This window comes from Lactuca virosa, chromosome 4 (assembly GCF_052849685.1).
Source record: "Lactuca virosa cultivar CGN04683 chromosome 4, Lactuca_virosa_CGN04683_v6, whole genome shotgun sequence".
NCBI lineage: Eukaryota > Viridiplantae > Streptophyta > Magnoliopsida > Asterales > Asteraceae > Lactuca > Lactuca virosa.
The window spans coordinates 156,323,356-156,395,444 of NC_136429.1; the positions used below are offsets into that span (position 1 = coordinate 156,323,356).

General features: G+C 37.5%; 4 protein-coding genes and 1 long non-coding RNA gene across 6 annotated transcripts in view; 3 read left to right on the plus strand and 2 right to left on the minus strand.

Moving 5' to 3' along the window:
• The first annotated feature begins 26,317 nt into the window (after window positions 1–26,317).
• On the plus strand, window positions 26,318–29,735 carry LOC145107587 (aldehyde dehydrogenase family 2 member B4, mitochondrial-like). Its single transcript, XM_079044490.1, has 11 exons — window positions 26,318–26,503; window positions 27,081–27,215; window positions 27,303–27,445; window positions 27,633–27,786; window positions 27,865–28,094; window positions 28,229–28,318; window positions 28,405–28,578; window positions 28,654–28,791; window positions 28,935–29,072; window positions 29,168–29,229; window positions 29,318–29,735. The coding sequence occupies exons 1-11, from the start codon at window positions 26,425–26,427 to the stop codon at window positions 29,589–29,591; spliced, it is 1,617 nt and encodes a 538-aa protein (XP_078900616.1). The 5' UTR covers window positions 26,318–26,424; the 3' UTR covers window positions 29,592–29,735.
• Window positions 29,736–57,646: 27,911 nt separating this feature from the next.
• LOC145168576 (protein DSS1 HOMOLOG ON CHROMOSOME V-like) lies at window positions 57,647–58,643 on the plus strand. The gene is made up of 3 exons (XM_079087358.1): window positions 57,647–57,760; window positions 57,918–58,035; window positions 58,363–58,643. Exons 2-3 carry the CDS (start codon window positions 57,939–57,941, stop codon window positions 58,491–58,493), a joined length of 228 nt encoding a protein of 75 aa, XP_078943484.1. The 5' UTR covers window positions 57,647–57,760; window positions 57,918–57,938; the 3' UTR covers window positions 58,494–58,643.
• Window positions 58,644–64,987: 6,344 nt separating this feature from the next.
• LOC145105264 (RING-H2 finger protein ATL14-like) lies at window positions 64,988–65,416 on the minus strand. Its single transcript, XM_079042392.1, has one exon. It carries the CDS (start codon window positions 65,414–65,416, stop codon window positions 64,988–64,990), a length of 429 nt encoding a protein of 142 aa, XP_078898518.1.
• Window positions 65,417–65,502: 86 nt separating this feature from the next.
• Window positions 65,503–69,610, plus strand: LOC145105265 (protein FAR1-RELATED SEQUENCE 5-like). Its single transcript, XM_079042393.1, has 5 exons — window positions 65,503–65,511; window positions 67,196–67,368; window positions 67,443–67,999; window positions 68,077–69,461; window positions 69,545–69,610. Exons 1-5 carry the CDS (start codon window positions 65,503–65,505, stop codon window positions 69,608–69,610), a joined length of 2,190 nt encoding a protein of 729 aa, XP_078898519.1.
• An 886-nt stretch (window positions 69,611–70,496) lies between these two features.
• LOC145107588 (uncharacterized) overlaps window positions 70,497–72,089 on the minus strand; it is a 2,181-nt gene continuing 588 nt past the window's right edge. For both annotated transcript variants that reach the window (XR_013707899.1, XR_013707898.1), the window contains 4 exons: window positions 72,008–72,089; window positions 71,665–71,938; window positions 71,344–71,528; window positions 70,497–70,926 (listed from right to left, as the gene is read on the minus strand). The exon at window positions 72,008–72,089 is cut by the window's right edge. This is a non-coding gene — a long non-coding RNA (uncharacterized LOC145107588). The remainder of the gene's footprint in view (window positions 70,927–71,343; window positions 71,529–71,664; window positions 71,939–72,007) is intronic.

The following is a 72,089-nucleotide window of genomic DNA, read 5'->3' on the forward strand; positions in this document are numbered from 1 at the left end:
TAGTGAGTACTACGGCTCCCCGTAGCATCACCACAACCTCTCGCTGAATAGTGAGTACTACGGCTCCCCGTAGTATCACCACAACCTTTCACTGAATAGTGAGTACTACGGCTCCCCGTAGCATCACCACAACCTCTCGCTGAATAGTGAGTACTACGGCTCCCCGTAGCATCACTACAACCTCTCGCTGAATAGTGAGTACTACGGCTCCCCGTAGCATCACCACAACTTCTCACTGAATAGTGAGTACTACGGCTCCCCGTAGCATCACCACACCTCTCTGCACTGACTCATTGAAACTGCAGCTCCCCGCAGTCTTACCGCACTTACCCTTACCAGTTCACAATCTCATCCTCAGGTTGACACCATACTGCGATCATTAACTCATGCTTTGCGGCCCAGCATAGATAGGTACACACACACCCATCCGGGCTAAGCATCACTACTTCGGACGACCACCGTCGCGACAAAACCTCTTTTTCTCGCTGCAATTCACATTCTCAAATAAATCCATTTGATGTCAATTGGCTGAAGGGCCCCCACTGGAACCATAGACACTTGATACACCACTCGACATCTCAAACTCAAACTCAAAACAATCCGAGATTTTAGGACATTAAACTCGGATACTCCGGAATACCATCACAACGCCTCGCAGGGTCTCGACTCTACCACTGATCTCATACTCATGGCATCATACTCAGATACCGCATTGCTTCCTCGGAACCTCACAACCGGTCTTTCTCTCGTGCCACTTGTAACCCCGGAATACTCCATCCCCCAATTTAAAACACGGAGAAATTGCCAACGACTCAGAACACGAAGTTGACAATCCGAAACTTCCTTCTCTATTGCTCAAAACTCATGCAAGAATACTCATAACGACCCTGAAGTTGGTTGCCCAATCAACTTCTTCCCTTCCCATACTACATATAATAGCCCATACTCTGAACCAGAAATTCTCAACCGCCAAACTAACCTCACAAGCCAACCACCTCGAATTCACCATTTTAACCTTGAAGGATTCCTAACCCCATAAGGTCTCCGACCAACGGCCACTTGCCGTGGAGACACTCATCCTTTCTCAAGAACGTACCACATGCACTATCTCACTCTGCACCTCTCATTGACCACCAATAACCCTGGTCTCAGGAATCCATACCGCAAGCCTCTTTATCCAATTCTCTAACCGTTCTTGAACCATTCTCTTATCTCCTCAAAAGTACCCGATTCTCCCCCACTCAGGGTTTGAACCATCACCAATTGGTTCGCCAACAATCTAACCCACAGACTGTTTTTACCAATAATACCGCACCTACTCTTGGAAGGGGATGCACAATGCTCGATGAGCTCCCGATGGAGGTCAAGCAATCCCAAATACCCCGAATCTCTGATGAAATCCTCAAAAACTTCTCATCAAGACTACCTCTAGTCATTCAGAATCTCGTACCATCCCACTACCGGACATCTCAACTGCCCAGTCGTAACCCTGACTCTCAGTCTGAAAGTAACGAACTAACATATTCCTCATCCTCGACTCTTCAACCAACGTACCATCACGTGGGTTGTAGTAAGAGTGGAGTCCTCATTACCACACTCGATACTCATCATAGACAATAAGAGCCACCGCCCCAATATCCTCTTCTCGATCGACTGCCGCTGTAGCTAATACATGCCCTACTATGCTCAAATAGGGTGTATCTTTGCCCTTAACCATCTCCGTCCCCGCTGACAACCTGCTCATGCTCTAACACCACCTATCGGTAGACATACTGCCCAAATACTCTGATGAAAGATCGTAACCAAAGCTACCCCACAGGGCTCGCCCCCAACCTTGGAAACCGAAAATCTCAATACCTCTCATGTTTCCCACAGGAACAGAAATAGCACCGCTCAGGTCACAGTAAATGACATCTCCACCATCGGCTGGTTGCTCGGCCCAGACCGATTTCTCCCGTAACGTACCATCTCTACTCATCCCTGAGTCTTGCGACTCCAACTGGCATCTCACAAACAATCCCTCTGAGCTAACTCGATTTCCCTTTAAGGGATGCTCGTTCATCATGGCCCTCTGACCCCATATTCTTTCACATCTGATCTCAGTCTAGATAATCACAACGGAATAACTAGTAGAACCAGTAACACTAACCGCTACGGGTCATGGTACTCGAACCATGTGGCCTCCTCTCGATCTGCTATGAATCATGGTACCCGAACCATGTTATCTCTTCTCAATCTTCTACGAATCATGGTACTCGAACCATGACATCACCTCTCGATCTGCTACAAATCATGGTACTCGAACCATGAAATCACCTCTCGATCTGCTACAAATCATGGTACTCGAACCATGAAATCACCTCTCGATCTGCTACGTAAAACCTCCGGACTGTTCCCTGTATCGAGTATGGGTCCTCTGCTTTCAGTAGTACGGGCCCATACTACTTGCCACATCTACCCATACTTTCCACACGGACCATCCCCGAGTTCCTAAGTAGCTGCTCGACCTACTCAATCACCAACCCTGTCATGCGTGTTCGCTCCTCTGCGAAATATCCTACTCTGTTAGTGTACTCATCTGACTAGGGTCACCCTTTCCTAGGCTCTTCCTAGGTTCTCACACTTCTCTGCCATCAGCTGCTGAAGAACTCTTTATGATGCCAACCATCTACCTCCTGAGTATCGTCATATTCACTTAGTAGCTGACTCTCATCATCAAGAGTTCCACAAAGCACGAAGCAAGCAGCATTCGGGCATCGAATAATCTCTACCAACATGTAAAACCACTCTAGGCTATTATCCTACTTGCTCTCCTCATACACGTAGGATACCACCGAACTCAACCGACTTCACCCCCACGTGGGCATCAGACTACCCTCTCAGTAGACTCCACAAATGCTCATCTAGGTATCTCTCCTAGATTACTCCTCTACTCAAATCCCTCTCTAAAAAGGATTCCTGCTGGATACTCTTACTCAGCACATGGTCGAAAGCACATCACAAATAACAATAACTCCTAGGCTAAGGCATCACACATCAGGCCACTCTAGTCCTAACATATGAAATACCTAGCCTATAGCTAGCATGCATAATATCTCATAGCATATCTCATAAATATCTCATAATACAAACGTAAGGGTATTTTGGGAATTCACCGTTCGGGCTCTGGTTGATTGTACACAGTGCTCCAACTCGTACTCTTTTAGAAACTCTTGCTCGCTTTAGAAAAATCATTTCCTTGAAATTTTTTCTCAAATCCTCAGTTTGAGTCCAGATTTACCCGAAGGCGCATCCGAATCCCTCAAACCAAGGCTCTGATACCAACTTGTAACACCGTAAGTTTTCAAATAGATTTTTCATTTTAAAATCGCATACTTTTCATAACATATTGTATGGAAATCTCGTTTATTCAAATTACAAAACACAGCTCCATTAAAAATCCAGGATCCTCAAAACATAACTCTTTCTCTGGTGTGTACAATCAAGCCGGTGCCTTCCCGTGATCCTCTGAGATACCTGAAACACATAACACGGTAAGCACGAAGCTTAGTGAGTTCCCCACAATACCACATACAACACATACGCCACTCGAGGCTACAGTACGACCCTCCGGTCGATGTGTCTCAGCGGGACCCTCCAGTCCCGTAGCTCGTTGGACCCTCTGGTCCGGTCATAGCTCGTCAGACCCTTCGGTCCAGTCCGTGTCGTTGGACCCTTCGGTCCGGTCTATATCGTTGGGCCCTTCGGTCCGGTCTATATCGTTGGACCCTCCGGTTCGGTCTATACAACACATAGCATACATATAACACAATGCACATAATCTCATATATACACATAGCATACAAGACCCTCTGGTCTACACATAAATACCACTCTAGGTAATGTATAGTGAGAAGACTCACCTTGGATGATGATCAGCCCCTATAAACGCTGCTGCTACGCCCCGGCCCCTAACTCTGTGCCAAACCCAAAATTATCCTAATTAGAAACTCGACCCAAACTCTCACTCGTTGGGTCTAAAGGTAGACCACCAACTAGTCCATCAATGACTTATATCTATTGGGCCCACCAAGGCCCAATAATAAATTGGCCCACACAAGGCCCAATTCCCAAACAAAAGGCAAGCCCAACTCAAGGGCCCAAAGCACATACCTATGATTCCCTGATCCAAGGCTCTATTGCGTGAAGCCCGAACCCCAGGCCCAACACTCAAGGCCCAACACATCACTTAGCCCAAAAGCCCACAGAGGAGTTACGTGGGGCGTACCTCCTTTTGGTACGCTCAGCGTACTCAAGCATGCACAATTCTGATCGGGGACCTCAGCCCAGTACGCGGGGCGTACTAGAAGTACGTTGGGCGTACTCTCAGTTTTGCTTAAACTAATTTCTGGGTCTTACCCCGTTAAGACCTTAACTCATCTCTTGGATCTGGACTTCCTAACATCTCCTACTCCATAAAGTTAACGAATTTAAGCCTTTGCATGGCTGAAGAAGTCACAAACACACAAAACACTTACCTCTTTACCCATTAAGCTCTTATCTCATGCATAACTTGGTTCCAACACCCAAGGTCTCATTTTTATGACATTACACCACTAATAAGCTCAAAAGGGGAGGGTCTTAGTCTCTGGAGTTCAGGATCTCATCAAGTCTCCACCTTTTTGGGACAAAACCCTAAAATACCCCATTAACATACTTAAAACAAAATAGAGGTAAAGTTTGAAGCTTTATACCTCAAAAAGAAGCTCCCAACTCAGATATGCTCGGATCTAGAAGCTTGAACTCCAACTCCTTCTTCTTCAAGGCTTCTACTTCTCCTCAAGGGCACACAAAACTGTCAAAAGATCTTAAATACACATACAAGCTCCAAGAATGAAGGACTAGGTTTTGGAGGGTTTGCTCTCTGAGAAAGGTGGCCAGGAATAAGGCCATCTCATTCTTTATATAGGGTCACCTCAAATATTAGGGTTTACCTTCTGTGCCTAGTACGCCCAGCGTACCGTCTGGTATGCCCAGCGTACTAGGTGGCTCTTGCTTAAGGAATACGCGCATTTGTACGCTAAGCGTACGCATACGTACGCCCAGCGTACTTCGCTGCCACACTTCTCCACTTTAGGGACTCATCTTGCCAAATCTTCAAACTTCCATAGCTTCTTTGATATAACTCCGATTCCAAAGATCCTCATACCTACGGGAAAGTGATGAGATGCCTTACGATTCCAGCAACTCGCCACAACCCGAGACTTCCTCATACCCGATTCGTGGCCCACGAACCCTAATCATGGACAATCCGAATCAGGATGTTACACACTTCATCACAGCTTCAATCTTTGTCGGGTCAACCATTATTCCATCTTGGTTAACCACATGACCTAAAAATTGGACTTCTTGAATCCAAAATTCACATTTGGAGAACTTTGCATACAGCTTCTCCTCTTTCAGAACTTCTAGCACTTCACGTAGATGCTTTTCATGCTCCTGCTTGCTTTTCGAATAGATCAAGATATCGTCTATGAATACTATCACGGATTTATCAAGGTATGATTTACAAACCCTGTTCATCAAATCCATGAAAGCTGCTGGGGCATTGGTTAATCCGAACGACATAACCAAAAATTCATAGTGTCCATATCTTGTTCTGAACGCAGTCTTTTCGATATCCTGCTCCCTCACCTTTAGTTGATGGTATCCGGACCTAAGATCAATCTTCGAGAAATAGCTCGAACCTTGCAACTGGTCGAACAGGTCATCGATCATCGGCAACGGATACTTGTTCTTTATGGTCGCTTTATTCAGATCTCTGTAATCGATGCACATTCTCATGCTCCCGTCTTTCTTCTTTACAAATAACACAGGGGCTCCCCAGGGTGATGAACTAGGTCGAATGAAACCTTTTTTCAATAACTCCTAAAGTTGTGTCATAAGTTCTTTCATTTCGGTTGGTGCTAATCGATAAGGTGCTTTGGCTATCGGCGTCGTTCCTGGTAACAAGTCCATACGAAACTCCACTTGTCGATCAGGGGGCAATCCGGGAAGATCTTCGGGAAAGACTTCCGGATAATCACACACCACCGGAATATCCTGCACCTCCTTCTTTTCCTTCTGAGCATCGATCACGAATGCTAGATATGATGTACACCCCTTGGCCAAACACTTTCTGGCTTTCATTAGGGAAATGATTCCAGAATTTACTCCGCGTTTGTCTCCATACACCATAAACGACTCTTTCCCTGGCGGGTTTACTTTTACTATATTCTTCCTACACATTATTTCGGCATCATTGGCGCTAAGCCAATCCATTCCTAAAACTATGTCGAAAGCATTTAACTCGATAGAAAATAATTCCTCGTGGAACTTATTCCCATCCAACTCAATGATGATGTTTTTCATACGATGGCTAACAGGTACAAACTTGCCACTAGCAATTTCGACTAATAAAGCATTAACTAGTCTATCGACAGGCAAAGCTAGTTTTCTACCAAATTCATGCGAAATAAAGGAGAAATTGGCTCCAGAATCAAACAAAATTTGGGCAGGCAATTCGTTTACGAGAAAGGTACCTGAAGCGACATCGGCTTCTTCTTTTGCAGCTTCGGGTGTCATCTGAAAGGCTCTCGCCTTCGGCTTTGGTGGAAGATTGGGTTTCGCTGCATCTTTCTTCTTCGGGCAATCCCTCAAAATATGCCCTTCTTCATGGCACCCATGACAGACGTTATTAGTGAAGGTGCATTCATTGGCATAATGCCCTGGCTTTCCACACTTGTAACAAGTGATTCCCACGCTGCATTTCCCAGCATATTTCTTCTTACACTCGTCACACCACTTGGCTTCGGCTCCTCCTCCGACTTTTCTCGAACCAAACTTCGAGAATTTGTTCTTTTTATTAGAACCTGACGTTCCTTCAAACTTTCTCTTTTCGCCAACTTCAACCTTGCTGGCGGCTCTCCCCTTAATCATATCTTCAACAGACTTGGCAGCCCAGATAGTTGCCTCCAAAGTAAGTGCCTGACGTACTGGCACCGCATACTCCCATGGAAGTCCCTTTGCGTACCTGTCGATTTTCGCCAGCTCATCTGGGACAATACGCAAAGCAAACTCCATTTTGTCTGTGAAGTTATTCGTATACTCGTCAACGGTCATACTCCCCTTCTGCAATGTTAGAAATTGGTTTTCTAACTCAAGTACGTTTTGGGCCGAGCAGTACTTGCGCTTAAAGTGCACCAAGAACTCTGCCCAAGTCATTTGCAGTGGCTCATTAGGGCTTAGGGTTTTCCCCAATGTGTTCCACCAACGAGCAGCACTACCCCTGAACTGACTCACTGCAAAAGTGGTTTGTAACTTGCCTTGGCAATCACAAGTCATGAAAGCCAATTCCATTTCCGAGATCCAGTCCATTACTCCGACAGGATCTTCTTTTCCAGTGAAGGTCGATGGCTTGCAAGTCATAAATTCCTTATACTTGCACCCATTTCTCTCCACTCTGCCCTCGTGGTTATTCCTCCCAACCACAAGCGGTTCACTATGACCAACCGATCTGCTGTTGTTCCCTTATTCAGATCGATCGTCATTTAGTTCACGTCGTTCAACAGGAACTGAAGGTTCATCCCTATTGTTCAGCAACATTTGCCTCAACTCCTCCCTTTGTTCAGCCAACATGGTCTGAATCATAGTTCGTACTCCAGCCATAGTGATGGGTTCTGGTGCAGCTCCTACTATAGGCACCTGTTCCACCACTTGGGGTTGAGGTTGTTGGTTTCTGTTTGTGTTTCCCGCTCCACTTCGAGTTCTTGCCATTAAATCTATATACCGAATAAGGCGAATTTAGGTCTTTATCCTTGTTAGACATGTCAATTCCCTTATCACTCCGAAACATTTACATGTTAGTTCTAATCTCGTAATCATACGCTTAGAATCCTACACACATAAGGTTTCCAGATCCGGTCGGCAACAGACCATAGATCCGAACAAATAATGGCATATATGGCAACATATAACATTTAGCACATAAAGGCATTTTAGGCACCTTTCCTAAAATAAACTAGTGCTTGTGTCTAAAATTTGGTAGACACTCACCTCACAATCATCACTTAGCATTCTAAGTTTAAGTCTAGAAATCGTAGGATATTTCTTAGTTCGCTTAAATTAATGCTCTGATACCAACTGTGACATCCCCTAATTTCTCGGCCAGAAAAGACCGATTTAATTTATGCTTTTTAAAATAAAATCAGAGAAATCTTTTCAAAAGATGTTGCGGAATTGGTCCCCAAAATAAAACATGATAAAAGTTTATCAAAACCCTTCTTTAAGAAGGTATATATTTTCCATATATATCAAAACCTCAGGATGTCATGTTCCGATACAGATCAAAAGCATAAACAAGACATTATAAGCCTTACTACAGTTATATACAACTACTGGCCTATAATCACAAATCTCTCATCGTCCTCCGACTATGCTCGGGGTCCACTACCTGTAATCATAAAAAGCTGAGTGGGTCAGGCTTGGGAGCCTGGTGAGCATATAGGGTTTTCAACCCACAATAATAATAACTTATTAAGTTCACCAATCAACAATAACCCTGATTACCCATTCCCGTTGTCCTCACTTTACATCCCTAAACACCTCTCACAAGGGACCTAGCCTAAGGAATATCATCGGGTGGACACTACTGATAAGGGGACTCCTCAGCCATACATGTCTTAAAGGCAACCATGAGGGGGATTGGAGTACACCAATGAACATTTAGTTCATCAACACCTACAAGTTGCGAACTTGCTAGTGTACCACTGGACTGTCTAGAAAGGTCCGTGATCGTCATCTATACTCCGCTAGACGACTACAACGACAACACCAACAACAACACCGACACCGAGGCCTCTCATCATTTTAACACCCACCGACTATTTTGTCTACCCATGTTCTACCCAACATATTTGTAGATAAAATACATATACAGTTTAAAACTTGTATAAAACATCTATTCAACAGTCACCTCAAATAAACAATTAACATATTTACACATAGCACGTATTTTAAGCTAAATACTTCATATCTATGTGTAAAGTGAAAGTAACTACACACTCACATGTTTTGATGATAATAGAGCAGCAATTCGTTTCCTAAAACAATCGTTTCTAATAAAATCGGGAGTTTTATTGAGAAACCGGGCTCTGCAAAGGTCGGGCTTCGAAACTGAAAAGATAAATTTTCCGGGCTTCTCGGGCACTTCGTGGCGTATTCCGGGGGTTATAATTGATACCGGGGCTTTGGGGGATGTTAATATGAAAGAAATATGAGTTTAGGGGCTAAAATTGACACTTTTCCAAAATATACCTGGGAGGTCTCGCACCCTCCTATTTATAGGGGCGAGCCTCCTGATCCAACGGCTGAGAAGGCTCCAGGTGTGCTGATCCGAGGGCTCGCAGGGGAGGGCTTGCACGTGGGCTGCGCGTGCGAAGTGGCTGCTGGCAGCTCCTGATTGGACCGAGGCCTAGGTCCGAAGTAGGGGGTACGTGTCGCCTTCTCACTGGACCACTTCAGATCAGCTTCAGCAGCTCGGACGACTCAGCACTTTTTCGGACACGTGGCACATTCTAAGCGAGGGTGAGGTGGCCGAAGTCCACCTTGCGAAATTTCTCGGTTTTAGCAAATTTTCTCGTTTTTCGCGCCAAAACTTCTAAAATCAATAACTTTCGCATACGAGCTCCGTTTTTTACGTTCTTTATATGCACGCGTAGGTAAAATTACTCTCTACAACTTTCGTTTAGACTTTGTCGGCTAATTTTGAGTTTAATTTTTATATTATTATTTTTAACAGACCAGGACAGGAAATCCGTTAAAAATTCATAACTTCTTCATCCGACGTCCGTTTTCGTCAGACTTTTTACCGTTGTGCTACATTACGAGACCTTAGATTCTCGTTTAGGTCATGTCGGCTAAAAATCGCTCGATCTAAAATTCGAGTTTTTAGCTGTCTACTGCTAAGCTGAAACTTCGAAAAATCATAACTTCCTCATACGAAGTCAGATTTGGGTGTTCTTTTTATACCTAATCTCGGTTTAATGAACACTACGAGTTTCGTTTAGATCACTAAGGCTAAAAAGTAGTTTATCAAAAACTCACTTTTTACGACATTCAGCACCGTGCCGGTTTTGTCGTGAAACTTCGACAGGTCATAACTTCTTCGTTATAACTCGGATTTCGGCATTCTTTATATATCTGTAATCCTTGTCACGACATCTACAACTTTCTTAATAGATATCGGCTTTATCTAATATTTATTTTCGACGCTCATTTTTATTCTTAATTAATTAACTCCTAGTAATTAAGCATAAAACACATAAAACACATAATATTCACATAATTCCTTTTTCATTTCTTCAAAATGAGTTACAAAGGTTAACCTAGACTATCATATCAAGATTAATGCCTAGGCTAGAAACACGAGTGTTACATAGGGGGTTTACCTAGGCTTTAGGGGGGGGGGGGTTTGGGGGCTATAGAGAGAGTCTAGAGAGAGAAAGAATGGTTTGGAAAGGTGTGAAGAATGAGGGAACCCGACACCTCTATTTATAGACTGGAAAACAGCTCTACTCATCGAGTAGGTCCTCCTACTCGTCGAGTCCATGCCACATGTCACCTTCTGGTGGCTTGCCTTGGGGAGAAAGCATTGGCCCATAATCAGCCACGTCACCCCTTTTGCAGCAGCAGCCTGCCGACTTCTAAACCTCGTAACTTTCGCATACGAGCTCCGTTTTCGATGTTCTTTTTTCCACGCGTAGGTAAAAACAAGATCTACAACTTTCATTTAGACTTCGTTGGCTAATTCTCGACCGATCTTAAATTTAACAGTAGGAGGAGATTAGACTGTTAAATGACCGCGAAGAATTCATAACTCCTTCATACGAACTCCGTTTTCGTCTGTCTTTTTATCGTTGAGTTCCTATTAATGAGATCTTCAACTCTCATTTAGGTTGTGTAGGCCAAAAACAGCTCGAACTAAAATTCGAGTTTCGGGTCGTGCACTGTTATGCCAAATCTTAGAAAATTCATAACTTCCTCATACGAAGTCAGATTTGGGCGTTTTTTTTTGTATGTTCTCGGTTTAACGTATACTACAACTATTGTTTAGATTACTAAGGCTAAAAACTCCTCTATCATAAATTCACTATTTACGTCTCCCGGTGCCGTGCTGGTTTTGCCGAAAAACTTCGACGGGCCATAACTTCTTCGTTATAACTCGGATTTTGGCGTTCTTTATATGTACGGAACCCTTGAGACATATTCTACAACTTGGTTAAGATTATTTATTCTAAATAATCTTTTGTCGAAAAGTCATTTTCGACCCCTATTATCTCTAAATTGACTAGCCTGGATCTACGGGCGTTACAATTATCTCCCCCTTAGGATGATTACGTCCCGGAATCATCAACGAAACAAGGCTCACATGATGACTCCATACGTTATCTCTTCATCCTAAGTAATAACCGTAACTTTGATGTTTCTTCAAACGAGTATCTAACTCTGAGACTTCTTGACTGCAGGCGGTGCCCGATCTTAGACTCGCTCTCTATCTCATGTTAGACTTCCAATCATGATCTTCATGTCACGATCTCGATCTTTATTGGAGACTCCTTCTTTAACAAACTTGAGATAAGTTTCTTCCTTCGATTATCATAATAGACCGATGGGTCATGTTCTAATGACCTCTCATCGTATGATGCATTGCTTGGACTCAGGTCTTTTAGAGTCAAATTCTAGAACAGACTATACCTTCCTTCATGTTCTAATCATATCTTAAATGGTATCATTTCTAGCTACAAGCAACTATCGCGATGCCTCTACCGATCGCTTTGATTATCTTTTATTTCAATCTTCCGGCTTAAGTCAAATGTTACATCAAACTTGGTTCTCCGAACCACGTAACATACTCCTCGTAGTCGGACTCAATTCGATATGACCACTAGGGTCGGAATAACAACAATCTTCTTAGTCATTACCGAAACAATGGTAATGACATACTTGAATAAAATTGTATCAATTACTAGCTTCTTGGTAACCTTGTGACTTTCCCTGATCCAAGTGTGAGTCCTGTGCTTCCGGTAGTATATGCATATACTACCTTTCACACCTACTCATACTCGTCCCAAGTATTGTCTCGCAGTCCCCAAGTTCTAAAATCACAAAACAATTTAACACATACGAGTGTGTCCAAATAATCATAAAATTTTCCCTAGACTCTACTAGGACTTCTTCCATGCGTATCTTCAATCATCAATTCTGCTTCAACTCGGTTGGTGATGGAAATTCCAGATGATAGGAAAACTTTAGGAATTACACCAATCGTTCTATCATCCCGCCAATCAAATGTGTACATTCAGATCTACCGTACTTCTCTAGACGTACTGCTATTTTATCAGACGTATTCTAAAGGAAATATACCTCTCTTATGATATCTCCCGATAGGTATCATTCACTATCGTAAGCCATCTCATTTCCTCTATTTTCTCATTCTATCATGGTTCGCATCACTTCCTGAACTTCTGCCATTGTGATAGGTTCGGGTGCAGGCGCAACGACCGATGCATGACACATCACATTCTTAGGCTCAGGTTGTCATCTTCCGCGGATATTTCCTAGTATGTCTTCACCATGACGTTTTGTATACCCAAGAAGACGTTCGGTGTACCGATGCGAGAATTTTAAGATAGGAAAGATTTTATTTACGATAGACGTATAAATCCCCTTATCTCTCTGAAAAGTTATATGCCAGTTCTAATATCGTAATTAAACATTTAGAAACCCGAACACATAAAGTTTCCAGATCCGGTTGGCAATAGACCATAGATCCAATCATATAATGCATATCATAAATCATTTAGCACATAAAAGCATGTTAGGTATTTTCCCTAAATAAGCTAGTGCTTGTGTCTATTCAGGTGTATTACCTAAATTTTATTAGACACACTCCTCACAATCATTGCTTAGCATTCTAAGTTTAAGTCTAGAAATAAATCCATATTCCTAATTCGCTTAAACTAATGCTCTGATACCAACTGTGACATCCCCATTTTCACGGCCAGAAAAGACCGATTTTGTTTATGTTTTATAAAAATCAGAGTACTTCTTTTAATAAAAATGTTGCGGAATTTGTTCCCAGAAAAACATGATTAATACGTTATCAAAGCATTTCCGAAGAAATGTATTTTTATTCATTTTAAAACATTGGGATGTCATCGTTAATACAGAAACATAAGCATAAACAGAACTTACATTTATTATCACTAGTGACTTATATCTCCTTAATCTCTTAGTGTAATGTAACTTCATATCGACACCTGTGATTCAAATAAACTGAGTGGGTCAGGTTGGGAAACCTGGTGAGTACATAGGGTTTTCAACCCACAATAATATAATTATTATGTTTAAATAATTAAACAATCAACCCAATTACCCATCCCCATTATCTTCTTTATTCTACCCTAAGAATCAACTATTCCTCGTTCATTTATTCCTAAGGATTATCCTAAGGAATCGGCACGAAATCCATCGTTGCCAGAGTCTACTCAACGGGCACTAAATCCATAGTTACCAGGGTTTGCTCATCAGGCACTAAGTCCATAGCTGCCAGGGTTATCTCGTTTGTCGACAGTATCGTTTCCGAGAATCCACTCGCAATACATGTCAATGGGTTTTTATCTCGTTTATCGACAGTATCGTTTCCGAGAATCCACTCGCAATACATGTCAATGGGTTTTTATCTCGTTTATCGACAGTATCGTTTCCGAGAATCCACTCACAATACATGTCAATGGGTTTTTAGAGTACAGTTGGTGAATACACAATTCAAAACACCTACAGGTTGCGAGCCAGCTAGTGTCCACTGGACTGTCTAGAATAGTCCGTGGTTGTCATCCATACTCTGCTGAATGACGGGGCCAACACATGGGTAAAAGGCTTCTCTTATGGTTTACCTCTCACCCTTATCTCATGGTCTATATCACCTCTCATCAATTTGTTTTGTCACACAGCAACTATTTCATCTACCAATGTTTTACCCAACACATTTTGTAGATATAAAATACATATACAGTTTAAATCATTTAAAACATGTATAAAAATCTTTCGCCCAGCATAAACGGCAACTATACAGACAATATGCACACATAGCATGTAATTTATATTAAATACTTCATATCTATGTGTAAGATGAAAGTAACTATGCACTCACCTAATTAGGTGGTGACTCGGTACTCGGACAGCACTTCGTTACTCTTAACACAATTTTCCTCGGACAAAACCTAGTATCATTACCACTAGAGTTTAGTCTAATATTCACCGAGACAAATTAATAGTCTAGCTATTATTACTATTATATAAGCGTTAAACGATACTTATATAACCCATAATAATAGCCCAAGTACTTATTATAAGGTCCTAATAACATTACTATACTAAAACATAAGCTATACTAAAGATAGGTTAGGCGTAGCTCACTTACAACGAGTTTTTCTCAAAACCGGGCTTCGCCGGAGCAGCGTTCCCGAGCCGAAAGGCTCTTTTCTCGGGGCTTTGGGAGCCTCGGGGTTTCCTTCGGGTGCTAGGGGGTTTACCTAGGCTTTAGGGGGGGTTTGGGGGCTAGAGAGAGAGTCTAGAGAGAGAAAAAATGGTTTGGAAAGGTATGAAGAATGAGGGAACTCGGCACCTCTATTTATAGGCTGGAAAACAGCTCTACTCGTCGAGTAGGTCCTCCTACTCGTTGAGTCCATGCCACATGTCACCTTCTGGTGGCTTGCCTTGGGGAGAAAGCATTGGCCCATAATCAGCCACGTCACCCCTTTTGCAGCAACACCCTGCCGACTTCTAAACCTCGTAACTTTCGCATATGAGCTCTGTTTTTGACGTTCTTTTTTTTCCAAACGTAGGTAAAAACAAGATCTACAACTTTCATTTAGACTCCGTTGGCTAATTCTCAACCGATCTTAAATTTAACAGTAGGAGGAGATTAGACTGTTAAATGGCCGCGAAGAATTCGTAACTCCTTCATACGGACTCCGTTTTCGTCTGTCTTTTTATCGTTGAGTTCCTATTAATGAGATCTTCAACTCTCATTTAGTTTGCGTAGGCCAAAAACCACTCGAACTAAAATTCGAGTTTCGGGTCATGCACTGGTATGCCAAATCTTAGAAAATTCATAACTTACTCATACGAAGTCAGATTTGGGCGTTCTTTTTTTTTATGTTCTCAGTTTAACGTATACTAAAACTTTTGTTTAGATTACTAAGGCTAAAAACTCCTCTATCATAAATTCACTATTTACGTCTCCCGGTGTCGTGCTGGTTTTGCCGAAAAACTTCGACGGGCCATAACTTCTTCGTTATAACTCGGATTTCGGCGTTCTTTATATGTACGGAACCCTTGAGACATATTCTACAACTCGGTTAAGATTATTTATTCTAAATAATCTTTTGTCAAAAAGTCGTTTCCGACCCCTATTATCTCTAAATTGACTAGCTCGGATCTACGGGCGTTACAGTTAGTTTGTTCAGCTCTCGATAATCAATGCACATCCTGTGCGATCCATCCTTCTTTTTCACAAATAGGATCGGAGCTCCCCACGGGGAACTGCTCGGACGGATAAATCCGCGGCTAACAGCTCTTGAAGCTGCACAGATACCTCCTGCAACTCGGGCGGTGCTAGCCGGTACGGTGCCTTCGATATCGGAGCGGCACCCGGCACCAAATAAATGTGAAACTCGACTTGCCTCTCCGGAGGCACTCTTGGTAACTCCTCGGGAAAGACATCCCGAAACTCCTGTACAACCGACACACTGCCCACATTTGTCGTGGTCTCAACCTTTGTATCTGAAATAAAAGCCAGAAATCTGGTACATCCCTGCTGTAAAAATCTCCTAGCCCTTGCAGCCGAACAGAGGGTTGGCCCCTGCGAGGCCCTTTTACCATGTATAACCAGTTCTCCCCCATTTGGGGTTCAAACCCTCACTAACTGGCGCTCGCAGTCGATTATGGCCCTATTGGCCCCCAACCAATCCATCTCGATAATCACCTTCAACCCTCGCAACGGTATCGGGACTAAGTCAACACGAAATCTCTCTCCCATCACATTCAGGACATAGTCCTGATACACTCCCGCAGCACTCACAGTGTGGTCATCCGCAATCTCTACCTCGAGCGGGGAATCCAAAGTCCCCGGCACATCCCGAAACTTCTTGCTGAGCGCAAGAGACACGAACGATCGGGTAGCACCCGAATCAAACAAAACATGAGCTGACATACCATTGACCAAAAAGGTCCCTATACAAGCACAATGTACACATAAGCAATGCAAATAAACATAGAGCGGAGAAGAATAAATACATACCAGCCACAAGGTCTGGCGTTGGCCGAGCCTCCTCGGTAGTCAACTGAAATGTGCGACTCTTCACCGTTGGCGCATCGGCCTTAGCAAGGCGGCCATCAGTAAGCCTCATCCTGGCGGGTGCAGGCGTTGCCACTACTCCTCCCCCACCCTGCAACCTCGGACAATCGGCCTTTTTATGGCCAGTCTGGTTGCAGTGGAAACATATCAAGCCCTTCTTGGGGCAGTCCCTGCTCACGTGGCCCGACTAACCACACATATAACATATCGGGCTCATCCCCCGGCAAGCTCCCCCATGAGATCTCCCACACTTGGCACACCGGCCCCGACCCTGCTGGCCCTTACTGAAAGAATCTAAGGTCTTAGGCTTTTTAGAACTCCCTCGGCATGGAGTGATACCTCGTCCTTCGCATATCCTCATCGGTAGCATACTGTGGAATCAAAAATGTTGGCTCCCAAAACTTGGCGGTGATTTCCGCCACAGTCTTGGTGGTCTGCTGGAGTTCCTGGAACTCCCTCACCATCCTTTGCACCTTAATAGCTAGTGAAAACTCCAAGTCAAATCGCCGACCAAACTCGGACCATGTCATATCAGCCACACCGACTGGTCCCACCTGACTAGTCACCTCGCCCCACCAGTCTCGGGCTCTATCTCTCAGCATACATGAATCAAATCCCATATTTGCCGCGTCCGAGCAAGAACTCGTACATTGGGCGTTCTCGATGTCTGCCACCCAGCGTCGGCTCACAATGGGGTACGTGACCCCGAAAAACTGCGGTGCTCCACACGCCTTGAAATCCCGAAACGAGGAGTTCGGTCCCCGATCTGGCCCACAACAATCTCGGCTCGGAATGACCTGAGCCTCTCCTCCATGATTTCCATCATCCCCTCCCTGACCATCCCAAGGATCACTGGGTTCGCGTCAAGGATGCCCTTCGTCACCTTGGCTGCAATGATCTCGTGCAGCCTCTCATCAATTGTCTCTGCACCGCTGCCCGATCCGGATCCAGATCCTGATCCCCATGTCCCAAATCGTGTCACCACCATGCTGAACTGAAATGTCGTAAACCATAATAATCAGGACATCTATATAGGGGATCTTCCCACACCGGTCCTCCTTAGAGCTGTCAGATCTAACATTGGTTCGGATACAGGTCCTGTGCTTTAAGTTGTACGGGCCCAATACTACCTTCCACACCTACCTGTACCTTTCCCCAAGGCTCTACCTGATAACTCTAATTCGTCGCAGAATAAACCATATCCCACATACTACCGCATATCTCAAATCCCAGACTGCCCTAAGATTTGCTCTACTCACATCAATCAAACCAATCATAACAGGTTGCCTTTATGCATGCAAATTATACACAAAAAAGGATCAAATAGACTTTCAAATAAGAGATTCAACCCTAGGACCACAACCAGACAAGGAACAGGAAATAAGGCCACATCAATCATTCTTAGGCTATAAGCTCCTAACCGTATACAATTTAAAAAGCATACACATAGCAAAATCCATATGATTATCAAAGCTCAAATATCAGTATAACATGGCTAACACATTGGGGAACTACTTACTTGGCTCGGATGATCACACATGTTGCACTCTCTTCTTTTCCAGTCTAGAAAGTTTTTAACTTTCATTTTTGAAAACAATTTTACCATTTCCTTAGTTTGAATCCTGACACACCCGAGAGTGTGTCTGAATCCCTGAAACCAAGGCTCTGATACCAACTTGTAACAACCCAATTTTTCAAAAGAAAATTTTCATTTTTGATTACTTAAATCACATTTCCACAATCCATGAAATCCAAATACAAATTTTTCCAAAATTCATGTCAATTACAATTTTATTTCAAAATGTCAGAGTGTCCCATAAAAACGCCCGAGTGAGAGTGCACGTCGCGCCATCACGCCTTGCCCTTTCCCTTGGGCTCATATGTACCTGAAAAAATCCACAAGCTGTAAGCTAATGCTTAGTGAGTCCCCCAGAGCATACCCCACACACAATCCACATAACACATATCATATTAGCTATAAAAGCTATCTCTACCACATAAGCCATGCATACAACATATAAGGAAGCCATAGAAACCCTCCAGGGTCTTACACCTAGTGCCACGGGAACCCCCACGTGGTCTTACTGTCTGCCATGGGAAACCTCACATGGTCTTCCTTCCTTGGGAACCCCCACAAGGTCTTCCTGCCTTGGGAACCCCCACAAGGTCTTCACTACCAAACAAGACATAATGCAAACCATACATGCAGATATACTAAGATGCCATGGAAACCCTTCAAGGTCTTATACCAAATGCCACGGGAACCCCCTCGTGGTCTTCCATGCAAATGTCATACTAACATAACGCATAATCAATCCTCAATCCACATAACATAAAATGGGCCGGCCTTGGTGCCTTAGACCCATTGGTATGGTGAGAAGACTCACCTATCGAATGCCGAACTGACAAGCTAAATCAGAAATATCCCACGCGCTGCTCCAACCTAACTGCCTATAATCACCATGTGATTAACTTGTCATAATCCCATAATTGCCATTATAGTCAACCCTGGTCAAAGTCAAGGTCACCGGTTAAGGTCAACAGTCCATGTTGACCTCAACTCGTCGAGTGCATCCAGCAACTCGTCGAGTTTTCTGAGTAACTCATCCACTCGCCGAGTTACCTGTGTAACTTGCCGAGTCCCTACGAAAACCCATGAAACCGAAAACTCAATGACAACTGAAAACTCATGGAACCGAAATCACTTGGGATACCTGAAAACAGGTAAACCCTACTTGACTCTTCTAGTCAGCTTAGGGACTCGACGAGTTCCTTAAGTCTTCTTCAAGTTCAGCCATTTTCAGTGGGATCTAAGGTCCCAAACTCCAGATCCAATCTCTCCTAGTGCAGATACCACGTAAATTTGCAAACTTTACGTGCATGCAAGGTCCTTCAAGGCTATAACTTCAAAACTAGGCTTCTTACAAGGTTTTTGAGCATGGGAAGTGAATAAACTGCATAAAGGAAGAAACTTTATGGCATTTGGGACCTAAAGAGGTCCACATCTGGAACCCTATCCTTGTGATAAGTCCAGATCCAAGTTTGACTCCATTTTGCACCAAGAATGGCCATTTACTTCCAAGCAAAGAGATCTAAGCAACTAGAGATCAAGTTCACGACTTTATACCTTAGCATGCTGGCCAATATGATGTAGATGTTGGATCTACTGCTCCTCCCCTTGCTCCTTCCTCTTCAAGCTCTAGATTCCTTCACAAATGCCCCAAAAATCACTCACAAGGCTCTTACTCTCTTTCAAGAAGGTGTAAGGTCGAATTAGGGTTTTCTCTGGCTAGGAGGGTGATAAAGTAGGCCACAAGGGGCGGTTTATGTTCCTTAAATAGGGTGCAAACCCTAAAAATTAGGGTTTCTCTTTATAGCTCCTACTTGCCGAGTCGGGCCCTCCGACTCGTCGAGTAGGTCCCGATCCACGTCCCCCCAAATCTCTCTACTCGACGAGTTGGACTCCCAACTCCCCGAGTCCATGCACCAAAACCTTAAAACTTAAAAAATTAAGTAATACCTGGAACAAGTGTTACATCTCCATCTTTAAATCAATCTCTCTCTCACGAGCCCTCGTTATCATATCCTCCAGCGTCTTGCAGCTGGATCGACTCACAAACTTTCTGATGTCGCTCCTTAACATCTCATGATACCGGGCCGTTTTCATCTCCTCGTCCGCCACATACTGCGAAACGAGAAGGGCCCTCTCCCTGAACTTGTCGGTGATCTCCGCCACCGTCTCAGTCATCTGCTCGAGGTCCTGGAACTCCCTAGAAAGTTGTTGCACTTCGATCACAAGTGAAAACTCGGCCCTGAACCTGGTCGAAAAGTCACTCCAAGTCATAGCATAGAGAGATGCATCATCACCAATGGCATGTCCGACCTCCTCCCACCAGTCACGTGCTCTGTCCTTCAGAAGAAAGGAAGCAAGTCGGACCTTGTCCCTCTCGGGACATCGGCTCGTACGAAAGGCATTGGTGACATCAGCCAACCACCTCCTGCTAGCAATGGGGTCCCGAGCCCCATGATAGTTTGGAGCTTTGCATGCTTGGAACTCCCTGAAAGTCATCATGCGCGCCCCTAGCATGGCCGCCATCTCGGTGCGGAATACACCCACCCTCTCATCAAGTATCTCCAAGATGCCCTCCTTGACCGTACCGAGGATCACAGGAGTCTGGTCTAAAATACTGCGCGTGACCTCAGATGAACTGAACTCTCTCATCTGCTCATCAAGCAGCCCGGCTCCAGAGCCCGAGCCTGATCCCTCACTGGCTCCCAAATTGCCAACTAGTCTAGTGCGTAGCGTCACCATTCTGAAAATACACCATAAAAAACATTAGAATACTCATCATAACTCGAGGAATCACACACACTACAAGTTCCCTGGATTCATCTCAGCCTTTCTTGACTCGAGTACGGATCCTCTGCTTTCAGTAGTACTAGCCCATACTACCTCCCACATCTATCCGTACTCTCCTCAAGAACTGCCTTGACTCCACCAAATCCCTTCTACTACTACTTTTGTTCTCGTGCTAATCTCATCCTAGTCTTGGTCTAGAGTAATCACCGACCCACTCTCCGCCATCAGCTGCATAAGAAGTCCCTACTACCTTTCCATAACTAGCTCGCGAATACTATTACATATCAATAAGACTAGATAATTCTTCGAATGAGAGGTCCTACCCTACAATGGTTAGACTCAAATGAGAGCTCCGAAATAGAGCTAATACTAACCTTCTGAAATTATTTAGTCCTCGCAATATGTAACTAAACATATTCATTTACTAGTTAGTTAAAGATAACTAAGACTCCTAGAAGCACAAAGCAAGCAGCATTCGAGCATTGAGTATCCATAATCAAGCATATCCTACTCAGGCCATCATATTACTGACTAATCAGTACTAGCATACAGTTCAATAAGCTCATACAGCAGGCATATAAGGTATCCTTCCTAGATCCTTAGCCCTAAACTAGCATGCAGTTCTCATACACATATAAAAGGCATACAAGGCATCATTCGTAGATCCTTAGCCCTAATCTAGCATGCAGTTCTCATAATCATATTATAACATAAACTGGTATGGGTAATTTGGGAGTACTTACTTAAGTTCGGCTGATTGCATGCACCACACCCTTTTTCTCTTTTCAAAATCCTTTTTGTAAAAATGGTTTTTCTTTTTAGAAATTTTATACCAAGTCCTCAGTTTGAGTTTAGACACACCCGAGAGTGTGCCCGAATCACTCAAACCAAGGCTCTGATACTAACTTGTAACATCCCAAAAATATAGTCCAAAAATTTCACTTTAAATCATTAAGAAAACCATAGTCATCAAACATCAGATAAAAATCATAAGTCGTGTATCTCAAAGTATCATAGCATCTATAAAATTATATATCAAAGTATAAACATCTCAGGCTAAACAAACGGTGTGTGCACTGCAGTCATCCCGAGATCTTCCCCTTGCTACCGGAAGTACCTGAAACCAAAACTGAAAACTGTAAGCATGAAGCTTAGTGAGTCTCCCCAAACTACCACATACCATACACATAATCATGCTACTAAGAGATACGGGCCCCGCCCACACTCCGCTATCTAGGAGATACGGGCCCCGCCCATACTCCGCTGTCTAGGAGATACGGGCCCCGCCCACCCTCCGCTGTCTAGGAGATATGGGCCCCGCCCACACTCCGCTAACTAGGAGATACGGACCCCACCCACACTCGCCTAACTACGAGATACGGGCCCCGCCCACACTCGACTAACTATGAGATACGGGCCCCGCCCACACTCAGCTACTAAACATACATACAAGTATCACACAGACAACAAGTATAACTAAGCATATAAATCTATACCATATAAACTATCTATGAGATACGGGCCCCGCCCATACTTAACTACTAATCAGATCACATACACGGGTGGGCCTTGGTGTCGTAGACGCGTTCCTACTGAAGGAAAATCACCTCAATTTCGTGTGAATAGCTGAAGTGTCTCTGCTCCGCAACCGACTCTACTCACACCCTATACATAATAACCTTTTAGATACTATACCATACTCAAAATCCCTTTCACGGGTCAACCTTGGTCAAAGTCAAAGTCAAGGTCAAAGTCAACGTCCAGTCAAGTCAAAGTCAACCCTGAGTTGACTCAACTCGTCGAGTCATCCCCCTGACTCGCCGAGTTTCTATGCTACTCTCAGTCATGATAACACGAGTCAACCCGTCGAGTCCTCCTTCAGACTCGCCGAGTTCTGTCCTTTACAAAGTCGGGACAATTCGAACCAACTCGTCGAATTCCTCTATGGACTCGTCGAGTTCTTCAGTCTGTTCCTTCATCTTAATGGATTAAGCCCCTATTCTTCATATCTAAGCTTCATACTCCACATATACACTGAATTGTCCTTTTTAAGGGTAAAGTTTCCAACTTTACCCGTTAATACCCTTACTCAATGGATTTTGCTCAAACCCTAATTCTTTAGAATCTAGATCTTGGTCCACAAGCCATCAATACTCCATACTAAGGCATATACACTGAGATCTGGACCCTAGACACTACATGAACACGTAAAGCTTCCACCTTTCTCTCCATGCATGGCCTTTTGGAGCTTAAAAGGCTAAAATGACGTCCTATAGCTTGCATGGGGCTTCAATGGCCATAAAGTTTGCACCTTTAAGCTATGAAAGCCCTCCATGATTCCAGATCTGTTGGTATACTCACTTGGGACATCCATTTCCCAAGATCATGCTTCTTGGACCAAAAGCTCAATAAAATGATAATAAGGAGATCTAAGAAGTTACTAAGCAAGTTTGAGACTTGCTTACCAGAAAATGATGAGAATGAAATGGAGTCTCTGGATCTACTAGCTTCTTCTTGAATCCCCAATCTTCTCCTTCTTTCATAAGCTTCAATACACACAAAACTTCACTCAAAAGTGTCTCACAAGCTCACAAATGCATAAGGGTTTCTAAATCTAGGGTTTGGTACTTGGAGGCTGTAAATGAGGCCAACATGTGGGGATTAGGATGCTTAAATAGGGTGCAAAACCCCGAAATTAGGGTTTCACTCTGGCAGTCCTACTCGTCGAGTTGAGGCTTCCAACTCGTCGAGTAGATTTCAAAACCCGCGTCCAAATTCATTCCCTACTCGATGAGTTTGGGGCCTCCAACTCGTCGAGTTTCTACATAAAGATGAATAAAATTATAATTAAATACATACCAGGAACCCGGTGTTACACAGACATGTCTTTTACTGTCAATCGTTTGTCTCAATTTATGCAGGCTCCAACTTCTATACATTGGGCAACTTTGAAACGATTAATACGATATTTGCATGACACTCTTCATCATGGCATAGTTATACATCGAAAATCACCACTTACACTTCATGCCTTCACTGATGCTGACTGGGCAGGAGACAAAGATAACTATAGAAGTACTACTGGATATATTGTTTACCTTGGTTCAAGTCCTATATCGTGGAGCTCCAAACGCCAAAGCACTCTTGCTCAAAGCTCTACAGAAGCTGAGTTTAGAGTTGTTGCATCCACAACTACTGAAGTTCAATTGGTCATCTCATTGCTAAGTGAAATAGGCATTTCACCTTCTACCATACCTGCTATATACTGTGACAACCTGAGTGCCACTTCATATTTGGCAAACCCAATCTTCCACTCAAGAATGAAACGTCTTGCATTAGACTTCCACTTTGTAAGAGAAAAAGTACAGCAAGGTTCTATTCGGGTGCAACACATAGCAGGTGATGATCAACTAGCTGATGCCCTCACCAAACCTTTACAAAGACCACGGTTTCATTATCTCATTTCCAAGATTGTTCTTCTCACTGGATCGTCCATCTTGCGGGGGCATATTAAGATATAACTCGGTTATATCTATTCACATATTTAGATCCATATATTTAGCCCACATGTACATTACTTTGTCAAATATTGTTTCCGTAGATATCTCCATTAGTTAGCCGCCTCTTTTAATATATATGCCTTAATTGTAATCCTCTGTAATTCAATCAATATACAATACAGATACAATTTCTATTCTTCTTCTTCTTCTTTCTCTTCTGTAATCTTTATACCTTTATGGTCATCAACAATATACTTTTTTCTTGAAACCGTATAGTCCTCTTATTCCTTGGCTCTCTAAATGGCGAACTGAAAACAGAAGGGAATTAGGGTTTAAGTTTTATGATTTTTGTAACCATCACATAATCTAATCCATAATCAAATATTGAAAGGACTTATTTTTCTCTTTTACACTAAGGCCCCCAACATTCCCCAAATGTCTGGAAGAGATTTTCTCACATTTATGTCCAATAATCCACATTTAATTTTTTAACTTTTTTCAATACTCACAAACCCTTAAGAACCCGATAAAGCATAACTTTTACGTTATTTGACCACCCCAATAATTTAATAGCAACAAAATCTCAAAATGTACCTTAGCTCACAATCTACACTTCGTGCTCCCGCCGTCATATGTACAATTTTCAAGACCCTACACCACATGTTTATTCAATTAAAAACTAGGGAAAATGACTTACGAGCCCAACGAAGTTTCCAAACCGTTCAAAAAGCCCCAATCATGTTTTGTCTATTCAAAAAAAACCCAACGAACTTAAGATTTTATCTAAAAAGCCTAACTAACTTATACTTTCATGAAAGTCAAATAAGAGAAACATATGATGTGGCTTATTACCGTATCGGGAAAATAACTTGTTAGACCAACGAAGTTTCCAAACCGTTCAAAAAGCCCCAATCGTGTTTTGTCTATTCAAAAAAACCCAATGAACTTAACCTTTTATCTAAAAAGCCTAACTAACTTATACTTTCATGAAAGTCAAATAAGAGAAACATATGATGTGGCTTATTACCGTATCGGGAAAATGACTTGTTAGACCAACGAAGTTTCCAAAACGTTTAAAAAACTCCAATCATGTTTTGTCTGTTAAAAAAACCCAACGAACTTAAACAAAACAAAATTGGGATTTTTTGAACTGTTTAGAACTTTGTTGGACTTTTTAGACAAAAAGTTAAGCTCGTTGGGTTTTTTTTGAACAAACAAAACTTGATTGAGGTTTTTTGAATGGTTTGGAAACTTCATTGGGTTTTTAAGTCATTTTCCCTTAAAAACTATAATGGGAAATACAAAGCTGAATGAGTCCACCATATTCACCTAAAAATACAAACTGTGAAAATTAAAGTGTTATAACTTTCCATCCAAAATATATAAGGACGAATGAGATGACATTAATTTACGTAGATGCGAATTCTAATTACATAAAATCATGACATAAAAATCATCAACAGTAACTGTTTTATCAGTTTTAATAAGTTCTTGAAAAAACCTATACAATCATGTATTTTAACTTATAAAAATACTTAAAATTTAGGAAACCAAGTCATTTTCTAAATGTTTTGATCAATGTTTTAAAAACCGGTTTGAACTGGTCGGTCGAACCGGTTGAACCAGGAATCGGTCACAATATCGGTTCAACTTAAAAATCGTTTTTTAAAACATTGAATTTGATAATTACAATTTACATCTATGCAAGTCTCCATAAAATAACATTTACGTCCGGCTATATTCAACATTCTAAAAATATATCTTTACAAAATTTTCAATAAACTAAAAACTTAATCACGCAATTTATCTTCAGGAAACTTATCCATTTATTTCTTGTAAATTTGATAATAATAATAATAATAAAATAGAGTCGAATACCATAGATGCGACTTATTAGTGTGACACACCTAAAGTAAGTGATTGAGATAACGTTTTAAACTATTCTATAAATATAAAAAGCGTGAAATAATCTCAACCAATGCCATGCCATCATGTGTTGATTGTGTTCACAGTGGTTGCCTTGCTTAGTGTTTACACTTTATATATATAAATATGCTACCACACACTATATGACACTACAATACAAATATACAACTCAGAAAACGCCGACCCGGTTATCGACGTAAATGGCCGCTCGAAGACTCTCCGGCGTCCTCTCCCGGTCACTTTCTCTTCGCCCTCTTTCTTCTTCGATTGTTTCTCCAGGTTAGATGACTCAAAACTGTTTTCGCCATTGAAATTATCATCTGGGTGTTGCTTGTTATCATCTTTTTAAGTTGGTAGTCTATGTGTTTGATGGAGTTTCTTAGAGATAAGGTAAAGGTGATATGCATCGCCGTTTCTTGAAAATTCTAGTTTTCTACTGTCTGGTTGCTCAACATATTGATCAACAAGAAGCTGAAAGCAGAATCATGGCCGACTGAATCTTTAAGGCTCAAAAAGTTCAATTGATTGATAAAATACGAAAAGTGTACTCCTTTGTTTATAGAATCTGAATCTGGATCATGGTTTTTGAGTTAATCCATGTGTTAGTGTAATAACTAATACCAATTGCTAAATTTGTTCTGGATTGAATCCTTTTCTTTTGTGATTTGTGGTTCTGTTGTTGTTATGTGGATTATAACTTTTCATAGATTTTAACACGAGCGTATTTGTCGGTTTGTTTCGACTAATTTAAGATTACTTCCGATTAAAGTGCTTGTTAGTTTTTGTAACCTTTTTTTCTGTCTAATCATTGTCGGGTCAATCATTTGCGAAATTTTAACAGTTTTTTTTTTTTCAGGAAAAAGATCCAACTTGGAAGGCGAATTACGAAGATTTGGTACTGCTGCAGCACTTGAAGAGCCGATTACTCCATCTGTTCGTATCAATTACACTCAGCTTCTAATCGATGGAAAATTTGTTGATTCAGCATCTGGTAATTCTTTGCTTTATTAGTATTTGCTACAGTTATTACATCTTATAATGTTAACAAATTTTTTGAAACTTCATATGTTTATTTCAGGAAAGACATTCCCAACATTGGATCCACGAACAGGGGAAGTCATTGCCAATGTAGCAGAAGGCGATGCAGAAGATATCAATAGGGCAGTTTCCGCTGCCCGCAAGGCCTTCGATGAAGGGCCCTGGCCTAAAATGAGTGCTTATGTAAAACAAAATTTCATTCCATTTATTTTTCTATACTGGTCAAGAGTTCGAGTCTCATCAGCTCTGAGCGTTTCAATTCCAATGTGGATTGAGCTCCTTGTGGACAGTGAGTCCACAAGAGCCACTGTACTGACAGTGTTTGCCAGCTCAGGGTTTGCTGAAAGAATAACTCTTTTCAACATTGCAGGAAAGGTCGTGTGTTTTGCTAAGATTTGCCGATTTGGTGGAAAAACACAATGATGACATTGCAGCCCTTGAGACATGGGACAACGGGAAGCCTTATGAACAGGCTGCAAAATCTGAAGTACCAATGTTGACACGTCTATTTCGCTATTATGCTGGTATATTTATTTAATAACAAAACTATGTTAAGAAATTGTACAAGTTGTAGTTCATAAGGTACATATTTATTTTTTCAGGTTGGGCGGATAAGATCCATGGGTTAACGGTTCCAGCAGACGGGCCTTACCAAGTGCATACTTTGCATGAACCAATTGGGGTTGCTGGACAGATCATTCCATGGAACTTTCCTCTTCTTATGTTTGCTTGGAAAGTCGGTCCTGCCCTTGCTTGTGGCAACACCATTGTTTTAAAAACAGCTGAACAAACTCCATTGACTGCTCTTTATGTTGCACAATTGCTCCATGAGGTACCATAAGATTTTATATATGGGAAAAATAGCTACACCTTTTATTTGTTGATTTTTGGAATCACAGATTACAGCAAAAAAAAAAAAAAAACATTATGTTTTTGGAATATAGTTAAATTGGCTTTTATCTGTAGGCGGGTCTTCCTCCTGGTGTTCTTAATATAGTTTCAGGATTCGGTCCAACTGCTGGAGCAGCTCTTGCTAGCCATATGGATGTTGATAAGGTAAATAATTAGTATTAAAATATTTAAATCCTTTTATATTATGCTCATTTGCATCAAATTTGATAATTCGATGCTTTCATTTGCAGATTGCTTTTACAGGATCAACTGAAACCGGTAAAATTGTGCAAGAATTGGCTGCAAAAAGCAATCTTAAGCCATGTACTTTAGAGCTTGGAGGGAAATCACCTTTTATCATTTGTGAGGATGCTGACATTGATAAGGCTGTTGAACTAGCTCACTTTGCCCTCTTTTTCAATCAAGTGTGTACTTTTAAAATTTAAAATTTTCAATCTTTTTGCTCTCAAAATGAATGAGCTAATTATTTTAATATATAGGGCCAATGTTGTTGTGCTGGTTCACGTACCTTTGTTCACGAGCGTGTATACGATGAGTTTATAGAGAAATCAAGAGCACGTGCTCAAAGACGCACTGTTGGTGATCCTTTCCAAAAGGGTATTGAACAAGGCCCTCAGGTATTTGCTTTTGGGGTTGTTTTTTTGGACTTAATGGGTTAGCACTTGATATATGAATGTTTCTTTTTTACTTAATCTGTATAGAATGACTAAATGGATTAAACCAACAAACCTGGCTTAATGTACACATGTACAATTTTCAGATCGACTCGGAGCAATTTGAGAAGATTTTAAAATACATAAAATCCGGGGTTGAAAGCAATGCGACTCTTGAATGTGGAGGTGACAGATTAGGGTCCAAAGGTTTCTACATCCAACCAACCGTTTTCTCTAATGTTCAGGTACAAAAGTTTTCCAATAAAACCCTAATATATCCCTTGACCAAAATGTATCAAATGTTGACCATCATTATACATATGCAATTCTCTTGAAACAGGATGATATGCTGATAGCAAAAGATGAGATCTTCGGCCCTGTTCAATCCATCTTGAAATTCAAGTAAATCGCAAATAATCATATCATAAAATGTTACATACAATGTTTAAAAACTCGAAAACATCTTTAATCTTTTATAATTTGTGAACAGGGAGATCGATGATGTGATAAAGAGGGCTAATGCAACACGATATGGACTTGCAGCTGGTGTGTTCACCAAGAACATTGATACAGCAAACAGATTGACTCGGGCATTGAGGGCTGGGACTATTTGGGTGAATTGTTTTGATGTGTTTGATGCTGCAATTCCTTTCGGAGGGTATAAGATGAGTGGAATTGGAAGGGAGAAGGGTATTTACAGCCTTAATAATTATTTACAGGTGAAGGCTGTTGTTACTGCATTGAAAAATCCAGCTTGGTTGTGAGTTTGTGATACTTTTGATGATGTAACAGTGTTTGTTATGTGATGTCTGGTGAAGTACTGGTCCTCTTTTAACACCACTTGTATCAACTTATACAATAACTTGTCAGTTGGTGTGTTGGTGTTATATGAATGACACTTTCTTTAATCGGTTTCTTGTACTCCAGATTCGGACCATAATTAGACCTGTCAATGGGGCGGGTTTGGAGTGAATCACTCTTGATCTAAACCTTTTAAAAAATTTGAAAACATGATCCGCCCTGCTCCAATAACCCTCAGGGTTTTGAGTAATCGCATACCAGTATCCACCGAATCGACGAATACCCAGCCCATTAACCCGACCCTCACAGTTTTAATGTGTGCCACAAAGTAACATTTATCAAAATATATGAAATGTCTTTGGAAACAAATATACATTAATTAATGCTCAAAGTCCAATACAATAAGAATTAGATTTTACTTAGACATAGAGTTACATACTTTGGTGTCATGTGTGTGTGTGTGTGTGTGTATATATATATATATATATATATATATATATATATATATATATATAATGGGGCGGGTTATAAGTGGAGCGAATCGATAATGATCTATACCCAACCCATTTAATAAAAGGGTAAACGAGCATGAGTCGTAAACGGGTAAACGAATCATAAATTAAAATCCAAACCTGTAAAATTCTTACGGGTTTGGAGCGAATCAGGTCAAAACCCGCCCCATTGACAGGTCTAACCATAATTGCAAAAAAAGGAAATGTAAACTGATGAAATATGTAGAGGGAGAAATATTTCAAGGACTATTTTTGTAATTCATTCCCGAAATAGGGACCATAGTTGCAAATGAAGTTATTTGGACCATTGAAAGACATAGATTAAGAAATAACTAGTGGACTATTTTTGTAATTCACCATTTATCTTGAACAGTATCGATAATTAGCAGAAAAAACCAAATATGTTGCTTCATTCTTTCAAAGAGGTATCCTCTGCAACTCTAGATATATTTGAAACTTCATTTAGGATAATAAGAATAATAACTTGGAGACAAATTTAATAATAACTTGGACACATGGAGGGCTTATGTAAACATGTTAAATGAAAGAATTAGTAACGAACTTGTAACATCCGCAATTTGGGGTAAATGTTTTAACCCTTAACATAAAATATGCATAAATGAAAAATTATTTCTAAATTGAATAAAATAAAAATAACTGATTTAAAATTTCAGTTTTAGTTTAAGTTAAATATTAAATTAAAATTTAATTAATTGTTAGGTGAAAGTTAAAGTTAGAAGCTTTAAGATTAGGAGTTAAAGAATGACACTCACTAAATTCATTTAACTAGAATATGGACTTCAAATGTAAGAATTTTAAAATCCAAGTATAAAGTAGATCTTCAGGTACTTCGAATTTTTAGAAAATCGGGGTTAAGAATGTTTGGATTACTGAGAGTCGTGAATTACACTTTCAGATTGAAGCATTTCGATGGTATGTTCGAAAAATTCTAATTAGATAAAACTCAGTATGAGATCAAGAACTGAGAATGATGGATGTTATGTCCTGTATATATTAGAATAATGACCAAAAACGAGTATATCAACCAATGTCCAAAAACCGACTTAAACTGTCATAAAACAGTTTCATTACTATCAAAAAGCTGTCACTAAACCGGGTTTATAATTAGGATAAAAACCGGGCTAAAATTAATAAATTCGGATTTTCATGCATTTTTAGAAAGCAATATCGACCTCACCAGGGGTTGCCACCCCTTGGACCCCGCTACCAGGGGCGCTACCTCCGGATCCCCGTCAGTTCAGGGGTTTCACCCCTAAATAACGTTGTACTTTAAATCTAAATAAACTCAAACAAGTGTTCACTCCGTACCAACCTTACTTGTTCAATATTTATTAATATTACATTGGTAAACAAGTTAATCTCATTAAACTTAACCAACATTGGTGATACAAATCACCAACAAAATTATGATAAAAGGTAACCCAAGGTTATAAAGAAAATTTGAATGTAGAGATGTTAATCTTGCAAATTATGGAAATTAAGGTATGTGTAACACCCGGTATCTAGAAGACTTATTAAAGAAAATAAATTGCATTAGAAAGGGGCAACTCGTCGAGTTCAAGGAGGAAAACTCGGCGAGTAGGAATTATGTTGGATCATATTTTTGTGGTTTATGTTGGGCTTTAAATGTTAATTGTTCTTCGGCTTAGTATAGTATTTTATTATTGGGTTTATTATGTTTTCGGTTGTAAGGACCGAAATCACTATGGTGATTTCAATCATGATGGGCTTGGGCCTTTTTGTGGTGTTTGTATTTGACACGTATATATTTAGTTGTATGCAGCCATATAGATGTTGTTGTTCCATTCTTTAGTTCACGGATGTCACAACTAGGAATTCTAAGGTTTTTGTAAACATTAACAAGAGTAACATTTGTGGCTAAAACTTGAAAGTATGCATGATGATTATTCAATGACAACAAAATTCCATCAAACACTCTATACAAACACTTCAAATGGTCAACAAAAGATTGGAAACCCTAAAATCCCGGTTTAAGTCCATTATGGACTAGGATTTCCTTATTGGGCCTAATGGACCAATAAGCCTCCAATTTGACTATTTTGGGCTTAGGACCCTTAAATGGGCCCTAATTGGACCCACTTTCATGAAACTTAACATTTTGGGCCATAATGGACCCCAAATGAATTGGTTTACCTTAATGGGCCTTGTTGGGCCATAACAAATCCAATTAATCCTATTGGGCCACAGATCCATTCTTTTATGCAAGATTAGGCCGTAAACCCTCCTAAGGGCCCAATGGGCCGAAAACCATCAATTTGGGCTTCATATTAACGGACTCAAGCACTAAAGGCCCAAACCACTTCTCTCATTTCTCCCTCTCGGCCCAACTATATATAAAAAAAAGAGATTAAGAAGAGTTGACTTTTATGTTGCCACCTCCATATTACACAACAAATAACCATGCATGGTCCAACATGCATCCATAATAGTCACTTCACCTCTTTCTCTCCTCTCTCCTCTCTTATTCACGACCAAAGGAAGGAACACACACACAAACCATTTCAAAACTCTCTCTAAGTATAACACATTCAAGAACACCTCTGCCCTCTCATCAATAATTTTCGAGAACTAGAAGCATTTCAAGGAGGTTTCAACCAAAAATCACATCAAGTTGCACTCTAGTGTTGAGATCTCACAAATCTAAGTAGCATACTTTCTTTTGAACTCATTCATCCTCCTTACCACCCTAATTTCATGATCATGCCCTCTAGTGAACCCATCCAAGTTCGAAATCCACTCAAGGTGTTGCTAGGACCAAAAATCTTCTTCACATCTTCTTCAAAACCGAAACAACTAAGCAAGGTGAGTTCATACCCCCTTGTTTTCGGTTTTTACTTGTTTTTTGGGGAGAATACAAGTATTATGTGATGATTTATGTGTGCTTGCATGTTATGTGTGATTTCTTTAGTTTTTGTTTGTGATAATATGTAATACTTGTGATATTTCGAGATCTATAGCAAAAAGGGTGAAAGAATCATAAACAAAAACATAATAAACAACATACATCATAGATCTAAGGGTCCTTAAGTTTAAAAAGTGAAAAACAAAGCCAAAGAACTTTACAAGTGTCATTTTTGCAAAAATAACAAAGATTGGGTGTAAATTGATAATTATCGGTTTTATGAGGGTTACAAGGTATTTATTTGTATAAAAGCTGATTTTTATGAAAATAATACTTTTCAAAGGGTCAAAAACATAAATTTTAGCTTATTGGGCTTTAACTTAGGCCTCACGAGTTTTTGGGCCCAAGGTTGCGAAAAAATGGAGTTTTGAGGGGCTGAAATGTAAAACTTAACAAACTATGAGTCAAAAACGTAAATAAACTACTTCAGGGGTTGAAAATGATTTTATTACCAAATTGGACAAAAAATGCAAAGTTTTTGATTTTGGTGTCAAAATTGTAAAACTTACGGAAATTGGGCCAAAAATGTAAACTCTTTACAAATAAAGGCTGGAAATGACAAATGCAATAGTTTTGGACTGAAACTACTATTCAAATAAAGTTTGGGTGGAAAATGTCAAGAAAAATGGTTTAAGGACCAAAAATGTCAATTTTTATAAAAAGGGACTAAAAGTGCCATTTTTAAAGAAAAAGGGGCCAAAATGGTCAATCTAAATGTTTTTGGGCCAAATAAACAATTAGGAATGTTTGGGTTAAAAATATCAAGTTTATAACGCATGATTATATATATATATATATATATATATATATATATATATATATATATATATATATATATATATATATATATATATATATATATATATATATATATATATATATAACTAAAGCTTCGTTATAAATCAAACGTTAAGATATTTTTTTACATTGTGAATAAACATTTAGCATACAACAAATACCAACAATACGAACTTAAACTTGATAAAACATAAGCAATTCAATGGTTGGGCTCAAATACCTTCTATTCGTGCTATTGGGTTTTTGTGGCCCAATATCATGATTATTGGGCCCATTATAATTACACATGTTTATTGCGCCTCAGGTGACCCAATTACATGCCTAATGGACCCTCAATGGCTTTTACATGCTATTGGCCGTAGTGGCCCATTTGCATTGCTAGTAAGGTCCAAATCAATCATATGCATGATGGGCTAACGTGTCTGTCGCATACTCGACAGCCTATAATAACATACGTGATTAGTGGGCCCCGTAGTCCTCTTCTCTTCGTCTGTTAGGCTTACCTTTTATTCAAGTAAACATAAATCAGGTCGTTAAACAAGGTTATTCAATTTCATTTTGATTTAGTGAGTAATAACGGGCGACACCAATAAGTGTCGGTCGTAGTCTGTAGTTATAATCAAAGTCTCCTGGAGGGAGAGCGAGAGTTTGTGTATAGATCTATACGGGGGTGACTCCCCCACACCTAAGCTGTTCGCTACAGTTAGACTCGGCCAGTCTAGGGTGACAAAATCTTAATTCAATACCGGCATTCGCAAGAATGCCAAGATAGACAAATTAGTCATTATTATGCATGGTCATAACGACCCACATAGAGATCCAATACCATCTAAGTAATCATGGGGAATCATATTCATTCGATTGTGACGATACAATAACACAAACGATCATACTATTTATATCGGAAAACATCGGGTCTTCCGGGGGAACAACATTATTCACTTTTACTTTCAATAACTATAATACAAGAATTTATTATGATAAACATATCACTTTTACACGTTTTAAAATCATTCACGCATATACTTATGGATCATCACACCTATTTCGTAAACAATTGCCGTTTCAGGAAATATCGGATTTTCTAGGTTTTACAAACTATACAAAACATTTTCATATCAAACCTGCTTATGAACTCACCAACATTGTATATGTTGACCGTTTTCAAAATAACTTGTATTCTCAGGTAACAGATAAGCTGGAGAAAATTACCAAGTGTATTAGGATGTTATGTTTTGTGACTCTCAAACAATTTATGCTATGGATATGTAATATTTAGATAATGTAGTTGATGTGAACAAGGTCAGTTGTAATGTATTAATGCATGGTGATGTTTATGTTATGTTTCATGTATATTCATTGTGATGATATTTCAATTTAAGTCACGCGAGCCCTCGGACGTTTTCGCCGTCTGGTTCGGGGGTGTGACAGGTTGGTATCAGAACTCTGTTTATAGTGAACTGGCATACCTAACCACACATTGATATGCAACTATAAACCCAAAAAGGGACTAAATAACTCTGAACAAAACAAATAAAATATACTAATAGACACTCTTACTTGTGCGACTTAGAAAAATGAACATAATAACAAATAAAAGAAGATGATTGGGAAAACCTGACATCTCAGTTAAGGCAGGACTGTTTACAGTTGTATTAGGGATGAATATAGCCTGATCAACTACATTTCTTCAGAATACAACTATCACATGCTCTGGGGCGATCACGATGGTCAATAAACCTAAGGCATACCCTCTTGTTAAACAAGAGGAGAACATCAACCTAATTTTTTTTATAACAACTAAAAATATCTTAGGAATAATAATAGTTTATTTATATACCCTCTCGCAGACAGTATGACCGGCTTCCATCATCCTGGAGATCCGTATTTCCCTAACCAGGGAATAACAGATGGCTGGAAGAGGAACCTGAAGAAGACCCCGAGGAGGAGTCTGAAGAGGAACCTGAAGCGGAAGTCGAGGGCGGACCTGCTGAGCCAGTGGTAGACTTGGAATAAGAAGAAGCCGAAGAAGACCCCAAAGGGGAGTCCGAGGAAGAACCTGGTGATGACGACGATGGTGATTCGGACGCGGAGTCCGAAGTCATCAACCCACCTTACCCGATTAGGGTGCCCGCTCATCGGATGGGCCCAAATGGCCCCACGCCTCCATGAGGCGTGGATATTTGGAGATGGAGCATGAAGCAGGGGCAGCGACCCCCATATGGGATGGCCAGGGAATTTTATGATCTGAGAGATGGAGGGCCAGCCGACTGGGCACTTCCTATCATGGTGAGGCGGTTACGGAACACTGGCGACCTAGCCCAGGACACGGCCGAGCAACTAAATCAGATGCGAGCCCAGTGGCCAGAGCGGAATGAGAAACTCAAGAAGTAATCCATAACTTTCATGTACGTCAAGCGATTTGGGAGGATCGACTACGAGCCACAGAACGACAGGTGGCGCGTCTTCAGGGCGCATCCACATCATCAGCCCCACCACCCGACGCATCTCAGAGCACTTCGGACCAGTAGACCTCTCTACTAGTGTTAGGTTTCTTTTGTGCGCACTATATTATGTATTGATCGACGCTATGTTTAAGTGATTACACTACTCATAGAGTCGTTATGCTGTCGAACTTTGTACCCTTATGTATGCTCTTTCGAGCAAAATTTCATGTATCAAAGTACGGATATTATTAGTGGAAAATATTATGTGTTTATTCGTGATGTTGTTATCTGCTATGTGTTTTATATTCTTATTGCTTAGTGTAAATATATGGAATCACTTAGATATGCAATTGATTCACGAAATTCCCAACTTAAATACAATACATACTCAACATCTTTCTGTTCCGTAACAACAAGATGCCGCAAAGACCAAACCGCGGAAATAATCAACCACCGACACCACTGGAAATCAACTCAGTTGCGTTTCAAGCAGCTGTATCTGCTGCAGTCACAGCAGCACTGGCGCAGATCCACAATGGGAACAATGGTGGAGGAAACGGGCAGGGGGCCGGAAGTTCAAACAACGTGATAAATCAAGGACCTACCAAGACATGCTCTTACAAAGAATTCACCAACGCTAAGCCACGAACCTTTAATGGCACAGGGGGATTGATAACCCTGAAAAGATAGATTGAAAAGGTGGAATCGGTGTTCGAGATATGCGGGTGCCCGGATGAAGTCAAGGTGAAGTTTGCAGCATGTACATTTGTTGATCAAGCTCTCACCTGGTGGAATGGACATATGGAGGCTATGACTCTTCCGGTGGCTAATGCCATGCCATGGACGGAACTGAAGGAAATGTTAATGGCTGAATACTGCCCGTGTGGCGAGGTTCAAAAAATGGAGCAAGAGTTATGGAATCTCACTGTCCGAAATTCCGACATCGATGCCTACATATCAAGGTTTAGTGAACTGTCTCTGTTGTGCCCTGACATGATTAATTTTGAAGGGAAGAAAATCGAACGATTCATCTGGGGATCAACCTCCCCAATTCAAGGAAATGTGATTGCTGCGAATCCTGAAACCTTTGACAGTGCCAAGAGGTTGGCCAAGAAGTTATACGACCACAACAAAAAGAAGGGCGAGAAGGCAGGGGAAACTGAAAGAAATAAGGAGAGTGACAACAAGAAAGGAAAGAATAACAATAGGAAGGGACAACAAGGCTCAGAGTCGTCAAAGAAACAACAAACAGTGACAGTTCATGCTGCAACCACCCAAGTTCCCTCCACACAACATGCTCCAGCCTCATCCACCCCAAGTGCCCCTAAGCAGTATTCTGGGAATCTCCCAAAGTGCAACAAGTGCAATCTCCATCACAATGGCGAATGCAGGGAGATGCATTGTAACAGTTGCAACTGAAAGGGTCACACGACAAAATACTGCAGGACCTATCCTCCCCAGAACCAGCAGCAGGGAAACAACAACAACAACAACAACAACTGCAACAACAACAACAACAACAGCAACAACAACAACAACAACACTAACAACAACGGCAACAACACTGGGGCTAGCCACACCTGTTATGGATGTGGAAGGACTGGGCATTTCCGTCGAAACTGCCCCAATATCAACAACCAAGGGAATGGAGGAGCAGGGAGAGTGTTGTCCATGGGTCAAGGAGAAGCGGTTCAAGATCCTGCTGTTGTCACTGGTACGTTTCTCCTTAACCACACATATGCATGCATCCGGTTTGATACCGGGGCAGAGCGAAGCTTTGTGGGTAATAAATTCAAACATTTGCTAAAACAACAACCCCAGAAGCTTAATGAAACCTTTACGATGGAAATGGCTAATGGGAAAAAAGAATCAACTGGGGAAATCTACGTAGGATGTACCCTAACCTTAAATCACCACGCCTTTCAAATAAACTTGATGCCTGTAACTATTAGGAGTTTTGATGTGATTATCGGCATGGACTGGTTGAGCCCCCATCATGCCGAAGTTTTGTGTCGCGAGAAGGTCGTTCGCCTTCATCTCCCTAACCACGAAACCCTAATTATATACGGAGACAAACCCAATACGAACCTTCGTCTTATCTCGTGCATTAAGGCACAGAAGTATCTACAAAAGAAGGATTTGGCGTTTCTGGCTCACATAGTGGATAAGTCCAAGGAAGAGGTCAATATTCCAGACATCCTAGTGGCTTGCGATTTCCCGGATGTCTTTCCTGAAGATCTTCCAAGGATACCCCCAGAAAGACAAGTCAAGTTCCGAATTGACCTTGTGCCAGGAGCTACACCCATTGCCAAATCACCCTATAGGTTGGATCCTGCGGAGATGCAAGAACTGTCAAGCCAACTCAACGAACTCTTGAGCAAAGGATTCATCCGACCTAGCTTTTCACCCTGGGGAGCTCCGGTCCTCTTTGTTAAGAAAAAGGACGGATCCTCTAGGATGTGTATCGATTATAAAGAACTGAATAAGCTCACTATCAAAAATCGCTACCCACTTCCGCGAATCGACGATCTATTCGACTTCAAGGAGAGAACTACTTCTCTATGATAGATCTGCGATCCGGCTACCACCAACTCAAGGTCCGGGAAGAGGATATCCCCAAAACCACTTTTCGAACTCGCTATGGACATTATGAATTTTTTGTAATGCCCTTCGGTCTAACGAATGCCCCTGCCGCATTCATGGACCTGATGAATCGAGTCTGCCGACCATTCCTCGACAACTTTGTCATCGTTTTCATCGACGATATCCTGGTCTATTCTCGAAGCGAAGAGGAGCATAGTCGACATCTCCGGCAAATCTTGGAAACCCTACGAACCGAAAAGTTATACGCAAAACTCTCTAAGTGTGAGTCCTGGCTTCGTAGCGTAAACTTTTTAGGTCATGTTGTCAGTCAAGAAGGGATACATGTGGACCCTTCTTAGATCAAAGCCATTGAAGGATGGGCAGTCCCAACGACACCCACATAAATTCATCAATTTTTATGTCTCGCGGGCTATTACAAAAGATTCATTCAGAACTTCTCCAAAATAGTCAAGCCACTTACCATGCTTACATAAAAGGGTGTACCATTTGAATGGACCGAAAAGCAGGAGGTTGCCTTCCGAACTCTGAAACGAGCTCTCTGTAGTGCACCAGTACTATCATTACCAGAGGGAACTGAGGACTTCGTAGTTTACTGCGATGCTTCGAATCAGGGTTTAGGCTGTGTACTCATGCAGCGTGGGAATGTGATAGCTTATGCATCCCGACAACTAAAGACACATGAGGTGAATTATACCACCCATGATCTCGAATTGGGAGCTGTGGTCTTTGCCTTGAAGATTTGGAGGCACTACCTTTATGGTACAAAGTGCACCATTTTCACCGACCACAAGAGCCTCCAACACATTTTAAATCAAAAGGAGTTAAACATGAGGCAGTGAAGATGGGTTGAGCTGCTAAACGATTATGAGTGCGAAATCAAGTACCACCCCGGCAAGGCTAACGTGGTAGCTGATGCCTTGAGTCGGAAAGAATACTCAAATCGTCGTGTGAAGACTCTTTAAATAACCATTCAATCCCATTTGTCCTCGCAAATCAAAGCAGCCCAGTTCGATGCCATGAAGACAGAAAACAGAACAAGCGAAGCGTTACACGAAATGGAAAAGAACTTCGAAGTCAAGGAGGATGGAACATATTATTTCATGAACCGAATTTGGGTTCCTAAACTTAGGGGATTCAGAGAGGTAGTCATGAATGAGGCCCATAAGACACGATACTCCATCCATCCGGGTTCAGATAAAATGTACCTGGATATCAAGCAACATTATTGGTGGCCTAACATGAAGGCAGAAATTGCCACTTACGTTAGCAAGTGCCTCACTTGCGCTAAAGTGAAGGTAGAATATCAGAAGCCCTCGAGACTATTACAACAACCGGTAATACCTGAGTGGAAATGGGAAAGGATTACCATGGACTTTGTGACCAAATTACCCAAGACAACTGATGGATTGGATGCCATATGGGTAATAGTGGATAGGTTAACAAAATCTGCCCATTTCCTGCCAATAAAGGAATCATACAAGATGGAACGATTGACGAGGATCTACATCAAGGAAATTGTGAGACTCCATGGAGTACCAATATCTATCATCTCAGATCGAGATAGTAGATTCACTTCACGCTTTTGGCAATCGCTTCAGAAAGCTATGGGAACACAACTCGATATGAGCACTGCCTACCACCCGCAAACGGATGGTCAAAGTGAGCGAACCATTCAAACGCTTGAAGATATGCTTTGAGCATGTGTGATAGACTTTGGAAGGTTGTGGGATACCCATTTGCCTTTAATTGAGTTTTCATACAACAACAGTTATCACACAAGTATCAAAGTTGCTCCTTTTGAAGCATTATATGGGCGTAAATGTAGATCACCGTTGTGTTGGGCTGAGGTAGGTGACACTCAGCTAGCAAGAGGACAGACACCAAAAAATGCATTAACAAGACCAGAAATCATACGCGAAACGACAGAGAAGATAGTTCAAATCAGAGCACGACTTCAAGCATCACGAGACCGACAGAAGAGCTACGCTGATAAACGGCGAAAGCCCTTGGAATTTCAAGTCGGGGATCGGGTGTTGTTAAAAGTCTCTCCCTGGAAAGGGGTGATTCGTTTCGGGAAACGGGGAAAACTAAACCCACGGTACATTGAACCATTCGAGATTCTTGCCCGAATCGGTCTAGTGGCTTATAGACTGCAGCTACCTGCCGAGCTCAGCAGTGTACACCCCGTGTTCCATGTGTTCCAATTTGAAGAAGTGCTTAACTCTCGTCATCCCATTGGAAGAAATCGAAATCAAAGAGAATCTCCTTTTCATCGAGGAACCAGTTGAAATCATGGACAGGGAAGTGAAGCGTACTAAGCAAAGTCGCATTCCGATTGTGAAAGTTCGGTGGAACGCAAAACGTGGACCGGAATTCACATGGGAACGCGAAGACCAGATGAAGCAAAAGTACCCTCACCTATTCTCGCATTCTCAAATCTAGCTTCAAAAAGAATTTCGGGACGAAATTCCCTCTAACGGGGGGATGATGTCACAACTAGGAATTCTAAGGTTTTTGTAAACATTAACAAGAGTAACATTTGTGGCTAAAACTTGAAAGTATGCATGATGATTATTCAATGACAACAAAATTCCATCAAACACTCTATACAAACACTTCAAATGGTCAACAAAAGATTGGAAACCCTAAAAATCCCGGTTTAAGTCCATTATGGACTAGGATTTCCTTATTGGGCCTAATGGACCAATAAGCCTCCAATTTGACTATTTTGGGCTTAGGACCCTTAAATGGGCCCTAATTGGACCCACTTTCATGAAACTTAACATTTTGGGCCATAATGGACCCCAAATGAATTGGTTTACCTTAATGGGCCATGTTGGGCCATAACACATCCAATTAATCCTAATGGGCCACAAATCCATTCTTTTATGCAAGATTGGGCCCTAAACCCTCCTAAGGGCCCAATGGGCCGAAAACCATCAATTTGGGCTTCATATTAACGGACTCAAGCACTAAAGGCCCAAACCACTTCTCTCATTTCTCCCTCTCGGCCCAACTATATATAAAAAAAAGAGATTAAGAAGAGTTGACTTTTATGTTGCCACCTCCATATTACACAACAAATAACCATGCATGGTCCAACATGCATCCATAATAGTCACTTCACCTCTTTCTCTCCTCTCTTATTCACGACCGAAGGAAGGAACACACACACACACAAACCATTTCAAAACTTTCTCTAAGTATAACACATTCAAGAACACCTCTCCCCTCTCATCATGAATTTCCGAGAACTAGAAGCATTTCAAGGAGGTTTCAACCAAAAATCACATCAAGTTGCACTCTAGTGGTAAGATCTCACAAATCTAAGTAGCATACTTTCTTTTGAACTCATTCATCCTCCTTACCACCCTAATTTCGTGATCATGGCCTCTAGTAAACCCATCCAAGTTCGAAATCCACTCAAGGTGTTGCTAGGACCAAAAATCTTCTTCACATCTTCTTCAAAACCGAAACAACTAAGCAAGGTGAGTTCATACCACCTTGTTTTCGGTTTTTACTTGTTTTTGGGGGAGAATACAAGTATTATGTGATGATCTATGTGTGTTTGCATGTTATGTGTGATTTCTTTAGTTTTTGTTTGTGATAATATGTAATACTTGTGATATTTCGAGATCTATAGCAAAAAGGGTGAAAGAATCATAAACAAAAACATAATAAACAACATACATCATAGATCTAAGGGTCCTTAAGTTTAAAAAGTGAAAAATAAAGCTAAAGAACTTTACAAGTGTCATTTTTGCAAAATATAACAAAGATTGGGTGTAAATTGATAATTATCGGTTTTATGAAGGTTACAAGGTATTTATTTGTATAAAAGCTGATTTTTATGAAAATAATACTTTTCAAAGGATCAAAAACATAAATTTTAGCTTATTGGGCTTTAACTTGGGCCTCACGAGTTTTTGGGCCCAAGGTTGCGAAAAAATGGAGTTTTGAGGGGATGAAATGTAAAACTTAACAAACTATGAGTCTAAAACGTAAATAAACTACTTCAGGGGTTGAAAATGATTTTATTACCAAATTGGACTAAAAATGCAAAGTTTTTGATTTTGGGGTCAAAAATGTAAAACTTACGGAAATTGGGCCAAAAATATAAACTTTTTACAAATAAAGGCTGGAAATGACAAATGCAATAGTTTTGGACTGAAACTACTATTCAAATAAAGTTTGGGTGGAAAATGTCAAGAAAAATGGTTTAAGGACCAAAAATGTCAATTTTCATAAAAAGGGACTAAAAGTGCCATTTTTAAAGAAAAAGGGGGCCAAAATGGTCAATCTAAATGTTTTTGGGCCAAATAAACAATTAGGAATGTTTGGGTTAAAAATATCAAGTTTATAACGCATGATTTTAAATATATATATATATATATATATATATATATATATATATATATATATATATATATATATATATATATATATATAACTAAAGCTTCGTTATAAATCAAACGTTAAGATATTTTTTTATATTGTGAATAAACATTTAGCATAGAACAAATACCAACAATACGAATTTAAACTTGATAAAACGTAAGCAATTCAATGGTTGGGCTCAAATAGCTTCTATTCGTGCTATTGGGCTTTTGTGACCCAATATCTTGATTATTGGGCCAAATATAATTACACATGTTTATTGGGCCTCAGGTGACCCAATTACATGCCTAATGGACCCTCAATGGCTTTTACATGCTATTGGGCCGTAGTGGCCCATTTGCATTGCTAGTAAGGTCCAAATCAATCATATGCATGATGGGCTAACGTGTCCGTCGCATACTCGACAGCCTATAATAACATACGTGATTAGTGGGCCCCGTAGTCCTCTTCTCTTCGTCTGTTAGGCTTACCTTTTATTCAAGTAAACATAAATCAGGTCGTTAAACAAGGTTATTCAATTTCATTTGGATTTAGTGAGTAATAACGGGCGACACCAATAAGTGTCGGTCGTAGTCTATAGTTATAATCAAAGTCTACTAGAGGGAGAGCGAGAGTTTGTGTATAGATCTATACGGGGGTGACTCCCCAACACCTAAGTTGTTCGCTACAGTTAGACTCGGCCAGTCTAGGGTGACAAAATCTTAATTCAATACCGGCATTCGCAAGAATGCCAAGACAGACGAATTAGTCATTATTATGCATGGTTATAACGACTCACATATAGATCCAATACCATCTAAGTAATCATGGGGAATCATATTCATTCGATTGTGACGATACAATAACACAAACGATCATACTATTTATATCGGAAAACATCGGGTTTTCCGGGGGAACAACATTATTCACTTTTACTTTCAATAACTATAATACAAGAATTTATTATGAGAAACATATCACTTTTACACGTTTTGAAATCATTCACGCATATACTTATGGATCATCACACCTATTTCGTAAACAATTGCCGTTTCAGGAAATATCGGATTTTCTGGGTTTTACAAACTATACAAAACATTTTCATATCAAACCTGATTATGAACTCACCAACATTATATATGTTGACCGTTTTCAAAATAACTTGTATTCTCGGGTAACAGATAAGCTGAAGAAAATTACCAAGTGTGTTAGGATGTTATGTTTTGTGACTCTCAAACAATTTATGCTATGGATATGTAATATTTAGACAATGTAGTTGATGTGAACAAGGTCAGTTGTAGTGTATTAATGCATGGTGATGTTTATGTTATGTTTCATGTATATTCATTGTGATGATATTTCAATTTAAGTCACGCGAGCCCTCGGACGTTTCCGCCGTCTGGTTCGGGGGTGTGACAACGAATGCATTAGAGTTCATATGTACCAGACGATTTATTCCTAATAGAATCGTGTGAATTTGAAGTGAATTTGTGTGTTCTTGAATCATTACTTAATTAACATTCCACATTCTTTGAGCAATTAAGATTGATATTGCATAAGATTCATAGATTTGAGACTTACAATTGGTATCAGAGCTTTAACGGGTATCAATCGCATTCAAGGACTTTGGAATCGTTTTTAGCTGTTTTGGGAGTATTAGTTTAATCGGAAAACCATGGAAAATTTTGATTTTCATTGATAATTTTTCTCGTGTTCTTCGTGAAACTGTTTTTGGTTTTGCAATTGTTCTTCGTGTTCATCGGGATTTTTGGGCATATTCTTCTGATTTATCGGGATTGAATTTTGATTGTTATCAGCTAATTCATGAAATTTAAGGGATTGCGGTATTCTATTTAAATAATAAATCAAGGTTTTCGGTTGCATCATTCTAAAGGGTTTACGGTGTTTATCTGGTCAAAGCATGAGTTTACGGTGTCTATCTGGTCAAAGCCTGAGTTTTCGGTCAACGCTTAGACCGAAATCTGTTCGAGAAATTTAATCTTTTCGGTGTTGATTCTTGACAGAAATCATCCGTTTTCGGTCAATAATTCTTGGAGTTTTCGGTCAACTCATTTGTTGACTTTTCTAGTTTTCGGTTAAACTTTAAGTTTCTTTTGACATTTTCGGTTCCTTTTAATTAAAATAGAATACACCAGTTCAATGCATCAAGAGTTGGACTCTATTATGGGGACTACCACTCGTATTCCTCAACTTTTGTCAGCTGATGGATTTCCGAAATGGAAATTCAGAATTGAGAAATACATTAAAATGAAGGATACCAGAATATGGAGGAGCATTCTCAGAGGTCCATTCAGGATTACAACTACCTTGAGTGATGAAGATCCGACCGTTATTGATAAGAAGATAGAAAACTACACGGATGAGGATTTTGAAAAAGTTGAAGAACATGACAGAGCTCTTGCCATTCTTACAATGGCCCTATCTCCTGAAATTTCCTAAGGCTTTAGGCAATATGAGTCTGCAAAGGATCTATGGGAGACCTTAATTGAGGTTTATGAAGGGAATGAGGACATGAGACAAAGTAGACAGGACCTGCTCCGACAGAGGTTCAACATGTTGAATCATGTTTTAGGGAGTCTCTTGAAGCTCAGCTGCAAAGATTTGTTACTCTCACCACAGAGATGAGCACGGCTGGGATAAGTCTACCACACACTGAGATCAACAAAAAGTTGCTGAATTCTCTTCCACGCAGTTGGTACATGAATGTGGCTGTAATCAAGAAGACTAGGGATTTGAGCAAGCTTAGCCTTGCTGAAGTGATGGCCATAATCAAGGAATGTGACATGGATGATAAGCAGCGTGAAATCAACCATGTGACTTCTTACTCTACTGCCAATCTAGGAATCTCATCAAACAATGCCTTCTCTGCTCAACAATCATATTCTGCTCATCCCGTTGTGCCTCATCAACATCTGGCACCCTCAAGTTCTTCTGGCTCAGCCTCTAAAACCACAGCCACAACTCAACCTTCACCAATTCCAAAAGAAGCTGAAGAAAACATGGCCCTGATGGTTGGGTTTATGAACTGTTATAACGCACTACTGGCAAGAGACTTGGCCCCTCCAATCATGGTTGGAGAACTAGATCAGATTCATCCTGAGGATGTGGAAGAGATGGACATCACGTGGCAAATTGCTATGGTTGTATTCATGGAAAAGAAGTTTACCCAGCGCACAGGGAAGAACAATTGGGGAATGAATGTGGAAAAGAAGGTAGGATTCAACAAGAGCAAGCTCCGGTGCTTCAACTGTCACGAGCCGGGTCATTTTGCTCGTGAATGTACCAAGCCAGACACCAGGAACAATCCCGATAGGACGCTGGTGCTTGCAGGAAACAACAGAGGAGCTACAGCCAACAATGAAACAACTAACTTGGCAATGGCGGCACAAAGCTTCAGCTGGGAGGATCAAATGCAGGCGTTGAATATGACAGGACATGAAGCAGCAAACTTGGCACAAATAAGTGATAATTCAAAGGTGGAAGAAGCCGAAGAAGAGATGATGGAACTGCAATTCGCCTTCATGGTCTCTACTACACCTGCCACAAAAGAGGTTAGTGAAACTCCATGTTCTCAAGCCTAAATATTTCATTTAAAAAAATAGAATATTTATACACTATATTAATTATATTGAAAAAAAAGTATATCATTACTCTATGAATTTTGATGTTATCTATACTAATAAATGAGAATCTTGAATTTTTGGATGTTACAATATGAATTTGACTTAACTTAGTAAACTATACTTTAGACCTAAATTGTTAATATATTAACATTCTGGTGTTAAAGTTAGAGTTGTCAAGTTAGAAATGTTAATTGACTGTCATTTTTCATAAAAATCAAAGTTTAGGAAGTTAAGGGACTTACGTTGCTAGGTGAGGAATGTTTAGAATTAAGAACCCCAAACCCTCCATTATTTCATTTCAAACGTAAGAGAGCTTGGAGAAGAAAATCAGAATTTTGAGTGTGATTTGAAGTAAATAGTGGAATTGAAGTTCTATTGATGTTCCAACACTTGATCATTGAAGAAAAATATTAGAATGTAGCAATTTCACAATCTCTTGGTCAATTAAGCTTATAGAATTGTGTGCCATCATTAAATCTGAATCCATTGATGAACTTCATGATTAGTTCAAGTTTAGTATTAAACTCTAAACTTATACACTAATGTAATGATGTAAGTTTATCCACATAGTAAAAAAAATAATGAGAAGCTTTAATGGTGGTTTTGAAACCTAGATTCATGAATTCAACTATGAGTCCAATTGAATTCAATACAAGTCACTCTAACATCCAAAAATTTGGATGTATAGAAAGTGAGAAAGAAATGAAAATAAGTTGGAAAATGACAATAATGGCAATAAGGGCAAAATGGTCAAAGAGTGTAAACTGGTTATTTTACATAACCAACAAGGGATATAATAGTAAATATGGCCGTTATTTGGAGTCATAAGAGTTTTACATGAATATAATATAAATGAAGTAAGTACAAGGGGAAAAAATGGAAAAGAATATGAAATTGTAATTTCATATAAAACTGATAAAGTGCCAACTTTGAGGCTCTAAAAGCTAAGCTTAGAGGAAAGGTAAGGAAAAAGGATACAAAGGTAACTTGTAGTAGACTTGAATGAAGCAATAGATAAAACAATCAGCTTAAAAGGAGTTCATACGAAGAATCTACAATGTTGCAAAGTTAGACAAAAAGTTAATGAAAGCTATTTTTGAAATTTGACAGCTGCAAGGTGCCAACTTTGGAGCTCAATAAGTCAATATCTATAGATAATTAGCAATACATTGTTATGGAAAGTTTAGTCCATAAAACAAAGAATACATAGGAAAAACAATCAGACAAAATGGATTTGTAATGAATGAGAAATGTCGTTTGAAAATTGTTGGTTTAACATTCGAAATGTTGTAATATTCCGACTTGCCATGTTCATGTCTGAATAACCTCATTTCTATTCAGATAAAACACATAACATAGAACTTGTAGTACTTTCCAACGATATAAAGTTTGTCCAAATCGGAGTTTATATGGACGAGTTATGAAGCTGGAAAGATAGGGAAAAAATAAAATTTTGCTGGGAAATTAAGGGAACCAAGGGCATTTTCAGAATTTTTATCAAAAGAAGAATGTTAGGGTTAAGATGCAGTGAGCATTCTTCTATGTTCGCCAAATTAAAACAGAACGCACACATAATTAATGTGTGTGTGCGTGCTCGTGCCATAACCAGCAAGAAGAGGGGGGAGAGAGACCTTTGTCTCTCTATTCCGTTTGTGTGTGTGTGTATTTCGATACAGGAAAGAGAGACACAGAGATGCCGAGAGTAAAAAAAGAGAGAGAGATGAGCAGCAGCAATGGCTGTTGTGGGCAGTGAAAATGGTGGCAACAAACCACCATGGTTGTTGGTGATGATGGCTAATAGTGATTCAGGAGCTGTGGAGGCTGGAATACATGAAGAAACAACCTCAAATCTTCTGATTTCAGTTTTTGGACAAAAATGTGAAGGTATTTTTCTATAACTCGAAATTATGTCAATTTCTTTTGGAATGGTTGGATTTCATGTTCAAAATTGATGATACATGCTAAAGTTGTTGATTGATAAAAGCTTATAAGGACACAAGAAACTTCAATACATGGATTGATTCCATTTTCGTGAGATTGAAGACGATGAATAGTGACATTTGACTTTTTCTGTTTTGATCAAACTTGGAGTTGGAACAAATTAGCAACTGATGATAATTATGAACATAATTAGAAGCTTGAAATTGAAGCAAAAGCACAAATATGTTGCTATGAACTTCATGAACTTGACAACTTGTTATTTTTAGAAACTTTGTTGGAAGTAGATTGTTAAAATGAGTCTAAAACGAATGATTTTAAAGGGTTTGACAACCTAAGTATTTGTTTACTATCGAAACATGTTTGGCATGAGATACTCATGAAACTCCATTCTAGAACCTAAATAAATCACATTTAAGCAAGTAAGACGCCTAAACAAGAAGAAATGTCAAAACGGGTGGAAATGGAAAATGACTTAAAATGTCCCATGAATCTTTATACATGTTTTGAACACTCTAGGTACATCATGTAACTATATGGCATTGTGTTAAACACATGGATGCATGAAATTTGATTAAGTTATCAAAATGAGGCAAAAGAGTAAAAATGTCAAAAATGGTTATTATGCCCTTATGAAGCATGCTTAGCTACTAAAATGGATTTGGATAATATTAGAATGACTAGATTAATATAATCATCGATTAACTATGAGTTTTGAAGCAAATGGTAATTTAAGGCAAGTTTGCAAAAAATGAAGTAAGTTGTCAATTGTGAGAAATATGACCTAGATGGGTACGTATCCATCATATTCTATCTAATCTATATGAATGCATTCCAATTGTTTGTGTAAATACCAATGTCAGTATTTTGTTATTAATACATTTTTATCCTTCTTCTTCTCCACTTTTACCCTCCAGTACCAGTGGCTTATAATATGGATAATAATATCATCTTCGTATGTGGACTGGGTTAGCTTTCTTTCTGGCTACATGAATGGGGGAGGGTCGATGGCGAGGGGTTTGTGCGAAGGAGATGAAAATCCTAACGATATCATTTAGTTGGGTCTCGTTCAAAATCAGCTCTCCTTCAACCTTCTGGAATCATTGATCAAGAACAATCCTAAATCAGTCGAATTCAAAAACGATAATCATTCACAGATTCACTCTTGAAGAAAGTTGCCTTCTTCCACATGGTTTCAGAATCACCGAATCAACCCTCAAAGAGGCATACAAACAAGCACAAATGCAGAACCTGAATGTAAAGGGTGTTCTAGTCACAAACCCATCTAACCCACTAGCGACATCACTGAGCTTGCATAAGCTTAACCTTCTCGTTGAAACCCAACAACTTCATTTGTCTTTCTCTATATACAGATTAATGGGTTTTTCTCTTTCTCTCTCTAAAAGTATAAAAACAAATATATATGTTGGCACCTATGTTTATATTTAAAGTTTGATGTGTAGGTGTGTGTTTATATTTTTTAGTTGGAGGAGAGAGAGAGAGAGAGAGAGAGAGAGAGAGAGAGAGCCCCTTTTATGTTATATATATATATATATATATATATATATATATATATATATATATATATATATATATATATATATATATAAGACAAACCTTCATAAATGGTCCCTGTGGTAGTCAATGACGAAAATGCCCTTCAGTTAACAACTAAAACTTAACAGAGTGAGCAATAAGGACCAAACATTAAAAGTTTTGAAACCACAAGGACTATCTGTGAGGCTTTTTGAACTTAGGGACTAAACTTCAAATTTCGGGATACCATATGGACCATTTATGAAGTTTTGTCATGATTTTATGTTAATGAAATATTAATGTTTTGATATATGAAACGTTTTGAAATGAAAGTGTTAAATGTTTTTGGAAATGATATTCTGAAAGAATGCCTTGAAGGCAAGAATGTTTTTAAAGCAAATAACGTTTTGGAAGATCGAATGTTTTGAATATGTGTTTGAAATGTTTTGAAATATAGATGCTCTACTTTTGAAATGAGTATTTTGATACTAATTTATTATGTAAAGCTTGGAAAGTAATGAAAAGAAATGGAAAGTAATGAAAAGTAATTAAAAGAATTAGAAAGTAATGAAAAGAATATATTGCTCAAGCCATGATGTGTCACAACTAGCAATTTTTAGCTAGGAAATTCTATTCTCATGTAAACATCATCTATTGTAAGGCATGTACTCTAAGTGAAAATCATACTCTATGCTTAATCAAAACCATTCATTTGAATCCAAACTCTTGATTTAAGTTCAAAACCTAATACAATACATCTCATATGGATTGAAAACCCTAGAAATCTCAGTTTAACTTAATATGGACTAGGATCCTCTTATTGGGCCTAATGGACCAATCAACTTTCAATTTGACTATTTTGGGCCAAGGAACCCTAATTGGGCTCTAATTGAACCCACACGCATGAAACTAAAACATTTTGGGTCATGTGGGCCTAGAATAGTTCATTTTATCTCTAATGGACCATGTTGGGCCATAAATGATTTCATTAGCCCTAATGGGTCGTAAACTACTCCCTTGGGTTTCATTGGGGCGTGAACTTCCATAAAGGCCCAATGGGCCGAAAAATATTCATTTTGGGCCTCATGATTTCGATCTAAGTCAAGGAATGGCCCAAACTATCTCATTTCCTTTCTCCTAGCCCATTCTCGGCCCAGTTAATAAAAAAGGGAAAATAAGGTTTACTAATAATTTGACACCTCACTAATGTATATAGTGTATCCATGCATTTGATCTCACATGTATCTAAGCTAAAACTCTCTAATCCACCATGTAATGACCAACAAAATCCTCCTCTCTCTTCTCTTATTTCTCTCTGCCAAGAGCACCCACAAACACACACACACATTTCCACTTTCAAACTCTCTCAAATATTCTCTCAAGAACTCTCATTGTCTCCTCAAAATTTCGTGAGTTAGTGTGGGTGTTTCAAGAGAACTTCATTAAGAACTCATCCATTTTGATAAGCTACTCTTACTCAAGAAGTTTAACTTCATGATTTTGTTAAAACTTGTTACTCATTTGCTCTTTAAACCGTGATCTATGCTCCATGAAGCTCCTAGAACTCGAAGAACTCATTAAGAGGGTAGACTAGGCCGAAAACAACATCATCTCCTCTCATCTCTCCACCAAAAACCGAATCCACACCCCAATGTGAGTTCATACCCCTTGTTTTTTGGTTTTACTATGTTTTGGGGGAGGATACAAGTTGCTTAGGTGATAGATCTATGTATTTGTGCATGTTTATGTGTGTTTTCCATGTTATGTGTTGTGATTTTGTGATGAAACTCCATAAATCTCAAAAACCTAACAAAAACTTGATGATATTTGTGAACTAAACCACTTTATATAACTTACCTTGAAGATGAAAGTATTATACATGTTAAAGATGTTGTAAGACTAAACTAGATCTAGTAAAGGGACCATTTTTGATAAATAAACAAAAAGAATGAAATTTTTATGATACTTATGGTTTTACAAGGACTAAAAGAATCATATTTATATAAAATGGGTCTTTATGATAATCATAGTTTTAAAAGGGCCAAAAGTGTTAAATTTCGCATAATGGGCCTTAATATGGGCCTTCACGGTTTCATTGAGCTTAATTTGTAAATTTGTGATTTTTATGGATTAAATTGTCATTTAACACAAATTTGAGCCAAAAATGTAAATTTACGGTTTTATGGGCTGGAATTGTCATTTTATTTGGATTTGGGCCTAAAATGTTATTTTTACAAAAATTGGGCCGAAAATGTCATTTTTATCAGAAATGGGCTGAAAATGTAAATTATACATATAAATAGGCCAAAAATGTAAATTTTTATAATGATGGGCCGAAAACATCAATATATATATATATATATATATATATATATATATATATATATATATATATATATATATATAGACCGAAGATGTCAATTTTTATGATAAGGGGCCAAAAATGTTATTTTTAATCAAAGTGGGCTAAAAATGTCATTTTATTTTAAATGAGCCCATAAAGGTAAATTTTTGGTCTTGAAGGACCTAAAGTGTCAATTTCATCAAAAATATGCCTAAATTGTAAATTTTCGGCTTAATGGGCCAAAACTGTCATCATTACACAAAGTGGGCTTTTTATGCCATTTTAGAAAACTATCAAGCTAAAACACACAATGTAATAAGTAATAACAAACGAACTAGAGTCATCGATGTCGTGTTTATTGGACCTAATACTTATAATCCATCTTATTGGGCCTTAGTGGCCCATTTACATGCTTATTAGGCCTGGATTATACATTACATGTTTATTTGGCCTTAGTGGTCCATTTACATGCTTATTGGGTCTGGACTATACATTACATGTTTATTGGGCCTTAGTGGTCCTTCTACATGTCTGTTGGGCCTCATACAGTCATATACATACTCGTTGGACTTTTCAAACATAAAACGTACACGGAAACATTATACATAACGTAATACAATATTCGCGTAAACTCAGTTAAGGATTCTAGTGAGACATGTCGGTTGACACCTCTCGAGTGTACAATCGTAGCCTGTAGTTATAACCAGAGTCTCCTGGAGGGAGAGCGAGAGTTTGTGTATAGATCTATACGGGGTGACACCCCACACCTGAGCTGTTCGCTACAGTTAGACTAGGCCAGTCTAGGGTGACAAACCTTACCTTAATCAAGCCGGCCCCTGAAAACGCCACGACAGACGATTTCGTCAAAAATCAAGTATGGTTAAAACGGCTCACATAGAGATTCTCTCCATCAAAATTTTACGGAATACATATAAACTCTTGTTGATACAAAAACATACATACACTTATATTCGGTCTTAGGGTTTTGAGACCACGACACTTTTGTAAACAGAAAATATAGGAATTTCTGGGGAAATATACAGTTAAACAATATCTTCTACTTACAACAAAAAATTACAGGATCTTTTCCGGTTTACATTTTTATATACATTCCAAAAACAGAAAACACACATGCCTTAGTACTTGATTTTGACACATCATTTTTAAACTATTTTTTAGAAAATATCGGATTTACTGGCGTTTTATGAACAATACAAAACTTTTCATTCAAACATGCTTATGAACTCACCAACATTATATATGTTGACATTTTCAAAATAACTTGTATTCTCAGGGAATCGTTAAGCGGAAAGGTCAGCAAGAACATGTGGAATTTGTCATATTTTTGTTATCATCATACATTGAATATTATGGCATGTAATTTATGATACTATACTTGATGTAAACAATGTTGGTTGTATTTTGATATGTATAATGATAGTGTTGTCTTGTTTCAATTATATACATTGTGAAGATATTACAAGATGAAGTCACGCACAAGCCCCCGGACGTTTCCGCCGTCTGGTTCGGGGGTGTGACATGATGACCTGGTAACGGGATCTAGATGAATCTACTGGGGTGACGCCTCCTCTTCGCGAAATAGATGTCCTAGTTAGCACGATGTCTTGGTGGATTGATTTGTTCTTTCCACCTTGGTCTAGACTTGGGGATACCCTAAGTATAAAAATGACAACGGTTTAATACTGGAATTAGCCTTTATTGATAAAAGAGAATGAAATGTGGAAAGATGTCTAAAAAAATGAAATGATAAGATATGAAATGATATTTATGACATTTATGAAAAGAGTTTTTCTTGAAAATGTTTGAAAAGGTTTTATGGTCTAAAGCTATGTTATGTTATGAATAAATTGATTTTTCATGTAAAATGTGATAAATGTTTTGGGTCACAAACCAGCGTAGCTCACAATACATTTTTGTCTTACGTATCTCTTTTTAATGTCATGTATCTCAGGTTACCCTTAAGGAGAGAGGATGATATATGGAAGTTAGAAATCAAATCATAAAGAATGGAGTGGGACTTGTTAAGTTTTTTATTTATTGTAGTGGTGTAATTCTTATTTGTTTGCTATGATTGTATTGATGCTTAATGGTAACACTCAATGTTTTATTTGTAAATGTTTTTGTGGAACTGTGTTTTTATTAAATACGGATTAATACCCAAAAAGATTTTATAACCATAGCTTAAAAAAAATGAAAACAAAAGTGGGGTGTTACAGTCACCAAGATAACTTAATGTTATATTTTGGTTGTAAGTTTGTGATGCAAAGTCCAAATCAAGTGTTGAAATCACCAATTTAGGATGTATGGAGTATAAATGGAGTTTTTTTTTTAGTTCAAATTCAATAGATCTCTCCTGAATTCCTTAGATTTCAAATGCATCATGTTAATAAAGCTTAATTGTACATTAGGGTTAGGTTTTACCACCCTAAATTCATATCACTAGCGTAAACCAAATTTGACTGTCATGCCATAGTTTGGAAGTTATAATTGAAGATGATGATGTTGATTTCTGTAATTGAGGTATTAGTTATGTTAATGATGATGATTAGTATGTAATTGATGTTTGAGCTTAGTTTTATATCATGCACTATATTATTTACATTATTTTTATTTATGATGTTTATTGAGATTTTGATGGTTTCAATTAGAGGTGAGCAAAACCTGAACCTTAAACCAAAAAATCAAGACCAAAAAACCAAAAGCGAACATAAACCGATGGTTTGGTTTCTACTTTTGCAAAAACCGAAATATTCGGTTCGATTTTGATTTTAAGAATTAGAAAACCACAAAAAAAGCGAACCGAATTGATTTGTATAAATTGCTTATAAATATATTTAATTTACAAATATTATATACAAATTGTGTAATTCTATAACTATTAGTAGCATTATGAGTTGGGTAAGGTGGTGAACATATAAATTTGAGGTACGGGGTTCGAATCCATTTACCTTATTTTACTTGATCTTTAGTTGATGTGGTTTACTCATCCCACATCGATCGAGGTAGCAAAGATCATTTTTACACTCCGGTTATAAATGTATTGATTCATTTTCAATCTTCTATACTATATCACATCTAATCCCATATTGGATATAAAAGCATTTAGTTACTTTACTTTATCTATAAAATAACAATAATGACAAACCTTAAAATTTTGATTTGGAATTCATATTAATTTGGGATAGCAAAACATCTTTTTTTAGTATAAAATTTTATAGTTACGATATGGGTTTAAAAAATGAACAATGAACCACTTTGGTTAAAACCGAAAACCGAAATACAACAACAAATTGGTTTGTTGCGGTTTCGATTTTGAAAATAAAACAACCGATTCTTGCGGTTTTCAGTTCGGTTTTGGTCAAAAAGTCGCACCATACTCACCCCTAGTTTCAATAGTGTGATTTTGATTCATGCAATGATTTTCCCCAAATTATAAATTTAATAAGACAAAACTGCACCATACTCACCCCTAGTTTCAATAGTGTGATTTTGATTCATGCAACGATTTTCCCCAAATTATAAATTTAATAAGACAAAACTGCAAATTTGGTCCTTGTGGTTTGCAAAAATCTTTGGATGGGGTCCAAAAAGTTTCCAGCTTGCATAGAAGGTCCGAAATCAAGGTTTTTGTAGGTTTTTGGTCCAAAAAAATTTGAAATTATCTATTTACCCTTTTAATTTCACTTTTGTATTTTCTTTTCTTATTTATATTAATTATTTATGAAAAAAAAACAAAGAAGATGACCCCCACTCCACCCCTACCGGCACCTCTCTCTCTCTCTCTCTCTCTCTCTCTCGTTTCACACACATGACCAAATGAACTCATTCATCCTTTATCCCACTCTTTTAGACTTCCTGAATCTCCAAATTCACTCCCAATGTCCTCTTCGTCTTCCTCAATCTAACCATTCTCTTGAATCATAATGTTTTGGGATTTCTCAGTAACCATTGTTGTTTGAAATCACAATCTTACATCCAACAACAGTTTCTGGGTTTCAGAAATCCATGATGAGGTTTTCACCTCTGTTCCTCTGTAACCTACCCGATTCGAATACCATTCGGGCCGGGTTTAACTTCCCATTTGATGTTGATCAAGGAGAAGAAGATTTCAAAAGAATCGGGCAAGTCTTAGCCAAGAAAACCTCAAGAAATTCACTCCTAATTGGGGTTTCCGAAAACCTAGAAAAACATTGATTTCGGACCTTCTGTGCAAGCTGGAAACTTTTTGGACCCCATCCAAAGATTTTTGCAAACCACGATGACCAAATTTGCAGTTTTGTCTTTAATAAACTTAATGAGTTTTTAATTGCTTTTTATGGGATTCTTATATTGTGTAAGGATGATGTGAAACTTCATACACTACCATAACGTCTACACCTCGATAATGTTTAGTAGGCTTCTCAAGCCTAACAAGCTAGTCAGTTAGCAAGGTTAGCGGTTCCTTTTGGCTTTTGTATTTAATATAAATGTTTAAACTTTTACTATCAAGATGCAAACGAATAAGATCTTTCCCTAAAAATGGATTTGTATAATTTTTTGTTAGTTTTTATAGATTTTTTATTTTTTTATTTTATAAGTTACAACCGTATAAGTAAATACATATGGATTATTAGATTAAAGGCACAATTTAAATTGTATATGCTTTAAAACCTTTATCATTTTCTCTTACCTTTTTGTCATTGTATCTACTTTTTGGCACTCTATACGTAATTTTACATTGCGTTTTATTATTTATAATTTGACGGCAAGGATGAATTTTTAAAAAGCATAGGGTTCGTTTCAACATTTCATGTTTCTTGAGGGCCTTTTACGTAACCCAATAAAAGACAAGGGTCATGTAAGACAATAGGCTTAAACTTGCTGGTCAGCTTTACATATAAAGGAACCCTAGGTTCTTTGCTTCGTAATTCAGGACTCTCTGCTAATCTAATCAATCTTTCACAAATCGGAACATCTTTTGGATCATCGTAAGTTAATTAGCTCGTTTTTCTTGTTCTTCAATGTCCATTTGATGATTCTTCGATCAAATACACTGTATTAACATAAATTAGGGCCAGAAATGTGGGGATTTTTTCTTGAATCTCACTCGTGTTTGTCCCCCCTGCCTTTTGTCATTACCAACAGGTGTTCGTAAGTGGAGGAAGAATGGCAACAAATGAACAACCCAAGGCTGCTAATGAAGAAGCTAAGATTGATCTGTTTGAAGATGACGATGAGTTTGAAGAGTTTGCAATCGATCAAGGTAAACTATCATTCCTACCTTGGACAACAAGTTTTTTATTTTTCGTACAATTTCATTGTTGTTCTTTCTGCAAAAGTAGTTAAAAGATACATACATGTAGCTTGATTATGGATGTTTTTATTTCTTGAATTAGATATTCTGACAACAGAGATCAATTCCACAACAAACTCTAAAATTAGATATCCGTAAACTCCATATGTCTATCAAGCTTTGATTTTAATCATTTTGTAAGCTACAGCGAATTGAAAACAAAACGAATTATCTGAAAGTTGAAAGGAGTTATGGTGAGTTTTGCTTTTGATCTAAATCATATGTATGTTGTTACAGAGTGGGATGTAAAGGAAGAAGGAAATGAAGTAACTCAACAATGGGAAGATGATTGGGATGATGATGATGTGAATGATGACTTCTCTCTACAGCTGAGGAGGGAATTGGAAAGCAACAACGAGAAGAAGTGAATATGTAATTCCATTTGCAGATTCAGGTGTGATTGTTTTTCTGGTATAAAATCTTGAGTTGTGAATCTTATGCACATTTTATTTTAAAATTGTTGCTTTAACCAAGTGAAGAATTTGAAATTCTTTTGAAATGTTGATTGTGTTTGCATATGTGGGTGATGGAAACATTGTTGTTCTTTTGATTTTGTTCATAGGAGTGTTTGATAGTCAGTTATATGATTATTGAAAATGTTGATTTTGATTTCTTTATAATCAAAATCAATTGTTTTGAGGAACAGCTAGTAAGTTGTGATGAGATCAATTCTTAAGAAAATCCTTGAAAAGCTTTTTACCATCTTTTATTTATTTATTTATTTAAATTTAACTTTACTAGAATCACTTTGAAATTTACAACAGGTTATTGCTTCTATATATTTACGGAGTATTATATTTCTCTATATATTTAGTAATATTTTATTTTACCATCTAATCATATTTATATATTGATTCTTTTATCAAATTTTGACTAGTCATTTCATTGAATATGCAAAATAAAATAAATAAGTATATTTTATTTATTTAATGTTAGGCTAAGTTCTGAAAAGTTAGTTTATTAATAAGTTATCTTAAAATAGTTTTCAAAAAGCTAGCTTATAATTTTATGGTCTTATAAAACATTAAATTGCAATAAACTTAAAAAATAAGTTAGTTTATGTGTGTGAAACATAACTTTATTGATAACTTTATTGAGATGTTATTTAAATTGAATGGAAAGGCCTTAAATTCAATTACCACATATTTCAACTCTGAGGCGATTGCATTGAAATAAATTTTTAGTAATTTTCGAGAAAATCTTACATTTTAAAAAACAAAAAATAAGTTGAGGAAGCTTTATAAAACGTATATGAGGATAAGTTAGTTAATGTAATTAAGGTTGTTTGGATAAAACAAAATTTTTAATTGGATAATTTGAAACGGATATATCCTCTCTAATAAATAAATAATTTTTTGACACATGTCCTCTTCTCTTTCATTTGGACACATGACATTTTCTAGAATTTTTGAATTTTTTATTTTTCCACTTGTCATTTTATTGTATTTTTCATTTTATTAAATTAAAATTTCACATTTAATATGTATGGTAATATATATGTAAGGTATTTATTAGAAAGAGTTTATATATGTATTCAATACATTAAAGCCTCATTAATTTTAATAATTCAATTTTTTTCTCATTTTTCTTATAAATTCAAACTTTTCAAATTGTTAAAATTTCATATTTAATTTTTTTTAAATAAACTTATGTAATACATGAGTCTCACACCTAGTACTATATGATATGGATTATTTTGATTGGTTTGGAATGATTCTGAATGATTATTTTTGTTTTTAGATTGATTCTGGTTATACTAATAAAACCGGATAGTAAAAAAACTCAATAACAAGTTCAGATTCATTTATTAATATTTTAGTTTTAATATATAGTTTAATAATTTCTTAAGTTATTGGAGTATTAAAAATTAATCTTTTGGGATAATTAAAAAAGGGAAATTAAGTAATTTAACCACTTTTTAATGTGTATTTGACGTTTGTTTGTTTGTTTGTTTTTTTTTTTTTTTTTTGCAAAAGTAATCACTTTTTCCGGAATGAAGCATTCTAGATCAATAAAAAATATTTTTTTGGATAACTTTTGAATGACATTACAGATTCCGGACTAAAATTCTAGAATATGAACAATACTTCGAAATGCCTGATTCCGGAGTACTGTTCATATTCTGGACTAAAATTTCGAATTTCGAAAAAAAAACCTTCGAAATTTTCAAGAACAAGTTTGAAATCCAAAGAACAATTCTGGAATTTCAATAAAAAAATCATTTTTTTCTTAATTTAGCAAAAAATTAAACAAACATAATAATATTAATTATATATAATATGAGTGCATAAAATTAAAAACGATGACGTTAAACATTACGAAATGTAGCATTCGGAATAAAAAAAACAAAATAATTTCTTTGAAAATAAAAAATTGGACAAAAAAAACTGAAAAAAAGATGAACAATACTCCGAAATTAGACATTCCGAAGAAAATGGTTATTTTTCACAAACTGAAAAAATATGATTATTTTCTTTGAAAACCTTGTTTATTAGTTTCCTCACTTTCCCATTAAAAAATGACGACAGAACTAAAAAAAAATAACCATTTTTTGTGATTTTCATAAATGACCATTTTCGAAAGCAACCAATTTTCAGATGTATGTGAATATAGTGTGTATATTTCTCTAATTTCACTAACACCTTCTCTCTTGCCACCAACCACCGAAATGTGTAATATTTCCGTTTTTTTAGTCAAGTACATTTTATGCATTTGTATTGCAATCTACTTCGATTTTGGCAAAGTTCATATGTTTTTTGTTAGATTCCTGTCGATATGTAGCATATCGAAGAACATAAACAATATCACAATGTTCCCTCTTAGTGAAGGAATACCTCCCGTTAAAGAGGAAAAAGAACAATTTATAAATCATTTTTTAGATAGTCTCTTACTTGAAATTTCCAGTCGGTTATATTTCAAACCTACTTGACTTATAACTAGGTGTGTAAATTTGCCTTTAAATATGAGAAACAACAAAAGGCCCATGAAAAAGTTATTGGGGAGCGTTTCAATTTTTATAAAAACTCTAAAACTCATCTCATCACCCTCAACCAATTTTGCGTTTTTACCAACTCTGTATAGGAGGATGGAATTGAGTTCTTTTGGGAAGGATGTACGGCCAATACTTTCAACATGTGATCCCTTCCAGTAAAATGGGGTGGTTTGCGGTTTATGTAAGCTACTCAAACAATTTGAACTTTGTGTATTGAATACTTATACTTCTTGCTTTATGACTTGTACCAAAATAATTTTGTATGTTTTTAAGTTAGTTTGTATATTTTTAATATTTTGTAAATTAGTTTTGTGTAATTTTTATTAGTTTGTGTTTAATTTAAAATTACAAATTAAGTGGATTGAATGAGTTGGAAAATATAGAATTTACATGTTTGTGAGTTGAAAAAGATGAAAGAGAAATATGAAATGCAACTGATATGATGATAGGTTGAATAAGTTAGGAATGAATGACTCCCTCTCCCAAATAAACCCAAATGGTAGTAAAATTAGGGTTGTAAACAAATTGAACGTTCGGCGAATTGTTCGTGAACCGTTCAGTGGGAAGTTCACTTATGTTTGTTTATTTAATAAATGAACAAACATGAACACGAAGTCACGCCCGTTTAACTAAACGAACGAACATGAACAATGGGTTCGTTCATTCAATTATGTTCGTGAATGTTCATTTATGTTGTTCGTTTACGTTCTTTTATGTTCGTTCATTTAAGTTCATTTTATGTTCATATATGCTCAATTATGTCTGACTACATTACTATTTTATATGTTTGTTTATAGTCATATATGTTCAATTGTTTTTATTTATCTACGTTTGTTTATGTGCATTCGTTTTATGTTCGTTTAGCATGTTCACGAACATAAACGAACGAAGATGAACAATGTAATTTTTTAAACGAACGAACATGAACACGAAAACCCATTCGTTTATTTGTTCGTGTTCGTTCATTTGTTCGGCTAACCTAAACGAACGAACATGAACAAGCTCTTGTTCGTGTTTGTTCGGCTCGTATACAATCCTAAGTAAAATCAATCCGCCACGTTGTTTTGAATCGTAGTAACATTGATCGACCAATCCTACTATGCTCTTGATTGCTTGAATCAGGTTATTGTGACTATTTCGAAGAGGAAGAAATCACACTCGTAGATGATCCACTTGATCTTTTTGTGGGTTTTGTTTTTTACTGCGAAAATAAATAAATTATGAGTTGATAAATAAAACTCCATTTGCAGAGAATTATAGATTATAATTTTTCGAAAAAAAAAGAAGATTGTTCTTGTCTAAGTTTGTTTATATTATTATTTTTCCATATTCATTGAGTATTAGTTAATTATCAACAATTGTGGATGCTCTTCATTATTTAATAACAAAATGGTATTTTGACATTATCATCTTTAACATGAAAACTGAAAAAGGAAATATGAATTTTGTTTTATTGTGATTTTTATTTATTTAAAACTAACTTTATAAATCCTAAAAGTACTAGGATCGAGTTCGTGGTCTATAATTAACTTACACAAGATTCTAAAAAAAAAAGGCTAATCAGTAATCACTGAATTGACAAGGATAGAAAGGTTCTCATCAAGACCATCTTTTTTGAAATTACGAAAACCTTGTCTTTTACAAAAACGACATCGTATTTCACACAATAAGATATTTACAGTTTTACACAATAGATGCTATTGTAAAACAGAGACGGTGCAGCAACGAAAGTGATGAAAATGACGAAGTAAAAAAGAAATTTACAGTTTTTAGCCAACCCCCTTTGTATTTACTTTTTTTTAATCCTCCTAGAATCATCAGTTGTTCTGTTACCCTTGAAGGCTATCATCCACCAGCTATCCTCCTCTGACTTTACTTCTTTTTCACTTTTCACCTGACATGGACTTTATCTTATCACAACATATCCAATAACAGCTTCTTTTTTTCATTTACACAAAACCAACCAATCTATAACATTAATATTTAAATATATTATAAGTTATATAGTTCAATACATATCGATTGAAGTCAAACGGGCAACAAGCTGTGCCGCTAGCCCTTTCTGGATGGCAAAACCAATTTTTTTGAAAACAACATTTGTGGATCTAGGGGATATGACATTAGAATGCATGACCCGTTGGACTCTATTGAGGAGCTCCACCGCCTCTGGTGCGAGAAAACCAAATGTATCGAATGCAAAAGGTACAAACACATGTTGATTTTCTATACATGCATTCTCGTGCTTTACCACTTTGCACGCAGCGGCTTTCAAAGCGGCATGCCTAGCTGTGAAACTCCCGCTCCCCAAACCAACGAGAGGAGAGACCCCAGTAAGATTCACGCACGCATGCTTCCCTCCTATCCATCCAAAGACCAAAATGTCAGTCAGTCTAAGTGTGGACTTTCCATCCTGCGGGTCCGTCAAAAAGTTCACTAGCGCTTCTTTCTTCACAGAAATATCAGCACGCCGACAAGCATCAAAGAGACCATCCCGAACCACATCATGTCTATACTTGAAACCAGGGAGCTCTCTACAATGAACCGCGTGTTCCCAAAGGTATCCAAACATGCCTTGCGACAAACTGGGCATATCTCGTCAATTGGGAATATGAGAATCATGAGGCGGTAACGAAGGATAGTTCGGTACTCCACATGAGACATATGCTGGCCAAGACCATCAATTGTGATAGTTAACAGAAAATCCTGAGCATGAAGTGCCCGCAGACACTCAAAGACTGCTTTCTGTCTGACAGTAATGTCGAAGTCGACTTCCATATCTATAACTAACATTTGTTTGTACCAAGACAAGAATTTAAATTTCAACAGAAAGCAATTTCACGGATTTAAATTATTTTGCTATACAAATAGCAAATGAATTGTTTTGTTAGTGGGGATCATTCGTAAGATAATTTTGTAAAGCCAAATTCCATCAAAAAAGCCATCTTCTATTTTGACCATTTTATTGATACTTTTGTAATTTTGTTTTTTTTATTGACAAATGTTGTGAACCATTTACCAGAGTACAATAGGTTATAAATAATAATGTTATGACTTAAAAATCTATGAATATTGTTTTTTAAAGAATTAATTTCGTTATCAAAAAAGGGTTAACAATGCAGTTTCTTGTTCGTTTCTTACTTCTATGTAAAACTTTTATTATGTTTCTTATTAATGTTACCAAAGAACTAAACAAATTGACATGTTAACTAAATAATAATAATAACAACCCGCAATAAATAACCTAAACGAGTTAGATAGACCTATCACACAATAGTTCATTCTGTATTATAAGAAATCATTATCCATTCACCAAAAAATTAATATTTAAAATGGACTACAAATCATAGAAGTTGCACAACATAGTTTTGTCCAAAGTCACACTTTATTTTATTACAACAAAATTCAAAACTAATATATAATATCCACAAATATATCTTATTAAATTTTAGAGAATCTCTTATGAACAACATATTTTTTTTCCATTCGAAGTTGAACCCAATTTATACCCCACTCCATCAACACCACAGATGTCAACATGAAGTTTGACTAACCCAACCAAATAAATGAATAAACAAATTAACATAAGAACATATTTTTCTATTTGTACTCCGTCTTTATTGAGGAAAAAAAAACAAAAACACAAACACAAACAGATGCATTCGTTTTGCTACCAGTATAAAATTACAAATCTTATGCATTCATCGTTATTTTCTAAGCAATTAGATGATAACAACATACAAATGAACTCATATTACACAAAATAACTATCTATCGAATCCAATACGATAACTTTGAGTAATTTACAGATTTCATTATCGCACAATTACAAAATGAAAAACCAAACTCTCTAAATATTTTAAATCCAAATCTCTATCTCAATTCAAAAGCATCTTGAGATGAAAAACTAGTCTCCTCTCTTCCCATATCAACAAAAGCTCTACAAATTGGACAAACACCATTCTTGATCAACCATAAATCTATGCACTCACCATGAAAACTATGATTACAATTTGGCAAAAGCTTGCAATTTTCACCAATTTTAAACCTCTCCAAACACACCACACACTGATCACCCATTGATTTTTGTGCTTCAAGATTAAAATCATAAGATGGCAGTTTCTTGATATCTTCTTGTGACATGCTCCCACTTCTGCTTATCATCATCGTACCACTTCTTTGCACCAAAGTACCACTTGTAATGCTTCCAAATGTCCTCCCAACTATGCATACATGAATTAGGACAAAAAGAGCAATTCCTGCAACTAATAACACAGCTGAGAACACAATTTCAATCACCATGTTTTGATCTTCTTCCCCACTTTTTTGCAGGTTCTTCAAGAGTAAAACCCTCGTTTGAACAAGAAAGGTGTTCTTAAATATAGAATATGAAGATGGTATTTCACAAATTTGGTAGGGAAAAATATTATTTTTATCATTAAAAATAATATTTTATTATATACATGATTATTTTCTTTGGGTTGTATTATCACTATGTTCTTTTTATATTAATATATTTAATTGCAAATCGTTTTATGCTTATATAAAGCAATTATTAAGAGAAATAATCGTTCATACAACACTCAAAAATAAAATACAGACGTTTTTGAGAACTGGGTTGCTATTTTAAAATTGAAAAAGATGATAATATTTAGAAAATAATTTAATTTGTCGTTAAATAAGACTTATTTCTCTGAATTATTTTTGTCTATACAGGTATAGTTTGAAATAAATAAAGCAACTTGGAGCTGAAGCTGGATAATAATTGGATGATTGAGGCAAAGTGAGTTAAATAATATGCATACAATGTTGTACCTTATCGTAACAATCAATTAATTAAAAAAATAAACAGTATTTTGGCAGCAAATGTAGATTCCTTCAAATTAATTTATGGTAATTTGTTTGTTTTTACTAATTTTTGTTGATTTCATTAATATTTTTCCAAATATATAAGAATATTATTTTGTCATCATTACTAAGAGATTAGTGATAACAATATAATATTAAATCAAAATTTCCCGGTAAACGGCAAGCTTCGCCTCTATTCCTTTTATATTCTTTATTTTATTTTATTTTTCAGATATTCCCATGATATCTTTTTTTTTTTTTTGGATTCGGCCCAAACAACAACGATTTTACATACATTTATGGTATTTTTGAGCTAGTTTGTTTGTAGTTTTGGTCCCTTCAAAAATAAAAATTAAAAAGATTCAAATCTTCTCCTATATATTTTTTATGTTTTTCTATTTAATTTAAAGTTTTATTAATAATAAATATGAGCCCTCTCTCTCTCTCTCTCTCTCTCTATATATATATATATATATATATATATATATATATATATATATATATATATATATATATATGAAAAAATGAATATACCATTAAGGGTATATAAGCTTAGGTACCCATTCATTAAAACTACGTAGTTTTGATTAGTGATTAATTTTCTGGAAAAAAAAAACGATTTCAATACGTGTTTCCTTATTCACGCTGTTTCCATCCATGAGATTGAACGAAAAAAAATACATACGATCACAAAAACGATTTCTTTGAAATCGGAATTTCAAGTCATCGTAATTCCCAAAAAAAAAAAAGAAAACGATTTCTCTGAATTCGGAATTTCATGTAAGAAAAAAAAAACGATTTCAATTTAAAAAGTTAGAAAAAAAACGATTTCAATTCATAGAGAGTTGAGAAATCGATTTCAAACAGAAAAAAAAAATCATAGAAATCGTGATTCCCAGAAAAAAACAATAAATTGTGGATGCAGCATCCCAAGAAGTTTCTTTTCACAGGTGACATGTTACTTTTCTTTGGTTTACTATAACACTTTTCACAATTCACCAATGATTTCACTTTCAACTATTAATTTTCCATATGTTTTCTAGTTCTGATTGTTTATCATCTGAATTTTTATTTTATATGTTCTATTTTTATCCAAGTTGCTTTTGTTTGATCAAATTTAGTTGAATTTATTGCTTTTGATATAATGAAAAAGTTAGGCTATCTCTAAAAAGTTACTGGCATGACATTAATACGGTCAAGTTCTCATTGTCTTTTACTTGTGGTTTTGTGCAGATCATGATGTTTGAAACCGAAGCAGCTGATAAGGCTATAGAACCGTATATAAATGAAAATGTTGACACAAATGATTTTGTGGAAGCAACATATGACTCTGAAGAACTTAACAATTTCGGAGTGAACATTGATGTTGACGAAGATGATGTTAATGATGAAAGGATACTGGGAAAGTTTTTGATACACCCGATGATGCCTATACATTTTATAATGATTATTCATTTTCATATGGCTTTGGTATACGTAGAGATGACACAATTAAAAATCCTAAAACAAATGAGCATTTTCGGAAGATATATATATGCAACAAAGAAGGTTTCAAACGGATTGACAAAAATGATTCAAGTGACAATGAGAAAAAACGTCGCAGAGATGTTAGAACCGAATGTCAAGCAAAGCTTCGAATAACAAGACAGGACGATGGGAAGTGGTTGGTGGATTCGTTTAATGACACACACAATCACGAATTGACCATGACACCTACGAAGGTGATGAAACATCGATCTCATAGCAATTTCTACCGTTCAATAGAAGGTAAATCTCTTATGGTGCAATTTGGTCAAGCAGGGTTGAAACCTTCTCAGATTAAAAATGTTGTTAATACAATGAAAACCTCAAATGTAGCTGATGTAACTTCAAAGCAATGTGCTGATGTCTTATCTGAGCATCGAAAACAACATAGAGGAAAGGAGTTTTATGGACTTATAAAACATTTTCAAGATAAAACATTAGTTGACAATGACCAGTATTTTGTCGTGGATTTGTCTGATGATGGGTATCCTAGAAATATCTTTTGGGATGACGGTAGATCAAGAGATGCCTATACAAAATTTAGAGATGTTGTTGTGTTTGATGTCACTTATATGACTAACAAATTGAAGATGCCTTTTGCTCCCTTTACTGGGTGAATCATCATGGGCAGTCTATACTTTTTGGTGGAGCATTGCTTGAAAACGAAAAGGAAGAGACATTTGAATGGTTATTTAAACATTTCCTCAAATGTATGTTTGACAAGTATCTGAATGCAATTATTACTGATCAAGACAAAGCTATGGGCAATGCAATAAAAAAAGTGTTTCCAAAGAATCGACATCGTTTTTGTTTATGGCATATCAGGAAGCATGAAACTGAGCACCTTCGATCGTATGTTTCCCGTTACAGTGATTTTCAAGAAACGCACAGAAAATGGGTAAATAGTGACACCATTGAACAATTTGAAGCAACATGGGAAGATATGCGTATTAAGTATGAATTGGAAAGCAATTGTTGGATTAGTGACATGTGTAACCAACGTATACAATGGGCTAAACCCTTCTTGAAGGATATTTTCTTTGCCGGTATGACAACAACCGGACAAAGTGAGAGTATCAATTCATTTTTTGATGGATTTGTTAACTCGAGGACTATGTTGAATGAATTCGTTGTACAATACGACAAAGCAATTGAGTCTCGAAGGGCCGCCGAAGAAGATGAAGACTTCAAGACTATGAACCTGCGGCCGGTTCTTTCTTCAGTGCATCCAATTGAAGCAAAAGCAGGTCAATGTTATACAAGAAAGATGTTTGATACTTTCAAAAAAGAATGGACCGAAGCTATTACCAATTTGACTCACGAGACTCTAATAAAAACTATAGAAGAAAGCATATATAGAGTTGGGCAACTGGACGTTAATAAAAAATATTGGCGGATTGTTACCTTTCGTTCTTTGGATCAAGTCAGCGTCACATGTTCATGTGCTATGTATGAAAAAAATGGCATTTTATGCAAGCATAGCCTATATGTGATGAAGAAGAAGCACATTCAAGAACTCCCGAGTCACTATATTTTACCACGATGGACCCTTGATGCTAGGTACAAACTAGGCAGTGTTAGTATCGGACTCGGAGAAATGAATAATGAAAATGCAGTTAATGACTACACACTATGGTGTGTCCGTTCGAATTTTAGTAAACTAATTGAACAAGCAAGAGACTCCCCTTCGGAGATACAGAAAGTCAATACTCTATTGATAAGTCTATTAGATGATCAAGCAAATCGAAAAAAATCTATGTCTTTGGAGAATGTATCTCAAAGTTCTTGTATGGAAGTTTTGCAAGTAGATATGATTCCACAGTTATCTGTCCGTGATCCTCTTGGTCCAACTACTACAAAAGGGCGTCCTAAAATTGCTACTAGAATCAAGTCTTCTTTAGAAGCCCCCAAAAAACGAACATGCTCTTACTGTCAAGGATTGGGTCATTACCCTACTAGTTGTTTAAAAAGAAAGGTTCTTATTATATTAATTTAATATTCATTATTTACAACTCTAACAATTATATTAACAATTATTTATTTTTTTCATGGATCAAGCGGATGAATCGTTGCAAGAGACATAATGATGAGACGTGTTGTTATTGTGAGCAAAAGAAAAAGTAGATGCTTCATGACATGCTTTTTTTGGTTAACTGCAACTTTTCCATGTTTTAGACACAATTGATGTGTGAATAATGTAGAAGTTATTGATGTTTCTTAACAATTTTAATGTTTTTGAATGAAATTTGTTGATTGTTTATGATTTATGTGTTTATACCTGAAATTTGGTTGCCACTATTTGTTTATAACAGAAGTATGAAGGTATTTTGTGAAAAAAACGAAACTATGAGGGTATTTTGTGAAAAAAAACGAAAGTATGATGCTATTTTCTGAAACAAAAAACGAAATTATGAGGGTATTTTGTAAAAAAAACGAAAGTATGAGGGTATTTTGTGAAAAAACGAAATTATGAGGGTAGTTTGTGAAAAAAGGAAATTATGATGGTATTTTGTGAAAAAACGAAAGTATGAGGGTATTTTGTGAAAAAAACGAAAGTATGAGGGTATTTTGTGAAAAAAACGAAAGTATGATGCTGTTTTTTGAAAAAAAAAACGAAATTATGGAGGTATTTTGTGAAAAAACGAAATTATGAGGGTAGTTTATGAAAAAAGGAAATTATGATTGTATTTTGTGAAAAAACAAAAGTATGAGGGTATTTTGTGAAAAAAACGAAAGTTTGCGAGTATTTTGTGAAAAAACAAAAGTGTGATACTATTTTCTAAAAAAACGAAATTATGATGGTATTTTGTGAAAAAAACATAATACGAGGGTATTTTGTGTAAAAACGAAAGTATTAGGGTATTTTGTGAAAAAACTAATGTATGTTGTCATTTTGGGTTAAAATGTAGCTTTGCTGCAATTACGGGTTAAAAAGTAAAGTACGCTGTCATTTTGGGTTACAAATGTAAATTTGCTGCAATTACGGGTTAAAAACAAAAGTATGCTGTCATTTTGGGTTAAAAATGTAACTTCATTGCTATTTCAGCTCAATCCACAAAATACATGGTTTATATACTTTTTGTCAAAACATCCCTAAATCTGTTATTTCGATCCATAACACTTTTTGAGTGTGGGAAATACCATCTATTATGATCAATAATCACATACCATTCATGGATGTTTGCTTCATAAAAAATCGCATATATAAATACACAATGAGTAAAGTGACTTGAAATGACAAACAATTTTTCTAAAAAATTGCTAACAAACCATTATTCTAAAAAATGATCATCTTTTTTCTCTTCAAGGTTCTCTCTTTGAAAATAGCTGATTTCACTTTACTTGAGAAACTCCGCCGTGACATCTTCTCTCTTTGCAAGAATAAGGCACTCAACTTCTTTGCATTTGGTCTAATTGTTATTTTATGCCCCATATACCTCCTGTAAACAAACAAACAAATGAATACCCAACAAAATGGTGATCCATGTGCATAGTAAAGATAAATCAGCAGACATTTCCAAAAATACCCCTAATGTTGGATAGCAAAAACAAATGACGTTCAAGCCATATTTATGGCCATGATATCGAACTTTTTTTTTTAATTTAAACTGTTCAACGCAAGTAAATAGAAATCTGTTCAGCCTGAGATTTAATTAAAAAAAACATTATTTTTTCATTAAAAAACTAGAAAAGACAAATTGCAAGAAATAACAATGTAATTACTCTTTTAACCAATAAAATCAATGTACATTACGTATATTGGTAATTAGAGTAAAGTACCTTGACATTCCTTGCAATTTGCACAGCTAAAAACTGATATTTTTTTTTAGAAAAATAATAAGAATTAAATTATGAACCAGTTTTTGGGTGAGGGTGATGTCTGTTTGAATTCCAGCAACATTAAGATCTGATGAAACTGTTTGTGAACCTTCAAGGGCTGCTTTAGTACGATAGTGCTTCACGATTGGTAACTTAGTGAAAATGAAGGCATACAGAAAGATGCATAAAAACTCAAAGAGTGTGGAGATCCATAGGAATAACACTGCAATAAATAATAACAATAATAATAATAATAATAATAATAATAATAATAATAATAATAATAATCTTTAGAAATTAATGTTTGTGAAGATGGATTTGAATAGATTTATGAAGGAATGAAGGAAGTAAGTTTTTACATGCTCTTTGTGAGGCCATTTTGGTAATTATTGAAAATAGCTTCTGTTAGTAATCTTAAACCAGAAGTTATAGCTCCTGATGCAGCCATTCCGGCTAGAAAAAGACTAAAAAAAGAAAAAACATTTTTTATTATTAAGAAAACGAGTCCAAAATGTTTTATATGATAATGTTTTATGGGGAGTTTACAGAAAACAAGGAGGTGATGAGTTACTTGAATGAATTCAGGGCACATGAGAGCCAAATCACCAATCATCCCGCCTTGAACTAGGGCATCTGCTACACCAAAAGCAGCAATAAGAAGACATAAACACAATTCAAAGAAAAAAAAAATCAAACTGACACCTGATGTTGAGTTTCTCTCGGGCATTTCATCGAGCACCTTATGTGCACAACTTATTTTCTTCCCCTAGTAGCCCATTTAAAT

What these genes read in the sequence shown, in the direction of transcription:
- LOC145107587 (XM_079044490.1), top strand. Translation starts at nt 26,425, where the DNA reads ATGGCCGCTCGAAGACTCTCCGGCGTCCTCTCCCGGTCACTTTCTCTT. An exon ending in GTATTGAACAAGGCCCTCAG is followed by an intron (nt 28,792 to 28,934) that starts GTATTTGCTTTT and finishes TACAATTTTCAG; the next exon opens with ATCGACTCGGAGCAATTTGA. An exon ending in CAATCCATCTTGAAATTCAA is followed by an intron (nt 29,230 to 29,317) that starts GTAAATCGCAAA and finishes ATTTGTGAACAG; the next exon opens with GGAGATCGATGATGTGATAA.
- LOC145168576 (XM_079087358.1), top strand. Translation starts at nt 57,939, where the DNA reads ATGGCAACAAATGAACAACCCAAGGCTGCTAATGAAGAAGCTAAGATT. An exon ending in AGAGTTTGCAATCGATCAAG is followed by an intron (nt 58,036 to 58,362) that starts GTAAACTATCAT and finishes ATGTTGTTACAG; the next exon opens with AGTGGGATGTAAAGGAAGAA.
- LOC145105264 (XM_079042392.1), bottom strand. Translation starts at nt 65,416, where the DNA reads ATGGTGATTGAAATTGTGTTCTCAGCTGTGTTATTAGTTGCAGGAATT.
- LOC145105265 (XM_079042393.1), top strand. An exon ending in AAATATCTTTTGGGATGACG is followed by an intron (nt 68,000 to 68,076) that starts GTAGATCAAGAG and finishes AACAAATTGAAG; the next exon opens with ATGCCTTTTGCTCCCTTTAC. An exon ending in CTAGTTGTTTAAAAAGAAAG is followed by an intron (nt 69,462 to 69,544) that starts GTTCTTATTATA and finishes TCATGGATCAAG; the next exon opens with CGGATGAATCGTTGCAAGAG.